Here is a 72089-nt window from a genome sequence, read left to right as displayed (position 1 = left end):
GGGCACTGGCCTGTAGAATGGAGATCATGTGTGTCTATGGATTGCCAGCTTGGCAGACTTTAGATGCATGGCCCAGTGGAGAATTGTGCAGGCCTGTGCAAGCCTGAGGGGCACGCATGGCAAAGATCATAAATGTCTGTTCATCACCAGCCTGGCAGGCCTGAAGGGCACTGGCCAGCACAGCAGAGATCGTGCAGGCCTGTCCATCACCTCTTTGCTGTCATGATCTGGGAGTCCTTCTTTTGTCAGTAGGAAGGTGGCAGGATTTAAAGTTCCTACAGTTTGTAGCCTGACTCAAGGATTTTCACATAATAGTCCTTGGTAATGGGCCATTCTGAAACTGGTCAGCCATTTATGATCCTGCCCGTTCATTAAAACCATGACTGCATGAGTAACCTTAACATTAATATCCTGTTTACCCTCTCCCTGTTTAGGGTTACCATAGCAGCCAGGCTCAGAGACATGGAGGCCATCCTGAGGCCACTGTGTCTAAGCATTTTAACAGGTAAGCCACTGACTGCTGCCATGGTTCCACTGTTTCAGTGAGGACTCCCAGAGCTGTGTGATTTTTCTTGGAAATGAAAAAATTGAATGGTCTTGTTACATCTGGCAGCCCCAGCACAGGGGCTTTGGTTAACAGTCTCTTTATTTCTTGGAAAGCCTTTTCTTGGTCTGGTCCCCAGTTTAGTGGGTCATTCCCAGAGCCTACTGTGGCCTCATAAAATGGTTTGGCCAGGCTTGAATATCTGGATATCCAGATGCAACAGAATCCTGCTGTTCCTAAGAATTCTCGGACCTCCTTTTTGGTCTTTGGCTGAGGGATGGAGAAGACAACTTATTTCCTCTCTGGACCCAGGGAGCATTGTCACATTGAGATGATGAATCCAAGGTATCAGACCTCTTGCTGGCAAACTTTGGCTTTTTCCAGGAGACATTGTAGCCTGCCTCAGAGAGTTAGGCTAGCAAGGCCTTTGTTCCCTCCCAGCAGTTCCCATGGTCATGGCTTGCCAGGAGCGTATTATGTACATATTGAAGCAAAGTACAGCTTGGATTATCTTCTGGGAAGGTTGACAAATCCACTGCTAGGGCTTCCCTAAACAAAGTGGGTGAGTTTTTGAATCCCTGAGACTGCCTAGACCAGGTCATTTGTGTTTTTTTTTCAGCATAGGGGACTTCCCATTCAAAGGCAAATAGAGGCTGGCTAACTGGGACCAGGCAGAAGCAGAAGAAAGCATCCTTTAGGTCCAGGCAGGTGAACCAGCTTGCTTATGTTGGTAGAAGGTTCAGGAGAGTGTAGGGATTAGGGTACAACTGGGTGCAATGTGATAACAGCATTGTAGACTGCCCACAGGTCCTGGACAGGCTGGTAATCATCTCCCCTTACCTTCTTAATGGGCAACAGTGGGGTGTTCCATGGTGATTAGCTGTTGATTAATATCCCTGCATCCTTCAGCCACTGTAGGTGGGTCTGAATTCCTAGGCATGCTTCCCGTGGTACTGGATATTTCCTCTGTCTGAGTGGGAGAACCTTAGCTTTGAGATCTACCATTATGGGTATATGGCTGCAAGCCAGGCCAGAGGCCCTTTTTCAGCCCAGACACCAGGAGACTCTTCCAGCAGGCAGATGGGCTTTTCCAGGTCCCACTTTTCAGGGTGATAAAGTTGCCATTCATCTTCTGTAGGCATGATTACTACCATAATGAGGGCAACCCTCCCTGGTTGAAAGTGATTTGGGCTCTGAGATTTGTTAGTAAGTCCCTTCCCTGCAGAGGAATTGGGCATTCTGGTAAATAAAGGAATTTGTGAATCACCTTATGCCTTCCTAGTTGGCATGTCTGAGGTTGATAGAACTGCCAGGCATTTTGGGTGCCAGTGGCTCCAACTACTGTGGCCCTGTGCTGAAGAGTAGGGTCACAGACTTAGTGACCACAGAGTGCTCAGCACTTGAGTCCACCATGAGGATCATTTGTTGGCTCCCTAATTTCATTTCAACTGTGGGCTTTCAGGGGCCTAGTAGTAAGAAGCCAGGTCTTTCCCTATTCTGACTCAATTCTTTCTAGTCCAATGAGGCTCTATACCTCTGGTTCAGGTTGCCATCCTGCCTTCTTTCCTAGAGTAATTTTGTTAAGCTCCAATTCTCTTACCTTGTGGTGTGGGCATTCATTCTTCCAGTGGCCAATCTCCTTGCAATAGGAACATTGGTCTCATCAGAGATGGGTCCTCCCACTGGGTCTCCCCTTCCATGGTGGAGCTGACTTCTGGATTGGGTCTGGCTTCCCCAGTGCTTGGGGAATAATGAAACCTTGGCTTTCATTCTTTTACCAGCTCCCTGTTTTTTGTCATGTTCCTGGTTTAGAAAGACTTTATTTGCCACTTCTTACAGCTGGGTGGGATTCATTCCAGAGAAACCTTCAAGTTTCTGAAGTTTCCTATGAATGTCAGTGTATGACTGGGCCACAAATGTTGTATTGACTATTCACTGGTTTTCTGGTGCTTCCAGGTCAAAGGGAGTGTATATCTGGAAAGCCTCACAGAGTCTCTCATAAAAATAAGTCAGGGTTTCCTCTCACTTCTGGGTAACTGCTGCAATTTTAGACATGTTGGTAGGTCTCTTAGCTCCAGCCCTGAACTCATGTAGGAGGGCGGCAAGATTTTGATTGAGGACTCCTCATCCTTCTGCTGTATTGAAGTGCCAGGTAGGCTGTGCATCAGGGGCTGCCTCATTTGTTGAAGCTTCTGTATCTAGGGTTCCTGCTTGGGCTTGCCTTGGAGCCAGTGGCAAGCTTCTGTCATAATTCACCGCTGTTCTTCTGTGTTGAAAAATGTCAGGAAGATCTGTTGGCAGCTGTCCCAAGTAGGTTGATGGTTCTGAAATATGGATTCTAGGAGGTCAACAATGGCCCGAAGTTTTTCTGAATACAGCAGTGTGTGGTTGCTACAATTTAAGAGGTCAGTTGTACTGAAAGGCTGGTAATAGAGGTTAGAGCATCTGGGCTGGACTGTACCATCAGCACCAATCTTCTGGGGCCCTTGTATCTCACAGAGTGGCATTTGCAAGACTCTGACTTGAGGGACCAGTGCCTGGGACAAGTGAAGGCAACAGCTCGGGGCTCTGTACTTGGACTCCAAGCCAGGGGTGGGTGTGGACTAGCTGAGGGTGGTGGGCTATCTGGGAAAGGTGGCACAAGCTCTGATGATGGGGATGTGCTGGAAATGTACAGTGGGAGCACCAGTGGTTCACCTTCTGGATACCCTTGCAAATTAAGCTTGGTCAGCTTCTGGTCTTTAGGCTTCATTGTCTGGGCCACAAACACTCTGCTCTGTCCCTTTATGTTGAAGCAGAATCAGACCCAAGGGGGCATGGTCTGAGCAACCTGAAGCCAGGATTCGACATATGGGAACTGGTTGGGGTATCCAGGGCATCCTATTATGATCTGATAAGTGGCCCTGATAGTGGGCAAATCTAGGGTGCCTTCAGGGGGCCAGTTGACTCCAAAAGTAGGCCATTCTAACTCACATAGCATGAGCAACTTTCTGGGAGACATTTTGATTAAATAATCTCCTGAGAATCCCTTGTTAAAATTTTTTTTTAACTTAAAAAGAGGAAAGGTTTATTTTGGCTGGCAGTTTCAGAGGTTTCAGTCCATGACCAATTGGCCCCAATGGTTTGGGCCTGTGAGCATGCAGCACACCATAGTAGGGAGTGTGTGGTATAGCAATCTGCTCACTTCATGGCAGCCAAGAAGCTAAAAAGAGAAGAGGAGAAAGGGATAAGATGGGAACTTTCTATCTCCTTCAAAGGCACGCCCCCAGTGACAGAACTTCCTACTAGGCACTACTTCTTAATGTTTCCACCACCTCCCAATTGCACCACAGGCTGAGAACTTATGGACACATGAACACCTGGACAGGGGACACCTATCCAAACCATGGCACCTCTTGACACTGTTACGTACACTTCCCTTTCTGCCTAGAATGTTTTCCTCCCCTTGTCTATCTGAACAACTCCTATTTGTCCTTCGAAGTCCTGTTCAAATTTAGTCTCATAAACATCAAGTACGACACAACATTCTCTCTATTAATTACTTTTATAATGGAGAGGCTTAACAAATGCAACCACAGACTGAGTGGTTAGCTTATCAAAAAAGAGGTTATGGTATCACTCAAGTGGTAGAGTGCCTACCTTGTAAGAACAAAGCCCTGAGTTCAAACCCCAGTCCCACTAAAAAAGAAAGAAAAGAGGTTATCCTAGAAGACATGAAGTGGAGAAAAAGAAAGAAAAAGAAAAAATGAGCTGGCAGAATGGCTCAAGTGGTAGACAGCCTGCCTAGCAAGCCCGAGACCCTGAATTCAAACACCAGTACCACCAAAAAAAATTTGGGCTCATGGTTGCTTCTGGTAATTGCCTTCTTGCTGGCAGAGTCCCCAGGCAGTACAGGGCATCACATAACAAGAAACAGGGAATACACAGCTATTCTGGTCGCTATCCTTTATTTTGCTTTTAGTACTGGGGCTTGATGTCAGGGCCTATACATTGAGCCACTCCACCAACCCTTTTTTGTGATTTGTTGTTGTTGTTGTTTTTTCTTTTATTATTCATATGTGCATACAAAGCTTGGGTCATTTCACCCCCCTGCCCCCACCCCCTCCCTTACCACCCACTCCACCCCTTCCCTCTGCCCCCCACCCCCTCAATACCCAGCAGAAACTATTTTGCCCTTATTTCTAATTTTGTTGTAGAGAGAGTATAAGCAATAATAGGAAGGAACAAGGGTTTTTGCTGGTTAAGATAAGGATAGCTATACAGGGCATTGACTCACATTGATTTCCTGTGTGTGGGTGTTACCTTCTAGGTTAATTCTTTTTTGATCTAACCCTTTCTCTAGTTCCTGGTCCCCTTTTCCTATTGGCCTCAGTTGCTTTTAAGGTATCTGCTTTAGTTAAAATTTTTAAGCATGCACTCTAGGACTATGGGTTTTGAGGAAGTTCCACCCATGGCAATTAGAAATATCCCCTATTTCCACTCTATGTGTTCCCTCACAAGAGAAGTGACCAATCAGATGTCTGCCTGGCTGCATCCTGAAGGAACTTTGGTGTCTATGGCCATATCACCCTGAACATGCCTGATCTCATCTGAAGGAACTTTGGTGCCTCTTAACATTGAAGATGGGATCAGACTTGTGACTGGATCAGGATCTCCAGATGCCTTCTTAAGCCCTATGAGGATCACCATGAAGCCACAGGACAGAGCCACTAGGACTCTATAGCTTTTCAGCCATGGATCTACAAGCTTGATCCTGAAGTGAGGACAAATCAGTCTGCTCCTTCACACACACATTCACGCTGAAGTTATTACAGTTATCCTTCCTCCTCTTGGGGAAGTCCCTGAACTGTGGAACTCTCCAATGTTCCTGGGAGTGGATAAAATTCCCCTTCCACCCAGTGGTATGGGACCTGACTGAGGGCTGATTTTCCTGGCACCGGGCTTACTGAGTCCTGAGGAAACTACCAGGTGAGTTGATCTACCTCTCTTTGGAGTCCGAGTCGGGTCAAGACTGCTCAGAAGGTTTCAATTCCAGGGTGAAGGACGACCCAGATTACCATTAAGTGGTACACCACTTTGTTCAGTCCCAAGTTCCTCCTTACTCCAATGCAGCCCAGCTGCTGGCCTGTGGCTCAAGGGGCCAGAAGGGTTGGAATCTCACTGGGGCCTCCAGAAATGTTGAGGAAATATTGTCAGATGAGAAACCAAGTGACACTTGGAGAAATGGAGAACTCAGATTTTATTTTATGCTGGCAGTCCCAGATGAGTTCATACTCATAATCTGGGCCCTGAACAAAGTATTTACAAGATATTTAAAGGGCAGTGCAGGGCAACAAGTGACAAGAAATGTTTTGGGATTAATAAGTGAGAAGTGGTGAGTTAGGAACCTAAGGTTGTTTAGATAAAAGCAGCAAGGGAGCTTTGCTTTGGAAAATTTATTTACAAGAGGAGACAAAGGAAAGCAGGAATGGGCAATTATCTCTACATGGTGCCCTTTGTCTCAGCCCTGAACTTTCTTTTATACTTTAATTGGCAATTTCTCATGTCCTACAGCCTTGCCTGAGATAACCTTCTTCTTCAATTATTTTACTCAAGTAGTGCCGTTATTCATCACAGAGGAAGTACTGACTCTGTGCAGGAAGTGTGAGTGATGCCACAGTGACACATGATCTCCATGGCATTTCCTTCAATGATTGAAATACCCCTGCTAATGTTAAGAAGGATGTGCTTCTTACCTGATTGGATTATTCTTGTCTACATACAGTCTGTACAATGATTGGAAAAATAAGATGCCCAGTGGCTCTTGATTTACCTTAGCATCAATAATTTTTCATTGTCCATAGACTTAGGGGAATAGGGAGATCAAAAGTCAGTCATATAAATATATATATTACATATAAGGTATTTCTTGGGGAATGTGAACAAGTGCTTGCAAAAACCAGGAGGTCAGAGACCATGATTTCAGAATATAAATTTACTGTATAAATTTTAATTGAAATCCTAATTTAAGTGCCCTACTCTGCACTATGTAAAGCAATATAAAATCAACGTATGGCTTCAGGTACTTCTTAGCCTAACACATGAGTAACAAAGGACTATAGCTGAGAACAATAAATTTTAGGTGAGTGATTAACAGAGTATTATGCTACAGGACATGTAAGAGAGCCAACTAAACTGAAGAAGGGTAAAGAAAAGAATGGCAAGGAAGCATTCAAAATTGAGGTCACTACTGCCTTGAATCTTAAAGAAGCAGCACCAATGTTATTAATGTTGTTCAATAACTTATTCCTTCCCATTTAATATATATGCCTACAATCTCCACATATGAGCTACCATCCATAAACATGGAAGTAATGACCTGGACCGTCTATAGTCCAAAAGGTGACCAAGTCTTGTGGAGCCCCAGGCTACTCCAGAACACAAAGGACATCTTGATCTCTCTCACTCTTCCTTTTTCTTCTGTTGCCTGAGGTGAGGGCACTTTCATTCCCAGTGTCTTGGCCATTTCACCAACACCTGAAACAGAGGTGTTCCTTTACTTCCTTTACTCCCCAGGCATGAGCCTAGAAGTGTTCTTTCTTTCACTCACAATGGAGCCAGGGATTTATGTGGGGAAATAGAGAAGATGCCTCAGTTCCATTCTTAACCTTTGGAAGACTTGTAAGGAGGACCTCTTTCATAGGCAGGGGAACTTTTACACCTGCTTTGAGGTCACTTTCCATCTGGTAGACCATTTAATGATGGCTACTCTACCTCCCCAATTTCTCCCAGAAAAGGTTATTACCTCCTGTATCAAACAGCTTACCTTGTAATTCTTCTGGAATGAGGTAGGCACTGTATAACTTCTGATGGCTATTTTTTGATTAAGGAAAGGAAGTGTCCCTGGTCTATCCCTTAATTTAATTTCATCAGGGAACTGAGTCATAGGAAAAGATTAAATGAGATTATGCACTCAGAAAGTTGAATTTGGAACCCCAGAAGTACCTTTCCCAATCTCTAAAACATTACTCTCAGAGACTGGTTGTCAGGCATCTTGTGGGAAGCCCCATGGGTCATACAGAAGAGAATATGGCTGGATCAGATACACAATACCAGTTAAGATCCAACACAGAAATAAATTATGGAGGCCAGGGAACTTCTCAGTCACACCAGTACAGAGTGCCTAAAACCTGGAAGACCATGCCCTCTCCTCATGCTGCAGAGAGGAAGAATAGCAGGCAAGTGGGAGATGACCCAGCCTAAGCTCTGGAGATAGAGAACTCCCAAAATGCTCTTCTCATTATCTTACAGGAAGGGAACACACAATCCACAATGTACACTCCATTGGAGTGCATTTTCAACAAATGTAGTCAGTTTTACCCATAGTCTCTTAAAAAGAAAAGACTATTCTTCTTTTGCACCCAGGCTTGGTCATATTACCTATTGGGAGATAGAGAAAAATGGTTTCTAGAGGAAAGTATTAATTTTAATACCATATTGCAACTGGATCTTTCCTATAGATTGAGGAGAAATGGGTAGAAATCCCATATGTGCAAACATTCTTTGCTCTGAGAGAAAATTCCAAGCTCTGCAAACACTCCCAGATGGAGCTAGCCCTCTTTGCAGTAATTATGGGTAAAAAGAGAAATGCCTCCCAAGCCTATTCATAATCTTAAGAAAGAGCCTCTGCCTAATCCTCCCTCCAGACCTGATTCTACAATTCCTCATGCTTCTCCTCCCTATGGACTGGAGACTAAGCATCTGTATCTATTTCTTCTCCCTTGTGGAACAAAGGTTTTCCCAGATGTTCCATCCTTTCTCCATGCAAGATTTTAAACAGATTAAGAATGACCAACAGAAATTTTCTGATTACCCAGGCAAATACATAGAAGTCAGTCAGGTCTTTGATTTAACCTGGAAGGATGTCATGCTCATTCCATACAAAAACCGAATGCATCAGACAAGGAGGAGATCATGAGAGCTGCCACTGAATAGGGGGATGAACTCTACAGGATGAGACTTAGTAGACTCCCTGACCACAGGAGGGAGAAGAGGGCACAGGCACCTGTATCCTTAACTTCTCAGAAACTGAGCTCCCTTACCCCACTGGGAGACAGACATTTTCCCTTGCAGAACCAAATTGGAATCTCAATTTGGAGAAGGGGGAATGGTAAAATAGTAACTTCTTCTAGTGCATTGTTGAGAGTTTAAGGAATACTTGGAATAAGCCATTTACTAGTCCTAAATCTCTCAGATCTCACAGGGAAACAATGGGACTCCAGGGACTTTTTGCAATGCCTGTGGGAGGCTCTGATCAAATATACCAACTTGAACCCTGATAGCTACAGTGGGCAGCTCATGTTTTAGGATGAATTCATGACCCAGTAAGCCCCAGATAATCGGAGAAAGCTATAAAAGTCCCCCTGAAGACCAAAGGACAATCTAGACAATCTGTTTAAGATTACTACTAAAATATACAATAGGAAAGAAGAGGAGATTAAACAAGAATGGAAAAAGCCCAAAAAAGGGTACCATATTAGTGGCAGCCTTATGAGAGGCTTAACCCAGTAGATTTTCCAGTGGAACTGAGAGGAAGACCAATTCTATATGGTTGCAAAGTGAAAAGGAAGGAGATTTTAAAAATGAGTGCCCCCAGAGGGGGAGACCCCCCCAGTCCTTTTCCAATATGCCACAGACACCACTAGAAGGCAGACTGTCCTCAGGGATGAAAACCCCAGGGACAATCTCCTCCATAATGTTCTAACAATGGAACTGAGGGAGTCTGAACCCTCCCCATAAAGCCCACCTACATCATACTGACATCTCAGATGGGGAGCCTCGAGTCATCCTTAAAGTAGGGGGAACAATTGTCAATCTGCTCAACATTGAGGCTATTTTTTCTATTATACTTTCAACCACTAGACTCCCCTCCAATCACTGAATAACTGTACATGGAGCCTCTGGCCTGCCTCTCGCTAGATACTTCTCATAGCCTCTTATCTGTGAATGGGATGGCATTTCATTTACTCACCTTTTTCTGATTATGCCCAGGAGTCCCAGCCCCTGTTGAGAGGAGATATTTTGGCTCAAATGCAGACTTTGGTCCTTGTGTGCTGGGTTGACCTTTCTGCTTGCCTTTAATTGAAACAGAGGTCAATCCTGAGACATGGGCATCTCATAACAAGATTGGTAGGGCCAGAAATGCTGTCTTAACATGCATACACCTGAAGGTTGTCTCCACTTATTATCACTAGAGGCAATAAAATTTGATACCTGAAGCAAGGAAGGGACTTAAGGACATCATTAAAAACCTCAAGCAATATGGACTCCTGATACCCTGCCAGAGCCTGTGCAACACTTCTCTTCCAAGAGTACAAAAGTCAAATGGGGAAGGGAGGTTAGTGCAGGATTTTAGGCTAGTCAATGAAGCTGTAATTCCTATTCACCCAGTTGTCCTTAATCCTTATACCTTGCTGCCCCAAAACCCCGAAGAGTCAGAATCATTTACATAGCTAAAAGATTCCTTTTTTCTGAATCCCTGTGCATCCAGATTCTTAGGTTTTATTTGCTTTTGAAGGTTCCTCCAACCAGAATGTCCAGCTCACCTGAACTACCTTGCACCAGGGATTTAGGGGATATTCCTTACCTGTTTGGTGAAACCTTAGCTAAGGACCTAGCAGCATTCAAGGACCCTAAAGTCTTGGGCATACAACATGTTGGATGACATACATCTCTGTGCACAAACTGAGAAGGACTCCAAAACCAGAAGCCACACACTACTCAATTTTCTACTTGACAGAAGGTAATGGGTTTCCAGAAGGAATGCACAAATTTGACAGAAAGCCATTAAATAAGTAGGCCTTATTATCAGCAAGGTGACCTGTGAACTGGGAAAAGACCGCCTAGAAACTGTCCTTTCATTACTGGTCTCCCACACCCTCAAACAACTTGGAGAATTTGGGGGGAATCACAGGAATCCATAGCGTTGTGGATTCCTGAATATGAGGGATTAGCACATCATTTATATCAAGAAAAAGGAGGCCCAAAAGTCAGTAACTCACTTGGTAAATTTGGAGCCTGAAGAACATTCAGACTTTGACCAACTTAACTGGCCTTCCTCAGATCTCTGAGTCTTGATCTCCCCGTAGGGCAGATGTGGTACCAGAAGGATACAGAAAGTGAGCCAGTTCTTGATTTCTACTCCTGTGAACTCTTGGAGGATGTCAAAATCCTCTTTACAAAGAAGACCTCAAGTATTCCAAATAAGAGATGCCTAGGCTCCTCTGGGCTTTCATTGTCATTGGAATAGCCGTAATAATTGGTAATAATTGTTTGGGGGATACGGCTATACTCTGTGGTTCTTCCCAACTGTACAACCACAGAGTGACTCCTTCTTTGCTTTTCCTTTTACTATAATGTGATTATACCTTGGAGTCTCCTTTACATCTAAATTCTTTATAAACTCCCTTAGGACTAAGATATGAACGTCCTACTTCAACTAATAGTCTTCCTAATAATTTAGGGTAATATTTCTTCTCACCATCCCCATCCCTGGGCACTACTCTATCTGAACTCTCCAACTTAAAAAGTAAAACAGATTGTTGAGTGTGTCCCAGATTGGGAAGGGAAATACAGTTAGAAGACATTCCCTTGCCTTGAATCCATCAGGCAATCCAGGATGACACCATGGGTTTCACATTTTACAATCTACCTCTCCAGAACCAAAGCCAGTCAAAAATAAGGCCAAAGATGATCCTGGTACTACTATGACCTTGGGATGGGATGGGATGGGTGTTGAGGTTCAAAGTCCCACCCTGGTTATGTTTCTCTAATCTAGGAACATGAAGACCATCTCTGGGTTTCTGCAACATGTCTTTTTGCAACTATATCTTGATGTTTAATCAATCAACTCAGGATTTAAGATAGACCCTTAAGTATGTGTCCAGTGGAAAAAGATTTATTACTCCAGGAGTCTATTCTGGAGGTTGTGGTAGAAAACACTGATAGTTTTTAAATTCTACTACTGTGAGACATTTTTTCCTTATCAATAGTTCCTACACAGGAAGGAGATTTATTGGAATTGGCCAATCCATTGGCCTGGTTTTTAACCTCACAGATCCCAATCATCCCACTGTAGTCATCCTACCAAAAATATTTTTTTTCAGCTAATTTATAGAAATCTGCTATGCCAAACCCCTGAACATACCAACAACTCTAACAATAAAGCTGACTACTCTTTGCATATAGATGACTATTATGGAAGACACAACATGGAACATACAGAGGTGGACTGGGAACATGAAATGGAGAGTAAAGACTGGCTTGTCAACAGAAACTACAAAGAGGCCTGGGTACCAGGAGTTACCACTGAAGTAGACCTCAGGGGGACAGATTCAGATTCCTATGTGGGGAACACACATACTTTGTCCTTTCCAGAATCTGGAAAGACAAATGTGGAATAGTAATCAAACTCCCACACATTGTCTATAAGAAACTTCATGGGATGGTATCTTCGAGATTAACTCTTTATCTGGGCTCCTTCTTAGAAAAATCACTTCCTTAGACCAGGTTTAAGCCCAGAAAGCACAGAAGTCTTGCAGACACTGATCTCAGCACCTGGGACTGGGGTGGCCATGGCCATGACAACCCAATATTGGAAAGGTCCAGGAAAGGAGATTTCATTCTTAAAGGCATCTTCTGGTTTATGGGAATCCCCATATAGAAAGTTTTGTATTAAACTTGACTATAAAAGTCCATGAATCCTAGAAATCTACCATAAATGCAATTGAGACTCACCAGTGGAGTCTGGATTCTTTGGCTGAAGTTGCATTGCAAAATCTGAGGGGCTTAGATATTCTCACTGCAGTCACAGGGAGCCTATGTACCACATTACATGAAACATGTTGCTTGTGTAGAAATCCATGTGGGCTAGTTGAAGAAAACCTGACAAAAACCAAAGCCAACTTATACCTTATAGATGAACTTAAGGAGCAAATGAATCCAGGTTAACTTGTTCCACAATCTAGTTTCCTAATAGTCTCTTTGCCAAGGTACTCCCTCTTTTAGGCCCCCTGAACATAATCATCCTCCTCCTAATTTTTCATCCTTGTAAATTAAATATAATTCAAAAACTTGTCTCCTCTGACCTAGAGTCAATAAAACATCAAATGATGATGGAATTGGAGCCATGACTGCTTCTACCATGCTCAAAGATCCTTAGACTGATCTCCTGAGGAAGAACGCTTGACTGATGGTCCCATAGTGCCCACCTCCAGCCAGAAGTAGACAGTGTGGTTTTTACCCCCTTTCACTAAGAGCAGACAGGGGTTCCTCTTCAGAGAGGGGATTATGAGGAATTAATGAGTTAGATCTTAGGGAGATCGTCCTGGGGGCCACCAAGGAGTGGTTAACGTCAGCAAGAAACATGTTAGGCAAGAGAACAGAGGCAGCACTGACAGCCCTGAGAATGTGAATGTAGGCTCAGGTTAAGGAGGGGATAAGGGCTCAGCTAGCAGAAGTTGTATCCAGGGCCCACCTATCAGAAACCTCTCTTTAACACCCACCCAAAGGCCCACTTATCAGAAAGCTTTTTCCAGGGACTTGAAAAGTCTGCCCCCAAGTGTGCAAAAGGTAGAGAAAACTCCTAGACAATACAACTGTCAAGGGGGTGACCAGTTTCCAGGTCCCCCTCCACTCCCCACTATCCCACTGTGCAGTCTTTCTCTTCCCTACAAATAAAATTTTTTCTGATATCTGCAAAAAAAAATACATTGACACAATTCAGTCTTTCTTAGTCCCATCCATGTAAGTATTCTGCCTTTCTTTATGTCAACAAACATCTTCTTTGATTGCATTATCTGAATGAGTCTGAGCTTCTCATTTTCCAGCTGACCCCGGACGAGAACCAGACGAAAGCAAAACCAGTATTGCTTTCATGGGAATGAGTAATTAAGAGATATGAAAGGTATTCTCCAACAGGTTTTTTTGGTGAGTTTTACCTCCCATCAAGAGCACTGGCTATGGATCTTTTTGACAGCAGAGGTGAGAGATCTGGACTTAAATATAAAAAGAGGAGAGAAATAAAATGTATTTGAAGTCTGAAAAAAACCCAATGACTTTTCCGGAAACATCAATGCAAAAGAACAAAATTCAGTTTTGCTGATAAGAGGGACAGTGTGTGCCATGGAAGGGTAGAATGAGGGACTGTGTGATGTTGTGTGTGTTCTTTACCTTGGCTGGAATGCCATCACTGCTTTGGTTGCTGTGTAGTTCTTACTAGAGTTATGCAAGATATTACCATTGAGGGAAACTGGGAAAGAGGGTACATAGCTTCCTTTTCTATTACTTCTGCTAAGTATGATTGTGAATCTAAAATTACTTAAAATTTTTAAAACTTCAACCTCAATAAATTTGCTATTCATTGTAAGGTTCCTAATTGTTTCATTTTATGCCTTGACTTTGAATACAGGATTTCCACTATCTTTCCCAAAACTGCCTAAACAGGTTTGTACTCCAGCCAATATTCATATTCCATCCAAATAGGAATTTCACTGTATGAGCCTGGGGCTTCCCTCTTTTACCTCTCATTTCCAGGCTAGAACATCCTTCCTCCTTCATCTGCACATGTTTGGGTTTTCCTTGGTGTCAAGGCCAGGCCAAGTGCTTCCTGTTCCATGAAAATCATTCTAGAGGAAAATATTTAGTTCCTTTCTAAACAACTGCATATTTTTTTTGGAAACTAATCTTATGATATTCTGTGCCTTCTGTCTTTTATTTCCATAATTTAATGTGTATTTCTCATCTCTTGAAATGCATGACCATTGTGAGAACAGGATCTTTCACTCATATGTGATGCAAATAACCTCTGAACATTACCTTCCACTGTGCCTGCACAGGACAAGGTCTTCATACCCATCATTTTTAATTCAGTCCTCTGAATTTTGTCCACAGTAATTTGACTCTTCACTGAAGATTAAGTAAATACAATTAATTTTTGTTTTTAAAGTTTAATTATCAACATTATTTTTGTAAATAAATTAGAAGACTGCTTTCCAAGTGATTGAAACTAATTTATATTATCATAGGGCTTATGTAAACTATAATTAAGCCTTTCTTTTTTAGTCAAAATTAATATCTTCTAATAAATAAAATACATAGAGATGAAATACAAAAGTGAGCATTGCAGCTGGGCATGGTGGCTCATGCCTCTCATTCCTGTAATAAGGGAGGGATAGGTTGAAAAGATCATGGGTCAATGCCAGCACCAGAAAAGTAAAAGTTGACGAGACCCCATTTCAACAAAAACATTGGATATGGTTGTTCACACCTGTCATCTCAGCTTTGTGGTAAGCATAAGTAGGAGTACTGCAGGCACACCATGACAAAGAAAAGAAACCCTACCTGAAAATAACTCAAACAAAAAGGACTGTTGACATGGCTCATGTGGTACAGCACATGCCTAGGAAGGGGAAATCCTGAGTTCAAATCATAATAGCAGTTTTTTCACAAGTTGATATTGCATAACTTTTCCTTATTTTAGACAAAATGAGAAAAATATAATATAAAAATGTGTAATATAATAGAAACTTATAAAAATGCAGCAAGTGTGTTGCATATTTATTCAATAGCTAGTTCATTGTCTTGCAGCACCAAATGTGACAAAGGCTTTAGCAATTCCTAAGAGTAAGGAAATAAAGGATATTAACCAGACTTTGCCAATGGTATTTTAGTGACCTTTCAAGTATGGCTTGATTTCTCCATGACTCTGTAAAGTGAATTTACTGGGCTTGAAGAACACCAGGTTATTTTCCAGCTCCTATATCTGTGATTATATGAATGTGGCATGACTGTACAGTGGGAACAAATGCTAAACCCTGTGCCTTTCAGTCCAATAACCCTTTCCACTGAATTCATGTGAGCTGAGTCTCTGAATCCATCAACAGGTGACCAACATCATTGTGGGCTCCTGTGTTGCATTTGAAACCAGAGTCTTCTATTTGTCATTCACTGAGTCTGTTATCTGACTATTAGCTTAAAGATTAATTGTGATGACTTGTAACCCAGATGAATGGCAATTGAGTTCATTTAATCAGAACAAATTCTACTTTGGTATTTCTAGCCTCACTTCTAAGTTAACTATTTGTCTCACATTATTTTCCACCCTATTCTTTCAAAGATATTGAATTTTAACTTTTATCTGAAGAGAATAATTAAAAAGAATAAAGGATTAAAGAACAAAATATCACAATTATGGGGTCTTAATTAAGATTAGTCTAACAAGGCAAAGGAAAACTGAGAGAAAGAGCATGTGCAAAAATATACAAAGTCAAGGTCAAAAAGAAGAAGACGGTGTCTATAAGAAATTGTAAATTTCATTGAAATCACTATCAGTACAAGCTACTTTTTAAGTAGATCAGTAACATCCCTTAGGCACTCATCATGTCCAAAGAACCTTGTTTAACTTTGTAAAAACATCATTCTATGTAATAGAATAATCCAATTCAGTAGTTATCATTATAAAGTCCTTTTTGCAGATAAATAAATTGGAACTTAGGGAGATGTAGAAATTTATCCCAAATCCCAAGATCAGTGAATTCACAACCAGGATTTGAAACCAGGTTTCTGGACTCCAAAGGTGCATATCATTAAGTAAAGCATTTATTGTTTCCATATATTCCATGATCCGATGAATGACAACTATGTGAGAAAGGTTTAATAATTGGCTTAAGGTCGTATCAATAATGAGAGTTAGAATCAGAATTTAGCCTTTGTTTGACTCCAAAGGTCAGGATGTTTCTAGCATAATTGTATTTTGAAAGAAGTATAATTTTTTGTACTAGAGGATTTGGGAGTCTTTAATTTTAAGGTGTCTCCCCAGATGTTATCAAACAGTACACTACATGTTATTAAGGAAAGTATTCAAATAAGTAATCATGAGAAGAAATAAGAAAGGGCAATATTGTAATACATACAAAGAACAGACAGTAGTGTTCTCAAGGGAGAATAATTTTTGTTTCCTCTTTAATGGCACAAGTTAGAAGTCACATGTTTTGATGGAACTGGAATTTGAACTCAAGGCCTTTCACTTGCTGAATTCAGCCTACATACCTATTCTTGCCTGGTTTATCATGAAGGATGATAATTAAGGGTCAAATATTGAAATGAAGTGTTTTTTCCTTAAAATCATCAGTTCCTTTTGGCTGATTATTTTTTTACCAGTTACTTTGAATTTGGCATTTTTTTTGTATCTCCAATCCAGGACAAGGCAGTATAAGCAAACTTACTGATTATTTGGTGAGCTTACAAGTTATATTCCCATTATTAAGGCACAGTAGGACATAAGAACCATTAATTTTTGGTTCATGGGATAAAGTGCCATAAAGGAGATTGAGTGGGACAGTTACAGAAAATTGTTAATAGATTGTGTATGAAGTGTTAGTTGGTAATGTGAAATTTCTTGGATTGGATCTTTCCACTGTGCTTTTATGAAAGAATGACCTTATTTGTAGAAAACTGTATAGAAGTGTCATGGACTAAAATGATGTGATGTATTGAAAGTATGTCTCAAGGAGGAAATGTATTTATAAAGAGAATGGTTTCATAGCTATTGCATCTTCTTTAAAAGTTTGAAATTATTTTAAAATGGAAATATAAAAAAATCCATTTTCAGCTTAAATTAATTTTGTGTTTTAATATTCAATATGTATGTCCAGGATTAATGAATCTTTCAGTAAGTGTCTTGAAAAAAGGCTGTGTAGCAAAAATCCTAAACTGAGTGAAGTAATTTCAAAGTGGTACCATGTCAACCTTTTATGAAACATGCATTAAAAATAAAAGGAAAATTGTTGTTAGACTAGCCAGTGCATTGGGTTGAAGTAAATGTTCTAAAAGCATCAGTGTTCATTTAGTGTTGGTATTTCATGACGTGATCATGCTGATTTTGTAGTGATTTTGGAATTATTCTCCATGATCATGGATGAGACTATTTTTCTCAGGGATAATCGGGGCAAGTTAAGAGACATGATCTTGAGCTATCTCAAGCACCCACAGAGAAATTTGTGGTCTTGTCTGAAGAGAGAGGGCTTCTGGAATCTTCCACAGAATGAATGTTGAAGTGGTAAGTGAACTGCTTGTCTCTCATTTGTGTATTGATGCAGGATATCATTTTGAGAATATCTTGGTGTGCCAGAGGAAAAATCTTCCACTTCCTCTCAGCAGTCACTGACTTTGAGTTTCTTGGAAATTTCCAATTATCTCTAATTCTCCTACCTACATATTATTTCATCCTCAATATTGAAAAGTCCCAGAGGGGGGAGAAAAACCCAGTGTAAGTTAGCACAGGAAAGTCTAATAAAGAATTTGTGTTTAAAAGAAAATATACCCTGGTGAATTTAATACACCTTGAGAAAGTCACCTGAAGGTAAGTATTTTGCTGATGGTACTCATGTACAATTGTATTTTCAAAGCTCCTGGTGACACAAAAAGTTACCTGAATTTCTCAGGGATAGGGTCTTTTGAGTTTATCATTATTTGTTGAATTGTGTTAAGAAATTATGATAGTTCTCTAACATGAGTTGGTTTGAGGTGATAAGAATTTAAGAAAACATTTATTCCCTATTTCTCCTTGGTTGCTGAAAAAAATTAAAGAACAAAAGAAGAGAAAAAATGGAAAAAAGGTGGGAAAGAGATAAAAGCCCACTAAACTAGACATTTGAATCTGTATCTGAGACCTAACACTGTACCGGCCTAAAGAGTAAATTCTAATTTCTGTCATTTAGTTTGGTGTTCATTGAAATGAAAATACATTCTGCCACAGATCTTCTGACCAGATAGCTTCTTATCCAGGGACCTTGATAAGAAGCTGGAGACCTGCTTGATTGAGGTAAAACACCAGGGAGAGCTGAAACATCAGCACTCTGAACCCCTAGCTCCTGGGAGCCTTCTCCATGTCACCTTATACTAAAAGAATAGCAGGTGCTTCAGGCTAAGCCCCGCCCCATAGGGGCGTGGAGCCGCTGCTCCATACCCCCATGCTATTTCCCATCCTCCCGCCCTGCTCCTTTGCCCCATCAGGGTTGTGCTACCCCAAACTCCCACCCCTCAGAACAGCAGGATCTCCGTGGGACCAGCCCTTAAGGACAGGGATCCACAGACATTTACCATCTCTGCCGGACCACGCCCCTCCCCTACACAGCACTGCACATCTCTGCCAGGCCATGCGCCCAAGACCTGCACAGCCCTGAAGGAGCTCCATTTCTCTGGGCTGTGACCCCCCAGCCCTACATGATCTCTGCTTTACTAGCCACTCCCCCAAGGCCTGCACAGCCCTGCAAGATCTCTGCTCTGCCATGCCATGCCCCAATGCCAGCCATGCCAGAGATACAAACATGCACAATTTCCATTCTGCTGGACCATGCCCCCTAGGCCGGCACAACCCTGCAAGAGCTCCACACCCCCTAGTCCTGCTCAATCTCTGCTTTGCCTGCCATACCTCCAAGGCCTGCACAGCCCTGCAAGATCTCTGCTCTGTTGGTACACGCATCCAAGGCCTGCAGGGCTGGAGATACAAACCTGCACTATCTCCATTCTGCTGGGCCACACCCCAAAGGCCTACACAGCCCTGCACAATATTCACTCTGCAAGCCTGTGCCCCTAAGGCCTGCCAAGTTCGGGACCCATACACCCACGATCTCTGTTCTGCTGGACTGTGCCCCCAAGCCTGTCAAGCCAGGGATCCATAGACAGGCAGGAGCTCCACTCTGCTTGCCTGCACCCTTCAGGCACACCAAGCCCAGGCTTCAAAGGCCCGGTACTTCACATCAGCTAAAGGCCTCCACCTGAAGGCCCATAGGACCCCCCCACCTCCACTTGCCACAGGAAGGCTCCAAACCTCCCTAAGAGACACACACAGACAGGTCTGGATGCTAAAGAACTAGCATCAGAACAACTAAGACTGCAATTCTACTGTCCTAAAACTGGTGATTTTTTTTTTAATTTTTTTTCCCCTTCTTGAAGGGATTTGCTGCCTGTTTTACAGTTTGACCATCCAGCACCTCTACATTTTTTTTCTCTTCCCTCACCACTCTATTCCTTTTATCTTTCCATCTCTCTCTGTTTTATCCTTCTTTCTTGGTTTTGTTAGTATTAATACTGTTACCCAGCTAATACTAAATTACACGTAGTTCAGGGATAGAAATGGTACCTAGTGGAAATATGGGAAGAAGAAAAAGGTAAGGAAACCATTCCTCCCCCAAAAATAAAGGACTACAGATTTAGAGCAAAATGAAGAAAATGTATACCCAGACCCAGACTACAACAAAACAAAGATAAACTAAACCAAGGAACCCAATGAAGCCCACAAGAATACTCTGAAAGAAGAAATACTACAAGTAATTAATGAGAATTTCATAGAGATGATACTAGACATGGTCAAACAAAAAGTACAGGAGACACTCAAGAAATTCCAAGAGGACAAAAACAAAGAATATGAGAAAAACCAAAAACAAATAAATGAACTCATGGAAGCCCTAAATAAATGCCAAAATGAAACTGACACCACCACAAACACAGAGATAAAAGAATTAAGGTCAAAAATTGACAAAAAGAGGAAGTAACCACGATATGGAAAACCTCAGAAAAAAGAATTAAACAGAAATACAAAATAAAATGGAAGGCCAATCCAGCAGAACAGAACAACAGAAGACAGAATCTCAGAACAAGAAGATGAAATGGCAATTAAAGGAAAAACTGAAGAACTATTAGTTAAACAACTCAAGACCTGTGAAAAGAAAATGCAAGAACTCACTGACTCCATCAAAAGACCAAACCTGAGAATAATAGGCATTGGAGAAGGAGAAGAGGTGCAAGCAAAAGGAATGCATAATATATTCAACAAAGTAATAACAGAAAATTTCCCAAATCTAGAGAAAACTATGCCCATTCAGGTACAGGAGGCCTTCAGAACACTGAGAAGACCTAACCAAAATAGAACTACCCATGATATATTATCAATAAAACAACAAGTACAGAGACTAGAGAAAGAATATTGAATACTAAGAGAGAAAAAACAAATAACATACAAAGTAAATCCATCAAAATCACAGCAGACTTCTCAACAGAAACATTAAAAGCAAGAAGAACATGGAGTGAGGTCTTCCAAGCACTGAATGAAAATAACTTCAACCCTAGGATACTCTACTTAACAAAACTATCATTGAAAATAGATGGAACAATAAAACTCTTCCATGATAAGGAGGAACTAAAACAATATGTGACCACCAAGCCACCACTACAAAAGATTCTGTAAGGAATTCTGCCCACAGAAAATGAAAGCAAACAAAACAGTGAAAGGGCAGACAGTACCAAATGACAGGAGAAAAGGCAAGAGAGTAAAGAGTAACATTGTTTCAGCTGCACACAATCCCTTAATCAACAAAGACAACTACATGACAGGGATCACCATGTAGTTATCAACACTAACACTGAATGTTAATGGATTAAATTGCCCCATCAAAGGCACCAATTGGCAAACTGGATTAAAAAGGAAGATCCAGCAATTGCTGCCTACAGGAGACCCATCTCATTGACAGAAATAAGCACTGGCTGAGAGTGCAAGGCAGCAAGAAGATCTACCAAGCCAATGGCTCCTGAAAACAGGCAGGGGTAGCAATACTTATCTCAGCCAAAGTAGACTTCAAGCCTACATTGATCAAACGAGATAAAGAAAGAGATTCCATACTAATGAAAGGGGAAATACACCAAAAGGAAATAACAATTATCAACCTATATGCACACAACGTCAATGCACCCAACTTGATCAAATATACTCTGAAGGACCTAAAAACATATATAAACTCCAACACAGTGGTAGTGGGAGATGTTAATACCCCCCTTTCACCAATACATAGGTCATCCAAACAGAAAATCAATAAAGAAATCCTGAACTAAATCACACTATTGATCAAATGGACCTAGCTGATGTCTATAGAATATTTTATCCAACTTCTGCACAATATACATTCTTCTCAGCAGCCCATGGAACTTATTCCAAAATTGATCATATCTTAGGGAACAAAGCAAGCCTCAGCAAATATAAGAAAACAGAAATAATCCCATGCATTCTGTCTGACCACAAAGCATTAAAACTAGAAATCAACAACAAAAACAGCAATGAAAAACATGCAAACAATTGGAAGTTGAACAACACATTACTCAAGGATGAATGGGTCACTGATGAAATAAAGAAGAAATTAAAAGTTTCCTAGAAGTTAATGAAAATGAAGACACGAAGTACTAGAATCTATGGGACAGAGCAAAGGCAGTCCTGAGAGGAAAGTTTATAGCCATGAGTGCATATATCAAAAGGATAGAAAGATCTCAAATCAATGACCTAACACTACTGCTGAAACTCCTAGAAAAACAAGATCAAAAAAACCCCAAAACAAGCAGAAGGAAAGAAATAATTAAGATAAAGGCTGAAATCAGTGAAATAGAAACAAAAAAAAACCATACAAAGAATCAACAAAACAAAAAGCTGGTTCTTTGAAAAAATAAATAAGATTGACAGACCCCTGGCAAACCTGACTAAAATGAGGAGAGAAAAAACCCAAATCAGTAGAACCAGAAATTCAAAAGGAGAGATAACAACAAACATCACAGAAATCCAGGAAATCATCAGAGATTACTTTGAGAACCTATACTCTAATAAATTTGAAAATCTCGAAGAAATGGACAGATTTCTAGAAACTTACAACCACCCAAAACTGAACCAAGAGGATATTAATCACCTGAATAGATCTATAACACAAGATGAAATTGAAGCTGCCATCAAGAGCCTCCCAAAAAAGAAAAGTCCAGGATCTGATGGACTTACTGCTGAATTCTATCCAACATTTAAAGAAGAACTAATACGAACTCTCCTTAAAGTGTTCCATGAAATAGAAAGGGAAGGAGCACTGCCTAACTCATTTTATGAAGTCAATATTACTCTCATCCCAAAACCAGACAAAGACACCTCCAAAAAGGAGAACTACAGGCCAATTTCCCTAATGAACATCGATGCAAAACTCCTCAATAAAATCATGGCAAACCAAATCCAACAACACATCAGAAAGATCATTCACCACGACCAGGTTGGCTTCATCCCAGGGATGCAGGGGTGGTTCAACATATGCAAATCTATAAATGTAATACAGCACATCAACAGAAGCAAAGTCAAAAACCACTTGATCATCTATCTCAATAGATGCAGAAAGAGCCTTGGACAAGATCCAACACCACTTCATGATAAAAGCTCTAAGAAAATTAGGATTAGAAGGAATTTACCTTAACATTGTAAAGGCTATATATGACAAACCTAGAGCCAACATCATACTTAACAGTGAAAAACTAAAACCATTCCCCCTAAAATCAGGAAAGAGACAAGGGTGCATTCTATCTCCACTCCTATTCAACATAGTACTGGAATTACTAGCAAGAGGAATTAGGCAAGAAGAAAAAATAAAACTAATAAAAATAGGTAAAGAAACTGTCAAAATATCCTTATTTGCAGACAATATGATCCTATACCTTAAAGACCCAAAAAACTCTGCCCAAAAACTCTTAGACACCATAAACAACTACAGTGAGGTGGCAGGATACAAAAATCAACCTACAAAAATCATTAATTTTTCTATACACCAACAATGAACAAACTGAGAAGGAACACATGGAAACAATTCCATTCACCATAGCCTCAAAAATCAAATATCTAGGAGTAAATTTAAAAAGGATGTGAATGCCCTCTACAAGGAAAATTACAAACTCCTGAAGAAGGAATCTACATGTTTAATGCAATTCCCAACAAAATTTCAATGACTTTCATCACTGAGATTGAAAAATCTACCCTTAAGTTCATTTGGAAAAACAAGAGAATGCAAATAGCCAAGGCAATACTCAGCAAAAAGAGCAATGCTGGAGGTCTCACAATACCCGACTTCAAACTATATTACAAAGCAATAGCAATAAAAACAGCATGGCACTAGCACAAAAACAGACATGTAAACCAGTGGAAGAGAATAGAGGACCCAGATATGAACCCACACAACTATACCCACCTCATTTTTGACAAAGGTGCCTAAAATATACAATGGAGAAAAGACAGCCTCTTCAACAAATGTTGCTGGGAAAAGTAATTACCTGCTGCAAGAAATTGAAACTAGATCCATGTCTATCACCCTGTACTAGTATCAACTCAAAATGGATCAAGGACCTAAATATCAGACCTGAAACTCTGAAGTTACTACAGGAAGGAGCAGGAAATACTCTGGAACAAATAGGTATAGGCAAAGACTTCCTCAATAGAACCCCAGCAGCCCAGCAACTAAGAGAAAGGATGGACAAATGGGACTTCATAAAATTAAAAAGCTTCTGCACAACAAAAGAAATGGTCTCTAAACTGAAAAGGTCACCCACAGAATGGGAGAAAATATTTGCCAGCTATACATCAGACAAGGGACCAATAACCAGAATATACAGGGAACGTAAGAAACTAAACTCTCCTAAAATCAATGAACCAATTAAGAAATGGGCAACTGAACTAAACAGAACTTTTTCAAAAGATGAAATTCAAATGGCCAAAAAACACATGAAAAAATGCTTACCATCTCTGGCCATAAAGGAAATGCAAATCAAAACCACACTAAGATTCCACCTCACCCCTGTAGAATAGCCATCATGAAAAACACCACCACCAACAAGTGTTGGCGAGGATGTGGGGAAAAAGGAACCCTTTTCATGCTGGTGTGCATGAAAGCTGGTGCAACCACTCTGGAAAAACATTTGGAGACTTCTTAAAATTCTAAACATAGATCTGCCATATGATCCAGCAATCCCACTCCTGGGGATATACCCAAAGAAATGCAACACAAGTTACTCCAGAGGCACCTGTATACCCATGTTTATTGTGGCACTATTCACAATAGCCAAGTTATGGAAACAACCAAAATACCCCACTACTGATGAATGGATCAAGAAAATGTGGTAATTGTACACAATGGAATTACTCAGCCATGAAGAAAAATGAAATCTTATCATTTGCAGGTAAATGGATGGAACTGGAGAACATCATTCTGTGCAAGATCAGCCAGGCCCAGAAGATCAAAAATTGTATGTTCTCCCTCATATGTGGACTTTAGATCTAGGGCAAATGCAGCAATGCTGTTGGACTTGGATCACATGACAAGGGGAAAGCACCTACAGGAGATATAGGAATAGGTAGAAAAGCCATAACATGAAAGTGTTTGATGACCCCACTCCAGAGGAACTGATACAGAAACCTTAAAAACGACAAAGGTTATCATGAGCAGGGGATCAGGAACCAAGGTAAAGATCAGTTAGAGTTAAATCAACATGGGTCATAACACATGGGTACATGAAAGCAATAGTAAGAATCTTTCTGTATAGCTACCCTTAACTCAACCAGCAAAAATGCTTTGTCTTTCTTATTATGCATATGACTTTTCTTCAACACAATCAGTGATAAGGGCAGAATGGGATCTGCCTGAAACTGAGGAGGGGAAGGAGGGAAGGGTGGGGGAGGCGGGTAGGGTGGAGAAATGAACCAATGTATGCACATGGAAATAAATAAACAAAAAAAAATAAGTATAATAATGTCCAGATCAGGATGAGCCAATATAAAACAGACATTTTCTGTTTAACCTTATAATGTTTTATTTATACAATGAAGACTTAATTTTCAAATACTTAACACTTGCTTCTGGGTTTTGTCTCATTCTGTGTTGAGCCTTCCTAGTTGTACTTAAAAGTTGTTTTTTTGGATGCCATTGCAATAGTAACCTGTCTGCCTATAGTTTATTTACACGTGGTTATAAAAATATGTTTTTAAAATGTAGGCACTGTTTGGTTTTAGGAACTCTCAACCCTTCTCCATATTTGGATATTTTTTCTTATCAACATCTAAAGACTTCATTTCCACTTATGGCTTTAGATCTTCCAGTTTTCAAAACACTTGTTATGTCCCAAATCTTATAAGGAAGCTCAAATTGAAAATTTTATAGGTTCCCACATGTTTGAGAAACTCAAAATTGGAGTTGAAATTCTTTCAGGTCTGGGAAGATAATGGGTTTAATTCATTCTTACATTGCTATACGTGACAATAGTAGCTAATATGGCATTATAATACCAGTGTCAACATAGGATCTGTTACTGTAAAAGGATAAACTAAATTTTTAAAATAAAATCTTACTTTTAAATAAAGTTATCCTAAAGATCACTAGCTTAAATTTTAAGTTGTTGATTTCAAAATGTGTACAGTAATATACAAACATTATCTAGATTTTACTTGGGTCCTACATAGGAACACAATAGAAGAATGAAAATGTCTTTGTTTTGAGGGCATAAAGGAGCATTGCTCAGTTAGTTTTGCACACAGGACATTATGTCAGCTGCTCCCTTGTAATCTTCAGAGCTCTCCCTAGAACACTAAGGGCTGCCTCATTTCATAGACCAGCATATTCCCACGAGGGTTTCTTAGTATTCATTAAGTGTTAATTGAAGTCAAAGGGAAGGCAAGCTTTCTGCTAAAACAAATTTGGTAGAAAAAATTATATGAAAACAAAGCTAAATATTTCGCAGGGCTCCTCAGATCCTAGAAGATGCTACTAATGTGCAGTTTGAAACTCTAATAGGAGAATGTATTGTATACAATGTCTCCAGAGTTTGTTCAGTGAAATATATCCTGAGAAAGTAGGACAAACTACTTTCCATTGAAAGGACAACTTTCCTTTATTCACTGGAAATCCTCTCACCATTACAGCTTATGTCCAGTCAAATCTTCATGCAACCATTTCCAATTGCCTCTGTCACACTTCTTCATTTTCTCTGGTATTTAGAGAGCTAATTTTTATTTTACACCCTCTCCTTTTTTAAGTGGCAGGAATTGTGTGCGTACTCGCCAGTAAATTATTTTAAATGACAGTCCATTCACCATTCGCCTGCTTTGTGTACCACTTCTGCTTAGAACTTCGTAGGAACTCAAAAAATGTTTGAAAAGGACTGCTCCTATCTATCTGAAATGCATGCTATTTATTTCAAGACTTTGTCTTAACCCACTTAGAAATAGACGCAGTTAATACTATTTTTTAATTTATCTCTATTTTTATTGAACAGTGCTTTTGAGTGATGGGGATAGATAGTAAATCACCATAACCCAAACTTCTGACAAAAAGAATTCAAACTTTACAAGAATCATGCGAGGTTGTTTTATTAAGCTTTATATGCAGCTAAGTATTTCATTTGACAAACAAACATGACATTCTAGGAAACATTTCAAAATACTGCAAGCACATTATATCTACTGGGGAAATAGCTACTTACTTTGCAACTAACACGTACATTAGCTTTAAGAAAAATGCTAGATGATTAATGACCTTCTTCTATAAAATGATTAGTATAGACAAGGAGTTATAAAGGAAAACATATAACTATGACAGAGCTACACAGATCTTGTTTCCAAATACATCCTTCTTATGTAGGATAGGAATTGGACTTATATCAAGAGGTAAATGATTCTTTCAGTCATATACATGTTTTCTAAGTGTGGTATTAATACAAGTGATTAGTTTATGTTTAACAAATTTTCTTAGAAAAGAAAATTTTTATATTTAAATAGCACTATATTAATGATTGTAGAAGATCTTTAGCCCTTGAAGAAGAATCTTCTCTCCATTTTGTGGGGCATTTTTAGGAGTTCTTCTGAGAGATCTTCACTGTGACTGTCTTGATCTCTGTGTATTCAAGGATACCATCTTCTCCCCTAGAGAAAGAGAGAAGATACTTATGAATACCATTGCTCACAGCAGTGCAAGTATATTGCATTCCTTGATTTGGTGCATGCCTTTCCCTGTTTATCTGGCTAGGAACAATGTCTAATATTTTCTGTGTTCAGAGGATTTCATACAGTAGCTAGCTGAGCATAAGTTATTGGTTGAACATAAATTCTCTTGTGGAAAGCAATTCTGAAAAATGTCTTTCATTTAAAATAATGAGATCTTTTTTGGTTCATAAGCATGATGATTGGGTGTTCATGCCTCTGCATGACATGTGCCGCCCTCAAACCTTGTTACGATGTGGGCACATTACCCTTCTGACAAAAAAAAATAAAAAAATAATGATATACTCTCAGCTTATTTCCAAGAAGTTATCCATTTTTAACATTAGTCTACTTGACCATTAAAGTTCTAACTTTAATGTTAGAACTTTAATGTTGAGAATTCACTCAACAAAATATTATCAACCCTTTATTAGATTAAAATGAATAAGGTGAATATAATTCAAGAGAAGTGGCAATACGTAACCACTCAACTAAAATCATAAACTAAAGCTGGCCTTACATTTGCCATCTCCTTTGGCACAGATCACAAGTGAATGGAAAGTTGTCATGCTTCCACTTTCCTTCTACGGTGTCCTAAACTTTCAGAGCTGTAATTTTAACAATATCATTTAATTTTTGACAAAACCAAATGAAACCCTGACCTTTACTGTTAAGAGTTTTCTTTCTTTTTGGATTGTATGTTTGTTTTCTTCTTTTTAAGAAAGATGTTGGGGAAAGATTGGCTGCATTCTTTTGGCTGATACTGATTTTCTACCTTAAACATCCTTGCCTATTCTCCACCACTTGCTTACATAATTTTTAAGTTCACCCAAATGAACAGAACTTAATACAAGACAATCTCCTTGCACCCTAGTTTCTTGTTTTCAGAATAATATCCCTGCCCACTTTGGGAAAGTACAGTTTACTTTTTGTTGAAGAGATAACTTGAAGGCATGGTTTCAGATGTCCTCTGTATTATTTTGATGAGAAGATCAAATTGCATGTATTTAAGAATATACTGAAAAATCATATCACCTATGCACATGGAGGCGTACAGAAGAATAAGATATGATCCTTTTGTACCCTTCCTTTAAGAAGGGCACTAATACCTCCATTTTAAATATAAGGAAATTGAGGTTCATAAGCTAGACAACTGGAACCAACCCACTTTGTTTAACATAAAATTTGTGGGAGTTAAGCAATGTATTCAATGTCATACTCTCTTGGCACTCATATTTTCTGTACTTCAGCAATTCACTCTTCAGTTTAACTGCTTCCCTAACTTCATGGGGTTGAGCTCCTGATCTATTACTACTTATTTCATACTGTGTGTTTCTATTTTGCACTATGTATCTGTTTACATATTCTTTCTGCCACCACAGTAATATGGAGGTTGAAACAGTGCTGGGACTCTAGGATTTCTACAAACTCACTCATAGCAAGTACATAGTTAGCATATATTGAGAAAGTAGAATATTTTATTATCCCTCCAGTTTTCTACATTGCCAAATATATTAGTTTTATTGCAATTAAAAGCCAAATAAAACCCTGACCTTTACTGTTAGAGTTTTATTCTTTGATGAATGATTACATTCATATATCCAACAAGGAACCTTAAAAGTTAGAAATAATTAAAACACCAATCTATAGTGTTAAATATGGCTCCTTATGAATAGTAGCAGCTTAGTAAATTTCATTTCTCTCCTGCTATTGCCTATTTGTACTTATGGGTTTTATCCAATATTTAATAAGATATGTGGTGGTATGATTTCTATGAAAGAACTGAGGCATATTTTATTTAAGATGGTGAACATAAATTAATTACCTTTGAGTAACAACCATTTTCATCAAAATAAGGATTTATCTTACTAAAAGTTTATTCTTACATTTCTCTTCCATTCCCAGACATCTTGAATCCACCAAAGGGATTCTGGACAGATGACATCAGGTAGCAATTTATCCTGAAAAAAAAAAAAGAAGTATGTTATAGATAATATATAACTTATGAAATAACTCCTTAATTGAGGATTTTAGAAATTAGGAGAACTTTTTAAGAAGTCCATTCAGTTCAGTATAATATAGTTATTGAGATGAAGAATAGCATTATAAAGCAGAATGCAAAAAGCATATAAGTTTGTGTGTGTTTGTGTGTGTGTGTGTGTAGCATAAAATGTGCAACTATGTATGTGGTAATATTTTGGGTAGATATCATGTCTTCAAGAAGTAGTACTGAATTATAAAAGATAGAATAGCCAGTATGCCATAACAGGAAATATATGTTTGCTACAAGTTATAATTTGCTGTATAGGTATATTCAATAGGCATTGTAATTCTGTTGAGGTTTATTTACTTATCAGGCTAGAATCACAATCACCTTTTTTGAGATTATAATATATATCATAATATTCAGTTCAGCTTTTCATGAATTGGCTCAATAAGTTGCTTAAACACAGTTCTTGCCAAAAATTGGACTTCAGGCTGGAGATATTGATCAAGTGGTAGAGAGCCTGTCTAGCAAGCATGAAGCCATGAGTTCAAACTTCAGTACCACCAAAAGAAAGTATTGGTCTTAATTAGCAATATTATTATCAGCTGTCATAAAGTGTTTAAAGATAATTATATGAAGAAATATAATTATAAAATGTGAATAAAATTAGACAAGATTTTAATAGACAATCAGACAACAGAGGGGCTAGAATGCAGTTGTTCATATCATGAACAATTTGTTTAGCTTTATACTTCACAGTGATCAAAGTTCAAAGCAAAATCTACTTACCTACATGATTTTTGTTACACACAAAAGGAAAAAATTAAAGAAGAAAACAATACTGTATTTTTATATTTTTATTCCCTACATGCTATTACCATAGGTGAACAGATAAACTGTATGGTGCTTGGAAGACTTTGGTCATTACTTTGATTTTGAGGTATGTTCAGATGTTTTCTCAGGAAAAACACTTACTATTCCAATTCCCACAGTTCCACATTCTCACAAGGCCTCAGGGACCTTACCCCTGCCTCCCATACAGGAGGGATAGTTCCTTGAGTAAATTTATACCTTTAGAAGGAGGCTTTTGTAGACTTTGGAAAATGCCCTTTCAATTAAAAATAAGATCTCTACTTTAAATTATGGGTAAAATCCCAGCAACTCTGGAATTCAATTATTCCCCTATTACTGGCTGAGTATTGCTAATCCTAAAAATCAAAACTGCTCCAAAACCCCAAATTTTTTGAGCATTATGTCAGAGCATTTTAGATTTTGGATTTTTGGATCAGAGACATTGTACTTGCACTAATATACTGCCAGGGTTGAGAGACATTGTTTTAGAGTTGGATGCAATAGGTCTGACTGTCAGCTCTGTTATTTATTCTGGGATCTAAAAAAGTTACTTAAGCCCACTAAGTTTCTCACCAATAAATCTGAGATAACAAATAGTCATTGTAAGGTAAAACAAAATGATGAATGTAGAAATACATTGCCACATGGAGCAAATATTCAGTGAAAGATAACTCTCACTTGGGATAGCAAAAAAAGACTGAAGAGCACCTATAGGATGAAGAAATGCTTGGTTGTGCCCCTCAAGGACACTTGTCAATGTCTAATGCTGTTTTCTTTTTCTTTATTTAGCTTGAATAGGTGTAATATAGAGAATAAGCTTGTGCTTTTGCCAGGACTGAGGGAAAAACGAGAGTTTCGACAGGATAAAAATTATTGAGAAAACAGTCCAGGAACAAGGGACTGGGAAACGACACAGTTTGAGAGGCACAGCCTTAGAATTTCAATCTCCTAAAGGAAATATAAAAATCAAACACATTAACGAGGTCCAAATGAGGTAGACATGCTGTTCAAAACTCAATTATGTTCTTCTAAATTACAACTTACAGCCATCTAATCCCAGAAAAGTAAGAATCTCATGGAAGAATTAAATATTTGCATCCATAGTTTCTCAGTAAACATCATCTTATCTAATTAAACTTTATCTTCTTTGGATATAGCATAGTGCTTTTCGTTTACCTTCTTTGTATATAGCATAGTGCAAAATGCCTAGACTTGCCTTCAATACCTATATTGTATAAATCAAATATCCATAAAATATTTTGGGAAAGGAATTGCAAAAGTCTTGATAGAGTCAAAGAAAGGTCATCTAGTATAGTAGTTATTTAATTAGGATTTTGTTGCTGTTGTTTTTGTGATTTTTTTTACTTTTAAAGGAGCAGCTATTTTACTATCTGGCTATGTAATTTCAAATGAAAAATTCAGGGCTGCAAAAAGTTCAAGTGAAGTGAACCTTTTGACATGTAAACACCAAAAGGCTTAACTTCAGTTTCACTCACCACACTACACCCGCCTGCAGAGCAGAGGAGACTGTTATGGCTTTGTCAAGGTCTTTGGTAAAAACTCCTGCTGCTAAGCCATAGGGAGTATTGTTGGCTCTCTTGATCACTTCCTCTACAGATTTGAACTTCATGATTTGTTGCACTGGTCCAAATATCTATACCGCAAGAAATGAATGAAAAAAATAAAAGTAAGTTATAAATAAATATTTTCAGTTATATTGTAGTTTTCCCTATTTAAATTGGTTAAAGTTTTGTTTCTCAGTTCAGACCCATGTGTAAAAGTCAAAACATGTAGCTGCAAAAAAAGAAGGTGAAAACAGGCAATGATATATGTTAAATTTGCTTTGAAATAAGAGAGGATACAAATAAGGCAATAATTATTTTCCATGTGTTGGAATTAAGTTTTATAGAACTTATACTAAGCATGAGTTCACTGGCAATGGTTGTAATCATAGAACAGGAAACAAAATTCACAATTGGATTATTCCAGTAGTCTCTAGTTATCACGGCCCAAACTCATTCTGTGTCTTACCCTAGATAGGCAGATTTTCTCTTAAAATGCGAACTTCTGTATATCAATAAAACATTTACAAAAACTAATAGAAGAGGTAACTCTCTGAGTGCTGACAGAGTATTATGGGAAAAGTGAATGAGGTAGGCAAAAATCAGAAACGACAAATGATTTTGTAGTGCTCCCCATTGATGTACATGGTGTAGGGAGGGGTGGGGGCTGACATTCAGCATAGACTGAGTGCAAATCCTAAGGTTGTAAGTGTAATCATGACATTGTAACCCAGAAACTACAAGTAGAGAAGCAGCTGCTGCAGTAAATTTGTTAGTATTTTACATAATTTTAGTTGAGCATAGTACAAGGCTCCAGGTTCCTACTTTGAAGCATTAACCTGGTATTCTGCTATATATACATAGATAGATATCACTTGATCATCCACACCCAAGCCTTTTTTGCTTTAGATAGTTTTCAGATAGGCTTTCTTACTTTTTGCCCAGGGCTGCCCTCAGACTGTGATACTCTTACCTCTGCCTCCCTCTTACCTGGGATTGCAGACATTCACTACCATCCTTAGCTTATTTTTTTTGTGATATGCCTTCACTAACTATTGCCTGGGTGGCCTTGAACTTCTCTCATCTTTGCTTCCCACATAGCTGTGATTACTACACTTATAGAAACACGATAAATGTTTACTTGAATTTTGATTGTTTTCCTCTACCCTTTCTCTCTGGTATTGATCAAAATGCACAAGAACTACAGCTCAAACCAGACAAGAATTTTTTGCAATACATGCAAATGTTATAATTCTTTGAGGAATGAGTTGAGCAGGAGAAGCTCAGTATGTTGGATATCCATGTACTGCATTTTGTTTTCCCTATTTACTTCTTCTGTTTGAAAATCTGATTGTGCCCTTTTTCCTTGATTTGATATTTGAGGAGAGGTAAAGAAAATAACCTCAGGGCCAGATGTGGTGGATCATGCCTGTCATTTCTGCTGTTTAGCAGGGAGAATTATGGTTCGAGGCCAGGCCAGCCCAAGAGTTAGCATGCTCTGGATTTCAACAAATAAGTGGGGCATGATGGTACATGTCTATAATCTCAACTATGTGGGAGACATAGGCCAGAGGCTCGGGGTCTGAAACAAGACCTGGACAAAAACATAGTATTTTTAAATATACAGAGAGTATATGTGTAGTAAAAGGCCAGAGAGCAAATATTGTTCTAATGAATAGGATTTAGACATTGACTTATTTATTTATTTGTGTTTAGAAAGCATAAAGGCTACTCTCAGCAATTTTCAAGTATATAATATTTTGTTATTAATTATAGTCACCATGCTGTACAGTAGATATCTTGACCTTATTCTTCCTAACTGAAGTTTGTGTCCTTTAACCAAAACACCACAGTCCTCATCTCCACAAAGCCCTGGTAGCTTCCATTCCACTCTCTGCTCCTGTGAGTTAATCTGTTTCATGTTCTACATATAATTGGGATAGTTCAACATGTGCCCTCTGAGCCTGGCATATTTCATGTAGCAAAATGTCTTCACGCTTACCTGTGTTGTCACAAATGGCAAGACATTTTTCCATTACTTCTGGATTGTGAAGGAAGGAATCCCCTAAAGATTATTAAGCATCCTGTTCTGTATTTAGGAAGAAATTCTTGGCAGGCCCAGTGGATTCCCTACTATATTGAGTCTTGATCACAGATAATTTCAGCCTTTTTCATAGCAGAAATGAGGAGTACCATCTACTGAGAAAGATGGTCAAAGAGCTGAGAATGTGAGAGGCACAGCTGGTGCACACAGACAATGCATGGCAGCGAAAGGCCAGAATGGAACGACACCATTACCTCCTCCTTGGCAATGCGCATCTCATCTGTCACATTGGAGAAGACCGTGGGCTGGACAAAGTAGCCTTTGTTCCCCCAGGGTCCTCCTCCACATTCCAGTGTGGCCCCTTCTTTCTTCCCACTCTCAATGAGGTCCAGTATTTTATTATGTTGTTCCTTGTCAATCTATTTAAGAAATAGCACATGAAAGGTAAAAATATTAGCAATTGATAAAGTTAATGAGTCTGTTAATGAGGGACTAAAAGTGCCAGGATATTGTTATTAAATCTAATGTTGAATTGAGACAGCTGAGAGAGGTTCAGATTCATTCTTTGGGACATTTTATTCACATGAACTTTCAGGAAACATATCTTGAGAATGTTTATATTATTAAATATAAATCTAGAATTGTATAAAAAAAACACATGGTGTAATGGTGAACACACGTCAGCCTTCCACACACTGTCATTTATCCACTCTGGGAGAAAAGTTTAGTAATGATAATGTGTTTAGACTTTAAGAAGACCCTATGCTTCCTGTCCTGAAACATGCCCTTTTGGCTGGGTCCACGCCCTTGCACAACACATTCTCAACATGGATTAGGCGTTTTCCAGATCAGTAGGTTTTTGAACTTGATAGTCAGTCTTGATTATTATCTTCCTGCCTCATTAAATGGACCACATTGAAGCTTATGACAAGTCTTATAAAAGTTGAATGTTTTAAATAATATTTTTAAGGGGAATAAAAAGTGGTCAGAGATAGAAATTTCCGGTAGCACATACCTCTCCTCCATGCTGTGGAATAAGAGGACTCTGTATTATCTCAGTTCTTTTATGGCAGATTGAATGATTGAGTAACTATGGGTTAGATGTTATCAGTCTGAGACATCCTGTCTCAGGTGTGGATTGAAGTACAAAGAGGAGAACCAGGAGCTAAGATGACTCTGATTCTTGCCAGTTTAACTTGTCTCTTCTCACTACTCAAAAAGGGAAGTCTTTATCTTCTTCTTAGAACTCTGAAAACTTCCCCATCTTTTGAAGGTCAGGAAAAACTTCCATAAAGTTATTTCTGACCTCACACATCTCAAGCTCTCATTTAACTAAATGATTAAATGCTATCTGCAATCAGAAACTATTTTATAAAATTTGATACAATATTTGGTGCCATGTTTCCCCAGGCTCTTTAGTGCACAATATTTAATAGGACTTTCCACAAAGAAAACCTCTTCAATTCCAGCAGCTTATGGAAGTTGTGGTATTAGTATAAAAGAAGACATATGTTTGTTATTACATATTAGTTAATATAACCCAGCTTAAGGGTTGGTGTTACATTCTGCCTCGTTAAAGCATTCTAGTAAATAGTTAAGGGTTTCATGTACCTCCATGGAAAGCTTCTTTGCCTAGTGCAAGATATTAATCAGACTATGACCTCAAAATCAGGATAATTTTGGTTATTTCAATATATTTTTCCCTTGGGCTGGTGGAGTGGCTCAGATGGTTGAGGGTCCAACAAGTGCAAGGCCCCAAATTTAAGCAACAGTAATACAAAAAAAAAAAAAGGATATGTTCTCAAAGTCATATTGTTTCCAGGTCTGTGACCAGAGTGTACACTTGGTGAGCATTCAATCCCTACATACTCACTAAAGAAAGAGGCTGAAAGATTTATTTGTTGGAATACTTATATAATCACTGACTTCTAAAATTAGAGGCTTTCTATTGAATACCTTGCTGCAAACAATGTGCTCTTATAGGCAATAGGTCTGGCATCATCTGGTAGCAAGATGTACTTCTGAGGTTGCTCCCTAGACCCACTGAGTCCAGTGTGATCCCAATTCATAGGGAAGATGGAGGAACACCATGCTAGAGCATAGGACTAGTGACAGAGCACTTCAGCTACACTGAGGAACCCACTCAATGTGGCCTGGCTTGTTTTTTCACCATAAGTACAAATCTTATTCAGCTAGTTTCAGATAGAGTAAAGATGAACTTTGCTTTCTTTATGGACCTCATGCACTGTTCAGTAATGCTTGCAGGTAGCAGGAGGTCCTTACTTCCAGGTGAGTCACTTGTTCATGGGCTGGTCTTTGAATTATTTGGGGTCACTGGATTGTTGAAATATGCTTAAACTACATATTTCAATGAATGTGGAGAGTTTTTGATTCCATAGGTTTGATAGATTGAAAAAGAAGATAAATTGAAAAAGACACAGACACAACTCTCAAATTAATTGCAAAGCATTAATCCATATGAGTCTGGAGAACAGATTTATAAAAGTATTCATCCATGTAATTGTTACCCAGGTTTAGAGTTATTTTCACTTACTTAATAGTCATTTGGGCATGCTTAGTAAGCCAGTATTCTTATGGATGCATTATATAGCTTGTATCATTTCACTACACTATGAACCTGTAAGATTGATATTACTATGCCCTTTTTTACAGGTGAAGAAATAGAATCTGAGGAAATTTTTGTTTTAAATCCAGCCTATAATTCAAAATATATCACTCCAAACCGTAACAAGATCCTACTCTGCTGATGTTAATACATTTTGTGTGGATATAGTCACATTTTTCCAGTGAAAATACTGATTTTTCCAAGTTTTAAAGGAACTACGTATTTTTGTCTATGAAGTAAATTAGGAAAATCACTATAAAAATGAGGAAAAATGTATGTGCAATACAATGTAAATAATACACGTGTAATGTAATTGTTCTAATGCTCAAAAACTTTAAAATAAGAAAAATAAACTTCTTTAAAAAACATTTTCAAAAACAAATATTTTGGGCCATAATTTTCTTTTTATTATGGTTTTATTATAATATTAATGAAGAAGAGCCTATAGATATATTTTATATGGCTTTTATTAACCAACAATGGAAGAAGCACTAGGTTAAAGCTTACTAGGTGTGTGGCTTTCACCAAAAGATTTTTCTGATGACAACAGATGAAAAATTGTAAGGGTAAAGAATCCCTGGGTCCTTCTGAGTCTTTTGTTTCTCAAAATTCCAAAATACCTACTTATCCTAGTAATTCAGTGCAACATGTGGTAAAATATATATATTACTTACAGAGATAAAGTCTTACATTAATGAGTTAGGCCACTGGGTTATTTACTTTAGAAGTCTATGAATACATAATTTTAAAAGTCCATTTTAACTTCTCCCTCTTAGATATAATGATGTATTTCAGCTCAATTTTTTGACTCTGTGATTGATTTGTAGCCATTTTAGTGGAGGAAAATATTGACCAACCAATGATCAATGTGGAAAGGAGTTTTTACTTCATTACCCAGTTGTATTAGCATTTTTAGGTTTCAATACTTGCATATGCCCAAAACTTGAGGTTTTCTCACTGGATACTTGGAATCAATAGTGCTCATTAATTTTCTTCACACCTTTAATTCCTCTTTAACTCCTCACATGGCTCCTAAACTCTTTGTGGACATGAAAAATGTACAACCCAGGAACAGAATGATTTCTTTACATGGAAATCAGGGGTTTTAACCTCTATATTGATACCTTATTGTTAAAGATGTGCAGATGAGAGGTAAATCTTAATCACAATCAGGCCCTAAAAGGAAACTTTAATCTTGCCCCTTGATATGTCATTCTCTCTGTTGCACACTTACCTGAGGGCCTTGAGTTATTCCTGGAGTCAGAGGATTTCCAAGAACATACTGTTTAGCCCGCTCAACACTCCTTCTCACAAACTCATCATAAATTGATTCCTCCACAAAAAGCCTGGATGCAGCTACACATATTTGGCCCTGGTTGAAAAATACCCCTTGGTGTGCAAATTCAACAGCATGGTCCACTGCAAATAAAGCATTAACTTATTAAAGAAGAAATATTCTCCTTTTTTCAGTATTAGGGTTGGAACTCAGGACCCTGTGCTTCCTAGGCAGGTATTCTACCATATAATGCATGCTCCCAGCCCTGAAGAAGGAATACGTTCTATCTTTATATGTGTTTCTCAGAGGGAATATGGTGATATAGGATGATGATGAATGCATAATCAGAGATGGGCCAAATATAGTTCATATCTTAAATGCCAGATGAGAAATTAATTTTTATAATCTGTTATTTACTAAGGAAATAGTAACAACAATTACTAGTATCTAAAATGTTAATTGATATTACAACTTTAATATGAGCATTACAAAGAATATGGATTTGATCATAAGACCAAATATCACTTCAGGTAATTTTTATAAGCATCTCCACTGACAGATATTGGAGGTACTTATATTCCATTACTGTGAGTTTAATCTATATACTTATAGCACAGAGATAAACCAAATATGGATACAACTGTTTTATATACCATGAATGTTTCTTTTAGTCCTCAGGTTTGAGTTAGATAACAAAAAAGTCTGATGGTGCATTTACTTTAATAATTTAAAACATTCTTAAATACATTCATCAATAAGAAAAGTGAATTTCTGAAAAAATTAACAAAGTTAACTGAACCCCACTACTATTTAGAATCAACCACCTACCTTATGGACATTTTCTAGGGCAGACATTTTCAAATCTATCCAAAACATAAGTCATGTTATTTTAATGATGCCTATAAACTCTTGTCTGTTTAGTTTAAATGGCACAGTGTGCTTGGTTTGTTTCATTAGAATCTTATTGTCCCAAGAAAAAGAATAAATTTTTATTTGCATTTTATTTTTCTAAATGCTGAAGATTCAATTCAACATTAAAACAACTGTGTATGAATTTGTGATGTAAACATAGCTGCATAAGTTGTGGAAGAAGTTTATAGATAGGGTTAGCAAATCAGGAATCTTATGTTTTTTTATAGAATTTTCACCAAAATATGCTCTAAGGAAGCTTTGACTAAAGTCACAATGATAACAAAGACAAATTCTATGAACTATTCGTGTTTATGGCCTCATCTCAATAATGCAAAGGTTTAAGAGATTTGGAGGAGTGTTTTAGTATTTGTTTCTGATAATGAACTCCTATGTAAGAAGTAATTTTTGGATTCTACTAGGTAATATATTAAGAATTAACCTATAATATCATATATGTGGATAACATCTTAAGTGTAGATTTAATATATGTAAACTCAACCATCCATGATAGGGAAAAAAGAAATTTTAAAATGTTTTCCATTTCTTCTAGCCATCCTATCTAGTGTGCATAAGACTCAGAATGAAGGCAGATAACAAGTGTGAATTTACCGTCTCCCAGTGGGTCTCAGTCGACTATGTCTGAAGAATCTCATCACATTAATATAATGCTAATAATTAAAGATAATGAATTATTAAATACACATTATGGCTCCTAATACAAAACATTTATGTTATCTAGGGTTCAGATTAGGAAGCCGCAATCTATTCAAACCCAGAAAAATATTGTATCTATGTTTAGTTTGTCTATGTGTTATAACTTCAGGACAATTTAAAAGACTTTCAGGAAAGACCTGAACACAAATAGTACATAGAATTGACCTGTATTACCATTGTGATTGTAATTGAGGGCTTTTTTTTTTAGAACATACTTTTTTAAACTTTGTACAAATGTTAGTATTAATTCTTTATACTTTGAAGCAAGCCTATTTGTAACAACTCAAGTTCATTGCATGGCTTTATCAGTTATCCAAATGGAGGAAGGGTGAAAAGTTAACAAAAGGGTAATACTCACAGTCAGCATCAGCAAACACAATGCAGGGGCTCTTCCCTCCGAGCTCCAGGGTGACTCTCTTCAGATTGCTTTTCCCTGCAGCTTCTTTGATCAGTTTGCCAACCTGAAATGGAAAGTTGGAAAGGAGGATGCTTTTGCTCTCATTAAGGCACATTCTTTTATTACTTTAAATTTATATGATGTTTGTACCATCACTACATTTCATTGGGGGGAAACACTAAATAACATTTTTCTCATGTGCAAGTATGCAGACATGAGTGAATCAGAAACATGTTCACAGGCAAAAGAGCAGAGATACAGAACACGACAGCTGATCTTTTGTGCTAGACAGGACGTTCCATTTTGCTTTCATTAGAGCAACATCTTTTAGTTGATCATTTCATCCTTCTATTGATGTCCAGAAAACTCCATCTATACAAGTCGACATACTCTCCTAAATCTCATCTTTTTTCTTATTATATACCCTCCCTAACCTGAACTGCTTCCAAGTTTAGTCCTTAGATTGGTTGCAGCTCATATCTTAGCTTCTCCTTGAACCCTTCTATTATGACTCTACATAGACATGACTCTTTCTTCCCCTCATCTCCCAGAGAACCACATGAACACTCTTTCAGAGTCTGCCTTGAGTTGTAGTATTTGTATATATATCATTTCCTAACAAATTTGTCTCCTCCTTGGTCATCATAACAATACCCTATCATTACATACATCTCCTTATCTCCTCAGTAGATTTTATCCCAGTGATTGACAACTCTCTCTCTCTCTCTCTGTCTCTCTCCCTCCAAATCTTTGGACAGTGGATTTAGAAGAAATTGGAATTGAATCTAGGCTCTGTGCTCTTGCTACAGTGAGCTGGAATCCAACTGTTCTGGTGTCTTCTTTAGTGCTAGTTGTTTCTTTGGCGAAAAAAACACTGATTTAATATTTTTTGGGACCACTTCTCATCAAGATTATTTTCTATTGCTGTTTTTATTTTTGCTTCTCTAAAATCTGAACTGTTTTAATAATTATATCTTCATTATATTTATTGACAGCTTAGTCTAATAAAATGATTTTTGACTTTCTTTTTTTGAGATAATCATTTTTGTTTCTTCTTTTATTCTCTGGGTTTCTTTTCTATTCTACATTTTGGATATTAAGTGAACACTTATATTCCAACTGAACAAAAAGTTTAGGTTTTAAATTTATGTAGATACAGAACTAACTGCAATTGTCCATGAAAGAATAGAGTATTTTTATTTAAAGATTTCATGAGACTAAATCAAACCCTTAAAATTAGATTAATGAAAATAAACTAAAAGTTGACAGGCATTGAGGAAACACTATGTGCCATTTGCCATTTCCTTCGACACCTTCTGTCCTTCCTTTCATCCTTCCTGACAGAGTCTTGCTTTGTAGAACAAGCTGTCCTCAAACTCTTGATTCTCCTCTTCTGTCTCCCAACTACTGGGATTTCAGGTGTTATCACCACATCCAGCATCCACAACACATTTCTTATGAACATGTTTTTTTGAGGTGATCGGGAATTTTCTGTTTTCTACATAATGTTTTTTGTCTCTACTCTTTTGAGTTTCCCACTTCCTTTCCATGAATTTTTTGGCTTTTTTATATTTAAAAGTTATGTTACTGGAAAAATTCTACTAAAGTAGGTAACTTTTGTCTTGGGAATGAACTAAGAACAGAAATATTTTTCTGGAAACTTCTGATGTCAAAAGAACTAACACAGAAGCTGATTATAAATATGAATGAGGAAGAAAGATTACATTTTTACTAAGTGCAAGTTTAGATGGCAAATAAAATACTTCCTTGAGTGTTACCCAAACTGAACTAAGTCCAAAACAAGAAAGTACTTATTTTTATTCCATGATTTCATTCCATTACTTGGAAAAAAAGTGAAGTTTTATCATTTTTCTCAAAGAAGTCTGTGATAAAGACAAAGATAAGAACTGTTAAGACTTTGGGTGGACAGTATGTTCCATGACATTGATATTGCCGTATAAAGCAGAAAGAGCAAATGCTTGTGAAAATGTTCTAACCTACGCAATGTGGATGGAGTTCTACTTTAAGTGAATTGAGACATTAAAATTCTTAGCTTGATAGAATGGGTCTCATTTTTACAATGACCACAAGGAATGCTTCCAATGTTTGTCCCTTAAATGACATTGGCACGTTCCCTAATTTAAGCCAAGCAACAAACCTGAAGTTGAAAGAAAACTAACAATAGGTTCTTAAAAGCATTTCAGTTTGTATAATGCTAATTTATTTTCTGTGTGACTTCTAAAACCATGCTACACACATTTAATTCTTCAGCGTACATTCAGAGGTAGTTATTGTACTACCATCTGAGTAAGAATAAATAAGCAGCCTTTAAGAACACTGTGGTAAGGGAGTGATAATAAGACAATGGACATATACTTTCCTAGTCATATATCACAGACATGGGAACACAGATGGGAAAAACTCAAAATGAAGAGGCTCTTAGAACAGCAAATATGAGGAGCAAACCAGAGAGGGATCACATTGGAATCAAGCTTCTGGCTACTCATGAGCAAAATGTGGGAAAATAAAAAGATATCTGAAATAATCAGGAAGTGATAGGGCATAGTGGCAGAGATAAGGGAAAAATGGGGAAGTTTTTGCCTCACCTTCTTTAACTAGCGTGAGAAATTAAAGAGTGGAGGGAGGAAAGAGAAAATTAAATAAATACCGAACACACGACAGGCCATTTCCTGAGTACCAGCGTAAGAATCATCTTAGGTTGGGTCTTTTATGTCAAAGGAATCACTACTTTTACAAATGTTAGTCTCACTAACTCATTTCCCACATGCTTCATGGACTCTGCTTAACCTGATAAAAGTTTCTATTAAGAACAAAGTGTTATTTTCCTTAGCTGGGCAAGTTCCTGTTTCTGCTAGCTGACCTGGTTATGGAGCTGATAAACTAAGATAGTTATTGCTTCCCTGAACTTTTGAACTTCTTGTCTCTAAAGTCACTTTCTCTGAGTGTCCCCTTTCCAATTCGATAACTGCAAAGACTGTGAACCTAAAACTGGCCCAATCTAGGCAATGGGCATCATTGCACTAGAGATAAAACCCAAGCACACTTGCCACCTGGTGAGCTTTCTTCCCAGACTCTTGTAGGTTGCATACCCTTCTTTGGAAATAAGTTTTGCTTTGTCCGGTGACTTCTGAGTTGTGTCGTCTCTCTCTCTCTCTTTCTCTTGTGGTACACCAATATCTCAAAGCTATTTCTAACACTAGGTAGGGTCATAAATGCTTTATTACTCATTAATTTGTTCACCTTTGTACTGTACAACTCAGTAAAGTATACATTATTGCCCCTATTTTGCTTGAAATTAAGAAGGATTCTTAAGTTTTCAGAGATACACAAGGAGAGGTAGAAGAATTTGAATCTAGATGCTTTCTATCTTCTAATCTCAATGTTGCCTTTTAGGTAAGCAAATGTCCTCCCCCAAATGCTCTTTGGGCTGAGGGGTGAGTCAAATATGCAGTGATGCTGCCACTGGAATCAGAGAACAGCAGCTCATGGTATAAACTGGAGAAGCAAGTGTAGGGTCTGAACCCTGAAATGTATGTGGAGTCTCTGTTGGGGAAGGTTTAGAATGAGAGTTTGTAGAATCTGTGCCCTCCTTCTTTTACTTTCTCTGCTTGGATTTCAACATGTGGGCTTCACCATTTTTATAGTTATTTTATATATAGTTATATAGTTATTTTTATATCTTGGACAATCTTATTTCATGGGTTGTTTTTTCCCCAACCCAATTAGGGATTTGCAGAATGCAACCTTTTTCTGCATCTCTTTTCTGTGATTAAAATATATACCTAAAGTTGTGGCTAACTCGGATTTTAAAATGATTAAATTTCCCAGAACTCATTGTCTAACATGTTCTTTTTCTTGTGAATCTCCAGAGAGTTAAAATAGAAAGTTTTTCTTAAAACCCACCCAGTCCAAATTCTAGCACCAATCTGGAAATTAGCATTCCATCCCATAAGCCCCTTTGTAGCTCTTTGTATATATATTGTCACATCCTGCCTTGTTTTCAATTTGCAGAGACAGCTTCATAAAGTGGAATTATGTACAGTCCTCATCTTCTATGCTGTATACAAAATGAGAGGAATGCTGAACATCTAGCAATGCTAGAACATAACATAATGACACAAGAATGTCTTTGCTTGATACAGGATAATTTCCCCACTCTCTGCCTCACCTACTTCTCCACACAGTGCCCGTGGTTGGAGTCCTGATTTTTACTTTCTGTCTGACCAAGATGAACCAAAGAGAACATCTATAACATTAAGGGAAGTTGAGATTCGGACTCCCTTTGAGGATGTGTAGAGAAGAGAGAACCTTAATTAATTTTCCTATCCTGCAGGATACAATTACAATGTTTCATACAAATGACTGTGTTGATTACCATCACAAACTTTACCAATCACATGTCACAGGATTGGTGGCTGTATTTCTCAAGACAGAAGGCAATGAACACACTAAAACAACTTTTCTAATCCTTAAGACATTGTAAGAAGTATTTCATTTCATCCAAACCTCATCTGCATCTGCTATATCAATATATTTAAAGGTAAAATTAGGAACTAATCAATAAAAAGTATTTTCTTAAATAGGACATGCTTCTGATGGTTAAAGATGTCAGCATTCTTAACTGCCATTCTGAGTAAATGACATTACCTCTGTTGAACCTGTGAAGGCCACTTTGTCAATGTCCATGTGAGAAGAGATGGCTGCCCCTGCAGTTGGCCCATAACCAGGGACGATGTTCACCACGCCAGGAGGAAACCCTGCCTAAAAGGTAAGAAAGCAAAGCAGTTAAAACAGAATTCAGTGGCCTCCACCTTCATACAGATTAAAAATTCCTTTACGTTTAAAAGAATTTACAAAGCCCAGCTGGTCCTCAAGTGATAGTTACAAAGAAAATATTCAAATTTTAATTTTTAATTTTCAATTTTCAATTTTGTTTTACCATGAATATATGTTCTTGAGAGTTGGACAAAAGAAAGAAATAGTTGGTCACAAGGTGACTGACTCTGGTGGAGCCTCATTTGGGTGGACTGCCCGAAACCCCAGCCAGCTATCCTGCTACATGTATCCCCAACACTGGATGAACAACATTTGTAAATAATACAATTTACAGTACCTCTAAATGAGGTCCTCCTATTTTAAATTAGGACTCATGAATTCATGTGCATGTTTTGATTTAGGAAACTCACTTCTTTTATTAAAGATGCCATGTGAAGAGCAGTGAGGGGAGTTTGCTCAGCTGGTTTGACAATCACTGTGTTTCCACAGGTAAGAGCAGGTGCTATCTTCCAAATGAACATAAGCAATGGGCCATTCCACTAGAAGGTAATATTTAACAAGAGAGTATTTGAGCTAGTCCAAGCCACATTTACAATGTAACATCTACATTTATAAACCCCTCCCCCAGAAATGTGAGATAATAATTTCCTATAATATCTAGTGCATCCCATTTAAGCACATTGCTAAAAACAACATGTAAATGATAACACGTTCTGAGTAACCTAGATAGTAGAAGTGAGCAGAAAAGAGACCTCTATTTAATCAAATGCTATAATTTTGAATTCTTGTTCTTACAGGGAAAAATCACTGTATGTTTTTATACACAATTATGTTCAAAAAGTATGAATATTCTCTTTTTCCTTAGCCACTTATTATGTTCACCAAATAATATTATTAGCAGCATTTATAGCCAGGAAATTTGTTTTGCAGTTTTGAGGTTTGAATCCGTGGCCTTGCACATGTTTTCTATGTGCATATTTCTCTACCCCTGGGCTATATATACCCTCAGCCCAGGACAAATAATCTTGTTAAAGACATAAGTGTTTAGGGTTAGGAGACAGCATACTTGTGTTCAGAGCTAAGCAAAAATCAGTGAGTAGCCAAGTGAACTCAGACATGTGAGCTGTTCTTTGTACATGATTTCATTACTTGCCAGTGCTGATAATAGTCCTTTTCACTTCAGAGCGCTTTCCAGAAGATTAATCATGGAAGCAGGGCATGGGTGTATAGCTATAGAACACTTATCTAGCATGCACAGACCCTTGGATAGATGTCTAGCCCTGTACTGTACCATTTTGTAGCTTTTGAATAATGAGAAATTTAATTTAAAATGTTGATAAGGTTGCACTTCAATCTCATTGAAATAAAAGATAAGTCATTACCATCTCCTCATGTAAAAACTTCAGGACACATTACCATGTTTATATTTAGCCTTTTAAAATAGTCAGTCATGATTAGAGAGTCTCCCATTTGTAAGGCGTAAAAGGAAATATTCATGATTCCATTTAAAAGTACCATTTTTTCACAGAGGAATTTGGGTATCAGCCTGTTAACTAAAGGTACAAAACATTCCAAACAATGCTCCAAATGTCTCTGGGATCATTTCTTCCATTATAATTAACAAATAAGGTTCAGGATTTGAAATGTCTGGTTGCTACTATTGACCATGGTGAGAATTCTTAAGGAGGAGACAATGAATATTAGAGAGTAGCATGTGTCTTGCAACATAAGAACCTGTGATGAGCACTCTGTCACTTTTAAAAAAAAGTATATATATTAAAAAATTTTTAAAATAAAAAGTGTTAAGATTGTTGATGCCTTAACATTGAAAAACCCCTCAGTAGGTGAATTTCTGGAGTCCCTAATTCATATCAAACATGTTTAGTCACAGGAAGAACAGGTTCAACAGGACTTACTTCAAGACATTCAAAAAGACTGAAGGTGAATATGGTTGAAGTGCTTTCTCTACAAGAATGAATATAGCATATTTAAACCTGTCAAAATCACTCTAAGAAAGGAACTAAAGTAAAAAGGAGAAAACTAGAGGGGATGAACCTCTTACAGGTATAATACATATATACACAGAAATTTCAAACAAACAAAAATTTCTTTTGTCAAACATGAAGGCCAGGGTATAAAATAGGTTCTGCCAAGGGGTTGGTACCAGAGGAAGGGGAAAGGAAGTAAGGAAAGGTTGAAGGAGGGTGATATGGTTGAAATATTATGTACTCATGTATGAAAATGGAACAATGAGACCTGTTGAAACTATTCTAAGAAGATGAGGAGGAGAGTAAAGGAGAATAATAGAAGAGGTGAGTTTCACTACAATATATTCTAAGCACTTTTGTAAACATCACAAAGTACTCCCAATGTAAAAATAATACACTAAAAAAAGACTTTGCATATGTAAGCAACCCTTTGTATTAGAGAATTGTAACACCAAATAGAATATAATTAGACTTTCCCTCTCCCCAGTTGGGATTTATATGGGAGAACCACTTACAGGAATGATTTGGCCACAAACACCAATAGGTTCACGTCTTGTATATGTGAAAACATCTCCATCTAGAAAATAAAGCACAGCACAGTACTATAACGGTAAATGTATTTGGCATTTAGTGAAGGATGGTTTGAAGTTGATGGGAGAGGAATACATGAAAAGCAATTTTTAAAAAGGAAGAAAGAGCATACCTCAACCCTTTTATGAAATAAAATATTGAGCCCTCAAATGGTAAGTTGGAAGGACAGAAACCATAAAACAGAGTTAAGTGAAGTCAAGATTGGGAAATAACTGAAAGATTACTTCCTTGTCGCTTAGGAGGCCTATTTTGTATACCATCCTTATTCTCAAAGTTTTATACAAAATCTATGAAAAAGAATGCCCTGTCATCTCTAAGAAAAGAACCATACACAACTGTACTTCCAACTGCTCAAAAATCTACCAGTAATATGATCTTCTTTAAAAAGGCAAAATGATTTAAAAATGGTAAAACCTCCCCACAAGACATAATCTTATCTAAGAACTTGTTTTATAATATTTTTTTCTTTTGCCTACCAAACAAGAAAGCAAACTCTCTTAATTCATGAAAAACACTGCCTGAAGTGACAGACATTTCCTTCCCATTAGGATTTGACTGAGCTCCTGAGAGCTTTGTTCTCTGTGTTCACTTCTGTTCTAGTTCTCACAGAAGCTTCCTGGCTATCACATCAAGCACTCTCCTTCTCAAGAACCATTGGGACTTTACTTGGCTTTTTCCATGTTGTCTGAAGATAAATTGCACAGACACTAAAATAGCCAAACACTTCTTAGTACCACTATTGTCTCTTTCGTTTTTCATTAACTTCCAGGCTACTACTTCTAACCTACTGGGGAGGATTGTGATTCAGGCTAACAAAAATGCAAGACCTTCAATACAAAAAATATGTACACATGTATGAAAAGGCAAAAATGATACCTACTGAAACCATTCTAGGAATGGGGGTGAGGAAGGATAAAGGAGAGCGGTGGAGGGGGTGAATTCAACTATGATATATTTGATACATTGTAAGAACTTTTGTAAATACCACAATGTACCCCAACCCAGCACAATAATAAAAAAATTATAAACAATAAAAAAAAAAAGATCAGAAATGGATAACAGGGCCAGTCCTGGATATATATTCCCAAAGTCAACACATATATAGGAGTTAAAATTTGCCCTTAATGTTTCCCAAATTGATACATTTTCATATGTCTGTTCTGGAGTGTGTATATCCCACTAAATGGATACATAAACATTTACATACAGAGATTCATAATCCAGGCTGTAAAAATAGTCTCATCTTGCTTCAAAGCTATTTGAAACAAATCAATATGAATTAATTTAAATAGTCTGGCCTATACTGAGTTTGAATGGGCACAGTTGAGCATAACAAATTCATTCTACAACATGCAAACATACTTAAATAATTACATTATGGAAAGGGTATAAATGTCACTATGGAATGAAATCCAAATAAACAATTTCAGGGACCAGCTTTTAAATGTTTGGGCCTTAAAGAAACAATTACCTGAAATCAGTGATAGAAGTTTAAGAATGTTCTTACTGTAATATTTTCTAACATATCCCTTGTTGCCTTCTGCATGATTATGCAGAAACAACTTTAATAAGTATTTAATGAACGTTAACAAAACTTCCACATTTAGAACTGTGTTGGTTTAAAGTAGAGGGAAAAATAATTCTGCCTAATTTGATTTGCATCTTTAAAAGGAAGAGTTTGAAAATATTCAGCTTTGTAATCTCCTCTCCTCTAAAACTCACACTTGTGGTTTCCTCTATCTACTTACCACTCGGTATGGTGTAGCCATGGACCTTGTCGGCCCAACCTGCACAGTACTGTATTGCTTGGATACACATTCCTAACTCCATCAGGTATGTTGGAGGAAATGGTTTTCCACCATTTATTGACTCCATTGTCTGAAAAACAGATCAATCCTCATATCTGAAATTTCACAATAATTTTAGAATAAAAATATATACTTAATATTTTCAATAAGCATGTGCTAGATAATTTGGAACCAGAAGGAATCTTGAGTTATAATGTCTAATCTATTCTTTTCCCAAAAAACAAGTATTACAATAACTTGTTTATGGTCACCGGAGAAGATCTAGTGAAATGGGTACTGAGATCCCAGTTTATAAACCCTGATGTTCTCTATGTCACTATAGCTTGAGTATCCTCCTGTTTACCAATATTCTAGGAGTTGCTGACAATTGGAAATATAGCTAGCTGGTAAAAATGGCACCTACTCTCTATGGTCAGATCAGAGTTCCATCAAGATTTCACTTATAATCTTTGGTGATAATTGAGTTTTAGTGAAAATAATCATGCCTCAATAATCATTTTTGATTTTCATTTTCCACCTGGGTACAATCAATCTACATACACCAATTTAACACCTGAATCTTTCATCAGCAAATTTTCGTCTTTAGAATTTTCAACTAGGAACCTCCTGGTTTGAGCACTATTAACATAATTATCATTTGAACAGTCAAACTGTCAAGTTCAACATTTTCTGGTCTAGCTGTACAACAATTGTACAATGACCTGTTCTTCTGGATGATCACCTGAAAACAATGTACCTGTGATTAACTGTTGAAGCTGTTCTGTCTCTGTTATACTGTTTATCATTCTTAAATTTAAGCAAACATGATTTTTGTGTGTGACTGTGCTTCCCTGTCCCTTTACACACACACACACACACACACACACACACACACACACACACAGAATAGGGGGGGAGCCTGTTGATACAGGCAGTCAACATTGTACAGTTCATAAATCAAACCAATGAGAGAAGCCAAGTTTCAGTGAAGTCTTCTGTCTTCCTATAGGACATCTTAGTTAATACAGTTTTATAGCACATAGCCTCTGGTTTTATATATTTTTTTAATATTTCAAATTATATTGTGTCAGTAATAAATGATCCATTAGCTATAATTGCTAATTTTTCAAAATTAAATGAAGGACACTTTGTTACTTCCACATTAAGATTCTAATGGTAATAAAATTTTATTCTGAAATCCAACCTGGGTATTAGTTTATATTAAATTAGTTTTATTGTAATGCCTGGCTGAGAAGGCTGGAAGAAATGCCCTGCTATACTTGTGTTATGTGCTGACTGATAAATGCCAAAAATTTAAAAAATAGCACAATCAGCAAAGATAAAAACATACTTTTTGTGAATGTCCTAACAATTAGATTTATTTCTTTCCTCTTTGCCTTTGTCATCTGTGATAAAGAAAACACATCATTTAATTATGAACAGTCACATTTCTGGAAAGGAAATTGTAGCTATTTGTTAAATATTTTGCAGACCTGGGCTAGGAAAAAATAAAAATCATTTTAGAGAAATATTTTAAGCATTTCTAATAAAAGTGACAAGAGTTTCTACCAAAAGTGTTCAGGGCCCAGTAAATTTGTGTAATCCAATACATCATTCTAGGAGATTCACACAGCATGTGACCTGGAGTAGAGGAAGGAAATTCATGCTTATCATGCTCACTAAACAAAATTCACAATACTCACTGCTAGCAGCAGACGATCTCTTTCAATTAAGTCAGCCAGCTTAAAGAGCAGGCGTCCCCTCTGTGAAGCATCCATAGTACGCCATGGAGAACCAATCTGGAAAGCCTGTCTTGCAGCCTTCACTGCTTTGTCAACATCTGCCTATAAATTACAAGGAAGTCAATTCAGTAGGCCTAACCCATTGGATTAGCAAACACAAAGGCAATAACCCTGTAAAATAGACCAGGGCTCCTCATAAAGACTCCATTAGCCCAAAGACTAGCACATTCTATACACTCCACTACAGTATGTTGGAATGACTCTTGAGTAGTCTTTAGATAAGCTCAACACAATTATCAAATATTTGATTTCCTATAATATAACTATTACCATATTTTAATAGTTGCTACTATATCCTATTTCAACAGGATATTTTGAATGTTAACCTTAATTCAATTAATATTCTAATAACTTTACACATATTAGCACAGTATGTTTGGAATAATCTTATGAAACAAATATATTTCCCAATTTCATATATAAATAAACTGAAAAATGAAAATGAGGAGATTGGTCCAAGGTTAATAACCTAAGTAATACTTTACGGAGAATCAAATAGATCTGATCTGACTGTAGACCTTTGCTCTTCCTCACACGTTGGACTCATTTGGTGATTGGACTGCAGTTATCCATAGTTGAAAATCACAAATAGCAAATATCTTCTGTGGTCTCTGGAGACTCTAGATAATCTGCCAAATGTCATGAAGAGCTATTAAAGATTGAAGAAGACCTTTTCTTACTGCTGAAGAGTAAGCATTACAAATGTGTAAACAAATTCCTTTTGTGTAGAGGAAAAATAGCATAGAGGGAGTGAATGGAAGAGGTCTATAGAAAGGTCTGTATGTGATTGGGCACCATCTCCCAACTGGGTACAAAATCCTATTCAATCTTTTATTAGGTAAAAGAGTCATTTTCTTTTTATTAAGAATGCACTGCTCAAAACTCCATTGATTAAAACGAAGATCCACTAATAGAATAAGTCCACAGTGGCATTAATAAGTCTCACCTCTATGTCTTCAACCAAAGCTCTTTCTTCTCTTTGTGTTTTTCTAAACCAACCATAGTCTTTAGTTCCTCCTAAAACATCTGGTTTCCAAACTTTCTCCTGGCAACTCCATTCCCCTATAAATCTCTGTTCTGAACTCTTCTCATCTCTTACAAAATGTAACTACTACAAGTATCACCACTTCTTTCATTACTACTTCATGTGGTTTTATCTTCCTCATCAAATAAATTATAAATATCTTAAAGGCATATATCATTATAGTATCTATATTTTCTAAAAAGGACTGGAATGGGTGGAGATCCATTAATCTTGATGACATCACAGGATAGAAGTTTGCAATTTTTATCAGGGAACAAAATTCCATTTGAGAATAAGTGTAGAAGGAAGCTTTTGAAGTTCAATAGGTAGGGCATAAACTAAATCATACTATCATCACTCCATTATATTACAACTGAAAATCACAGGCAGCCCTCAGTATCTAGGAGGAAACTAGTTTCAGGATGTCCTTGTAGATAGCTTAATCTTAAGAATGTGCAAGTCTTTCCTATAAACTGATGCAGTATTTACCTATGCACAGCCTTCAATATGCAATGAATCATCCCTAGGTTGCTTATAATACCTAATACTGTATAAATGTTAAGTAAACAGTTGTTGTATTGTTTAACAAATAATCATGAAAAAAATCTACATATTCAGTATCAACACAACCATGGTATCCTAATTACATAGTCTATGTCAGTAAGAGCCGAGTATTTTTGATCTTTGTAGTGAAGTCCACAGATGCAGAATTTATGAGTAGAGAGGGACCATGTATTCAAAAGTGAAATATGTATGCTGGGCAACAATTTCTCTAATGTTCAGTTTCCTTTAAAATCAGGGTAAATTGCCTCACAGGATTGTGTTAAAGACTAAATGCAATAATACCTGACACACAATTTCAATGTGACAGACACAGGTTAAGTGCTCATTAGATGAGACAACTGTGTCCTAAAAGACAAAACAGCATTTAAATAAATCTCGGCAATTCTATATTTTTACATTTCCTTTCAGTTTTCATAGTCTTCTACTATTCTAGGCCCTTATTATTTCACAGTATCAACAGGCGTCCAAGTTCTTGCTCTTCTTCTCCAGTTGTGCTCCCTATTGCTCACAGGATAATCTTCCTCATAGAGTTGCATCTTATCAGTTTCCCTTTCAATGTTTTCATCTGGTTCCTTTTCTCAACACTCCCAGGGCCAAACCCCTGTACTGGACCACATTTCACCTTCCCAGACTTTATGTTCACAATTTTTCTGCTCTATCTACCCCAGGCTTCTCAGCTACTCCTTTAATGTGTGTGTACCTGTGTGCATTTGTGTGTGCTTGAGCTTGTACAAGCGTTTATTTATTTCAACTTCTCGACTTTGCTAGAGTCACTCAAGTAAGTAGAGGGGTGTTTGAGGTAAAATAATAACATATGAGTCTACAGAAGTCTCTGATAAAAGGTATTCATTTCTCTTTTTTTAAATGTAAGAACATTTTTTTCTCTTATTTCCGGGAATACTTCTTAGGATACAGGCTTCTGGTCCCGACAGCCCTTTCCAAGGAATGATCAGTATTTTTCTGCTCAAGTTTGGCCTTCTTGCAATTCATGAAGGTACAAAGTGATTGTCACAACAGTTTCCAGTCATAAACTATTTAGCTATCAAAATCCATGCCCTTCTTCACACATCTACAGACAACTGATTTTCAACAAAGGAATCAAAAACATACATTGAAGAAAAGGGAGCCTCTTCAATAAATGATGCCGAGAAAACTGGGTATCTACATGTGGAGAAATAAATCTAGAACTCTATCAATTTACACAAAAATCTACTCAAATGGATCAATCATCCCAAAACTGACCAGAAAATATGAAACTACTGAAAGAAAACAGGGAAATTCTTCAAGATCTTGGTCTAGGCAATGAAGAATTTATGCATAAGTGAACTCTTTAAGATACAGAAAGTGAAATCTGAAACCTAGTGATGCATATCTATTTGATTGTTTCTACTTCTCAAATTGTTGACTCCAGAGACACTCCTGTGTCTCACTTTGTTCTGATAATACTTCAATTTGAACTTAGTGCCTCTCCCAAATCCAGAAAGTTCAGGTCTATTGCTGTTTTAGGACTGTATGATTCAGTTAGTACCTTGAGATTTGTGGTCTCAAGGACTGAGGCTGAGGTAATGAAGGAATGGAACCTGGACAGGAATGTGTGATTGCTACAATCAACTGAAACATTGTCTCATAAATGGCATTGTCTCTGAATGTTGTTGACTTCACCTCCCAATAGTCTTTTACATGAAACCAAATTTTTTTTATGTCTTTGTATCTTATAATACAGAGATTTAAAGTTTGGTAATCTCTGCAACTAAAAAACAGAAAAATTATCTCAAATCAGACTGAGAAACACAAAGATTTTTGCATATAGTTCAAATCAAAGTTCTGAAGCCTCTTGTTCTCATTACCCCTCAGGCTATTAAATATCACCCTGTCTTACTTTTACAATAATCACTAGGTGAAGGGATAACCCTGCCAGTCTGAGGCTCTGCCTGGGGTTAGGACGATGACATTTCAATGCTGATTTCATGTCTTATTAGCAACATAAATTAGAGTAAATTATTCAACCTTCTATTTATCCAATTTATTATCATTTGTAAATGTAAGTAAAAATATTATCATCTTCATATGGTTGCCTGAAGTACTAAATTAAAAGAGCATTTAGAATTTAAAAATGCTGATCATATAATATTTTCATTTTTGTTGTTATTATTACCTAATGTTTATCAACTTTTAATTCAATATTCAATTTAAATCAGTTTAAAATTCAATTTTAAAGGTATTGATTAATGTTAATTCAATGATTTTAGTGAAATAACTTGATACTACATTGTTTTAAATTCTTATTCTAAAATGAAGGATTTCTCTCCTTTTTAACTCTGTGGTCAATTCCTTCTTAGTCTGTTTTTGTAATATTTCTGTTTGTATTCTATTTCAATTGGAACACAATAGAGAAAAATACTGTTACAAAGACAACCACAACACCCAGAGCACAGCATCATCATCATTACATGGACATTGGTTTCCATGACCAAGGATAGCTTAGAAAATCTGCCTGGATTTCTCAAGGGGCCATATGTTCCTGACATGTCTTTTTGAACTTGCAATGGAATTTTGGAGCTCACAGTGGTAAGACATAAGGAACTCTGGCCTGACAGGGAAGCAGCATTTAAAAACTCACCTTATCCCCTTCTTCTACCTGGCAGATTTCCTCCTCAGTTGCAGGATTGAGGACAGAGAACTTCTTGCCACTCACTGAATTGTGCCATTCATTGTTTATGAAGATCTGTGGGAATGTACCAAGGGTAGATAATGAAAGCATTTAACTATGCAGCAAATTTTGGAAGTTTCTACAAACTTACACTACAGAATTACACAGCTGCATAAATGTTGCATATCCTTATCCTCTCAAGTTTTTTGGTTGTGTCTTGATATTTTACTTATAAACTCACACCTGTACACACAAGCACAAGTGAATAGCACACTAAAATAAAGTAGCATGTTTCAGTTGCATGAAGGCATGAAGTCATTTCAACACTTGAAAATGTAGACTGGAGAAAGCAGTTGTTTTCTTCCTTAAATAGCTGAGAATTTGGGGCATAAGCAGAAACTTCATAATCTTTATAAGTCATTGCTCACATTTTCCACCATGAATCTGAACATGTTCATTTGGGGGTAGTAGTGATCAGGTGACACAGTTGATTATTTTCTGATGCTTTATTTTACTGCTTTAAACCCGGCATTAGGATGGAAGTTTGAAAGAAGCTTGCTACCAAAAATTGATTCGTGGTATGTTTTTCATTGACATTTTAAAGTTATAGGGGTTTTATTCTTCTTTTGGGAAGAGTATCTCATAGTTTACTTATATTCAGACAAAATCAGGTACTAGATTTCTTAGTGAACCTTTCTTAGTGAAAGAAACAAGAGCAGTCCAGAAAATTTTAAATTTTGTTCAGTGTACACTACAAAGGAGCAGAAACATTTTGGTCATATGAAAGGTTTCTTTTCTATTTTCATCCCTTAATTTGCTATTTGTTATAATGTAAAATTTTTGTAAGGTTTAAGATAATACAAAGTAATTTATTTAATTTCAAATCATAGGTAGCTGATACATAATTTTTTTGTTTATTTTTGTTTGGTTTTGTTAGGTTTGATATTCAGAGAACTAAAGGCCTTGTCCCTGCTAGACAGACAATCTACCACTTGAGGTCCGCTCTCAGCCTAATTTGCTGTAGTTATTTTTGGGATAGGATCTTCTGCTTTTGCCTGGGCTGGCCTGGACAACATACCTCTTATTTATGCTTTCTATTTAGCAGAGATCATAGGCACATGTGACCATGGCCAGCTATTGGTTTAGATGTGGGCCTCACTAACATGTTGGGCAGACTGGTTCCAAACTACAATCCCCTCTTCTCTGTCTCCTGAGTAGGTATGAGACACCACAGGCCAATTACATAGTTTTAAAATAAGGCTTTAAAAGAAGACATATGAACTGTTTTTTTTTTTTAAGTTTCTTTTTTGTTTTGTACTTAATTAAAATATATTTTTATGTTAGCATATGTAAAGTTTACTGCTATTTTTAAAATATTTTTATTACTGTTGTGCTAGGTTGGAGTACATTGTGGCATTTACAAAAGTTCTTACAATGCATCAAATATATCATTCTTGCAGTCACTCCTTCCACCACTCTCATTTCCCCCCATCCCACATTCCTGAAATAGTTTCAACCGGTATCATTTTTGCTTTTACATACATGTGAACACATTTTTGGACCTTATTTATCCTCCTACCACCTTTTCCTGTCACCTCCCCCCTCTCAATGTTACCAACCCCCAACCCAGGCAGGACTTGTCTACTCTCTCATTCTCTGATTTTGTAGAAGAAAAAGGGAAAAAAATGACAGTTTTGCCAATTGAAATAAAGGTAGCTACTCAGGGAGATTTCTTGTGATATTTCCATGTATATATGTATTATAACCTATTGGTTCATCTCCTTTATTTTTCTTCATTCCTCCTTAGTTCCCTTTTTATGGTAGTTTCAGCAGGTTTAAGAATTCTATATTCATTCTTCTTACATAGACAATAAATCAACCATATTCATCTTCGTTGTGTCTTTCTTTAACCTTTCCCCTCTCATATGCGACTCCCCTCCCCTTGGTGTGATTAGTTTTTCATAATATTGCTGTATTTGTATTAGGTCTGTATTCCACATATGAGAGGGAACATGCAGCTTTTGACCTTCTGAGCATGGCTAACTTCACTTAAGATGATGTTCTTCACTTCCATCCATTAACCTACAAATGACAAAATTCTATTCTTTTTTGTGGCTAAGTAAAATTCCATTGTATATAAATATCACATTTTCTTAATCCATTCATCAGTAGAGCGGCATCTTGTCTGGTTCCATAACTTAACTATTGTGAGTAGTGCTGCAATAAACATGGTGTTCAGGTGCCTTTGTTGTAACCTGTTTTAACATGTATTTTCATTCAGACAATTCCTCCCTACCTGATATTTAAAGGTAAATTATTAATAGTTCGACCCTGATGGAGAATATACTAAACACCACTCCATGGTTTAAATCCGTTGGTATGCTAACTGTGAATTACTTAGTGATTAAAAATTCTCCAATGACAGCTATCAGGATTATACATGCTGGACGTGAGTACACTGTGATGTTAGGGATTTGATATAAAATGGATAGGGGACAAGCCTCCTTGTTTGCCTGTTCACACCAAAACAATTACTCAGACAAAACAGCATCATTCTCTGCATGTTAAAGAGTTCAAATGAACTGCAGTGCTGGTCCAGTATCAAGAGAAAATGATGCGGGTTAGACTGTTTCTGTTTGTTTCAGTTTTCACTTTGGAGTGTTGGGATGTGTGAGGAACTCAGGCACTTATCTGTGAAATAGGCCAAAGTACAGAGAAACTCTCAGAACAACAGCAGCAAGACCCATCTCCTACTTCTCTAAAGCTGCAGATTCTGTAGTAAATCTAGCTCTTGCTTTTGTTTCTCTAGTACTTTCCAGTTAACAATTACACACCTGCTCCCATAGCAACAAATTTGCTGGAGGAATAAATATGCATGGTTTCTCTCCCAAAATATGCAAAATAATACAAGTCTATTTGAAGTTTTATGAAACAGCCTTCATCCAATTATCATATGTAAATCCTCCAACGCTAACATTCATTTTATTAAAAATATAGGGATGTTATATTATTTCAGTATGCTCTACCTCACCTTTAAATAAATTCCCACTTGTTTGACTCATTCTAGTATGTTCCTGCAGTGACTATTTGCCTCACTTTTCACACAGGCTGGCTGTACTGAAGTTAATAGAACTGCTTACTATAGTCTACTGACTTCTCGTACATGAATGTTTCACACACAACAGAACTCCTTTCACTTGGAGTTATTTTAAAAAATAAATTTATGAAAATTTGCCTGATCTGATATGATTTAGAATTCACTATTTGTTCAGCACACTAAACCCAGACTTGAATTTTACAAAACTTTTGTTTTTGTATTTGCAAAGGGTTCCTTACAGAGGTTAGTTAAATTGACATTTTATGCTTTAATAGATGTACTCTTTACAAATCTGAGGAAAACAGCACATAAAAGTTATACTAACCTTAGTGTACTGAATCTTCAAATTGGCGAGGGGGGTAGGTAAGTCTGGTTTTCCAGAGGACTGCATTTCTGATTTGGTTCTGGGAAAACAGGTGACACTCTCAGCAATTTGATTCTGATAGAGCACTTGGTTTGTTTGTTCCTTTTTATCTGCATGAGGCTGAGGTTTATTTGCATATTTGAATATGATTGGATGAACAGATTAGAGCAGAACAGACACTTCTTTGTAACACGTAAGGCAGGAAGCCTTTGCCTTTAAACTTAAACCCTTAAGATTCCAGCACTCTAGCACTGAAGTTGCCTCTGGAGCCATTGCACTATTTATGTATGAATTAATTTATAAAGCTGAAACCTGTGTTAAGGATCTACAGCGCAGTTGCTCTGGCTATTAAAGCCAGATTGTTTGTTTTGGTTCTTGAGTTTTTTTTTTTTTTTTTTCTTAATTTCATACTATTGTGTAACTTTCAGTTTTCTGGCAGACTCGGAATCAGAGAATTTAAAAATTGAGCAAGAGTCTAAAAGGGCATTTTTCTTCAGTAGGAGCTAGGAGTAGAGAATCCTAGCTAGGTTTCCTCAGGACAGAGCTGTCAGCAAATCAGTTGGTCTCACAGGGTGCTGCTGGAGAAAGAAGGGCCAGCTTTTAAAAATTCAGTCAAGCCAGCATACATGCAGTACTGTGTAAGCAGACCTAATATGACTTCAGGAGCCCTAATCTCTCTTTATTTTCTATATGAGAGCAAAAAGTCAGCAAAATTTTTAGGTAACTCAGAATACACTGTCATACACAACCACAACCAGTTAGAATACAAAGTCATCTGGGAAATTCACCTAAAATGAAAGTAACTTCCAGATTTGGAGATGACTATATTTATCAGACATCACTATAGACAAATGTACAAAGAAAGATTTAAAAGAGCACTCTGAATACTTAAATTCTTAATGTTTATAGCTAGGAAATTTTATAAAGGACAATTTTAAGCTGTAGGACACCCATGATAATATACAATGTTTTATTGTGTTGAAGCTGCAGCCAAAGCTACAAAGGAAACAAGATAAAATTCTTTGGATGCTCTAATGAGAGCAATAACAATTTCTTCCTAATGAAATTGCCAGATCCCTGAATATGGGACTTAGTTGGGGAAAGATTTAGAAGTGTCTGTTATTAGAACCTCAGTTTCTCTTTCCACTCTCACCTGGTATTCCCATTTTAGAGACATGCAGAGGGTAAGCAGCTTGTTTACCATCAAGTGCTAATAAGTAAAAGGCCAAAAATCTCATTTCAGGCCAGTCCTGCTCTAAAACCAGGGCTTGTCTTCTTTTGTCTCTCTGTCCTCTTCTCCATAAGAGGGTTCAAAATCAGCTGCTCTAATACTCCAAGTCAATAGTAACCCAAGCAGACATTTATGCTTAACCTTTAATTCATCTTAGGAAAGGATTGGCAAATTTGTTCTGTAAAGGACAGATAACAAATATTTTTCATCTTTCTGGGTCAGATGGTTTCTGCTGTAACTTACACAACTCTGATTAAAGAAACTATAGAAAATAGGTAAATTAATGAGTGAATGTAGTTTTCAATAAAATTTCATTTGCAATAAAAGAAGACATCAGATTTGGTACCTGAGCCAGTCCTCTAGATTATAAGGCAATATCATTTGAAAGTCCTTGGCTATACCACACTTCTTGTTTGAAGAGCAGATAGGAAGTCCTGTAATCTTTGAACATTTCTCTTTCTCTCTCTCAATTTCTTTCTGTTTGGAAAATCTGGTTGTTTCTATTTCATAAATGTGCTTGAGTTAAATGCACAATTGCACAATACCTGTTATATAACATGTTTGCAGAAACAGTGGTTTAGTTGCTGTCTTCTGCTCCCAGATCCACAGTTGTTTGTGGATTAAGACACTGGTTTAGTTGATGTCACAGAAATAAAGCCAAGGCTTCATAGCACACATCGCCATGTCATGCCATTCTTTGGATGAACACACACTTGATTGGACTTGTTAAATAATTATATAAGGCCTTGTTAAACCAGGTATCACTGAATATAAAGGAAACAACTTTGCAGGCAGGTTACCACACTTGCTCGTGTCATTTCAACAAATATTTGCTAAGTATCATTATACATCAGTCTTTATTAAGTCTTTACTTCACTTGAAGGACAGATCTTTTCTGCTCAGAAATCACAAGGCACAAGATGTATATTTCAGAGGTATCTGCTGGTCCCAGAGTTTATTTCGTAGAAAAGTAGGTTGTTAGGAATAGCTGCGTGAGAAGAGATTTTTTTCTTCACTTTTCTTATGGTGGGAAAAATGGCTCTGGTGAGAACAAGGGAAGCACACTTCACGACTGTACCTGGAGTTGTGTGTTTTTAATTGCATGTTTGGCTTATGCAGTAGGGGAGGGCTGGGGCTGGTACTTCAACTCCGGACCCTTGACAAGGGGCATTTAATATTCTTTTCCTTCTTAGGGGCCAGCTAAATTACACAAATACACATATGTACACACACACACAGAGTAAGAGAGAAATAATAAACATAATATTCATCTCCTAAATGTGATTTCTTCCAGCCCTTTTCTCACATTTTCTGATTTCCAAATCTTAGACAATTCATTGACACTGAATTTCTCGCTTAGTCACGGGCCACATCCCATGACCTTCTCTATTGACTTAAGTATGAGTGATAAATCTGCCTATTGCTTAATCCAGCAGTGTAAATGTCTTTATATTTCTGATGACTAAACTTTTATCAGATACCATATCATTCTCATTCATGTTCAAGTTTTAAAATTAACTACTTAATTTTAATACTTTGGAAATGTATTTCCAAAGTATGACCTTTGGAATATCTCACCTCGTTTGTGGTTTGTGGTGAGATAATCTGTGTTTGACTGGTAAACTGATTTTAAAAACAGAAGTGCAATTTCAGTATGTGTGTTTGCGGGCTAATTTCAGTTCATCTGCCATTTTTCTTAAACTTAGCAAAATTTCTTGGCCTATCGATTCCTCCTGCTCTTCAAATATGCTATCATCATCTTATGTTTTTGAGATATGGTAGGTGTCTTCTCACATAGCACAATCAGTACACTCACTGTTTAGTGTGGTCTGGAAAAGAAATGGTACATTTAAGCTTCTATAGGACAGGTGTTTTTTTTTAACATGTTCTTGTTAAACTTTATGGGAGATATCATCCATTGAAACCGGCTCTAAAATTATGAGAGAAAAAAATAAAATCATGAGAATAATTATGCGTAATTTAGACCACCAAGCTTAAAGTAATTGTCACTTGTTATAGCTTTACAGTGCTACCTTAAGTGTTACAGCTTCTGACTATGATAAAACAACAACAACCAAACTTGAGGTACTGGCAATTTTTTGCTGCTTCTTTTAATAAAACATTTAATTTTATTTGATGAAACAACAGTTACTTTCACCCTTGCAGTGTCCTGATATTTTAGATTTGGGTTTTAAAGAATATAAAACTGAATTGCATTTTAATGAAGTCTACTGGATTAGAAACTGTGTGGAGCTCAGCCACTTATGGTGTTGTTTGAGAACCATTGTACTACAACACAGACCTCTACCTAACTCTGTTATTTATTCTACTTGTTTTCACTCAAATTTCCACCTCTTCTGACCTTCCGTTTACATTTTAAGACTGTCTATCTGAGCTCATTATCATTTCCCCAAAATTAATCTTTTCCTTGAATTTCCTGTTTCTGATTATGTCTAAACAGCACCAACCAAACTTCAGGCACTGGCTTTATTTTTCCTGTAAAACTAAATACTTTATTTAATAAAGCAACACCTACTTTCAACCTTCCAGTGTTCTGATATTTAGGTATGGGATTAAAGAACCTAAAGCTAAACTGCTTTTGAATCCAATATAAGTATTTCTGTCTTTAATAAGTGTTTATATTTAATATATATTTAATATATATGCATATTTCATCCTTTATGTCTATTTATGTCCATTGTGTTTACTGAGGAACTTTGTGCTTTGTGTTTTTCCTTATGTCATATAGAATTTCATTTTACTGTCCATGCTGGAAAACCCAAACAAATATTCCAGGTGGAAATGGATTTCTTTCTCATATAAACAGGGACTTTAAGTAGGTTACCCAGGACAGGAAGAGTGTCACATAGAGTCTCCTTCCAGCTCACTGCTCCAATGACTCCTGCCCTTTTGGTAGGAGAAGGATGCTACATTTCACAGTCAAATTCCAGTATCCAAAATGGAGAAAGGGGAAGAAAAATGACAAAGAATGAGGTCCCATTACATTTTGAGAAGTACTTTTCTGAAAAGTAGAACTACTTAAACAGAGTACAGTCACAAAGCCACACTTACTGGAAAGCAAAAATAAGGATTTTTAAACCTTTTCTAAGCATTTGGGCTCATATGTAAATTCAGTAGCTATTACATGAGGGAGGGTGGGAAAGAAGGTAGGTGTTTCTGTGCTGGTCCCTTCTTCCTCTTGCCTGTCTCCTTTTGCATTGATTGCAACATCTTTATTCCTTCTTTGTCACCTCTCGTTATTTGCAGTAGATACTGTATGTTCTTGCTTATTGTTCTCATTTTTTAACACAGTCATAAATATGTTTCACTTTTATCACTATCTTTTTTTCTTAAGAAAAATTCAAGGATTTTTAGCTCTTCAGCCTGGATTCTGTAGTCCTGCTCTGCTTGTTATAATTGTCCATTATAAAATTTTGTTCCATCTTGATTGATGTCCCCAAATTAGTCACAAACCATATCATTATTATTTTATCCAGTCAATTTCAATTTTACTATACCTATTTATTAAGAAATTGCTTTGCCTATTATCTAATATTTGCCCTAAGTCCTCCCTTCTGCATTGAATTTCCTTCTCTGAGAATGTGTTACAAGTTCAAATTCTTGATCAATGAATGACTCCAGGAGGATGTCAATTTTATTAAATTTTTAGAGAAAGCTTGGCTTTATCAAAATAGTTTTGTTTTCATCAATTTCTGTTTTAATTTTCTTTATTTTATGTTCTTTAGGTTATTTTGCTGTTCCTTGTCTACCTGCTGTATACGTAGGTCATTAAATTTTCAGACTGCCTCCTTTTCATTTAAACCTGTAAGCTTCCATCTAAGCATGTCTTCAGCTGCAGCTACAAGTTTGTTTATAGTATTTTCTTTTTTAGTCAATTCAACAAACTTTCTAACTTTATTATTGTTAAGGTGAACAGAGTTAATGTAAAAAAAATAAAGGCTTCTGTTCTCTTCTCTTCCCCACCTCTTCTGTTATTACTTTTAAGAAAAATCAGGAGAGACCAAGAATGCAGATAGCTTACAGACCCTACGACCTTCACCTGCACCATTTCAGGGAAGTACTCCAGATTCTCATGGTAGCAAGAATTAGGTAACCCTCCTTTTTCTGTCAACTAACATGCCACCAATACATAGGGTGCACATAATAGTCAATGACTGACCTTTAAATTGGTTTTTTATAGGGTCAGTCAGGTACTGAGACAGTCAGCTGCTATTCCAGTGGTTCACTGACTGGGAAGCCACTTTTTTTTTTTTTTCATTTCTTTTTCTTTTTCTTTTTTTCTTCTCAGCTGGTAGGTAAAACAAGAACATGACACAGAACTGCAGAAAGAGGTAGGTAAGCATCTGGGAACACTTGGACCTGCCACATCTAGTGCAGCTGGGGGGTACATGGCAACCACTCCCCCCCCGGCAGACAAAACTGGTGACCAAATACACAGAGAGAACATTTCCCCTCCCTGTCTAGAGGGGCAGAACACAGAGCTGAACTCACCTATGTGGGGGTGGCACAAACCAACAGCACTCTGCTGAAAACTACATTGCACCACCCTGCAGAAACCTGGAACAAGCTTAAACTGACTGAGTTCCTACAGAAAGGCTCAACTCTAGCTCCCAGGCCTGCCCTGTAGGTGGAAGGGGCTTGCAACTTCTGCTATACCGGCTCCCCACAGGACCAATTCTGTGGATCAACCTACACCAGAGGGCCCGTGACACCAAGGAAAGCCTGGGTTTTAATGCCCTGTGCTCAGACAGCCCAAAGCTGTCTGATAGGGAGGGTCAACATCCATTGCCATGCAATCCAGCATAGCAGTGTTAAGAAGGTACAATGACACAGTCAAAAATCCTGTAAAAAAAGTCAGCATCTGGATTTTTAATCAGAGATAAGAGTTCAGAACATTCATTGAAATGATTTTATATATACATATATATATGCATGTATATATATATAAATGAATTTTTAACTTTTTCATTTTTTTCTTCCATTTTATGGTTACATATCCCCCTCTTCCATTCTGTCCAAACACCAATTCACTTAGCCCTCTGTTGGTTCACATTTCTTTCTCTCCCCCAATTTTTTTCTATTCTCTTTTCTTCTACTTTCCCTTCCTTTCTTTTCCTTACCTTCCTCTCCTCCCCCTCCTATTCCCACCACTTCTCCAACCTCCTCAACACTCACCACTTACTGAATAATCTTTTATACCAACATTACAGGTTACCCCCATCTTTCCTATCTTTCCACAATCCCTGATAATAGAACCCTCACACACAACAGCTAAACAACACCTTAGCACACATTAGGGCCTTATTACACTATAAGTTTCACACTTCACATTCTTTCCCTTTCTACCCACTTCTCTAGCAAAATCTTTTTAATTACCTAAGTGGTTATCTCTATCTAGGCTGTTATACCCCCAATACCCATTGTTTATAGATAATACCAGCAAAGGGTTTTCTAAATATTATGTAAATAACTGGTCTAGCATTGAATTTGTGAATTTGTTATTGCTAAATTTTACTTCTAGGTCAGGGAACAGAAATAGTGCAATAACCTAGATAACACTAAGCAAGTCACAGCATAGCAATTAAGTCAAGGGAGAGATAACAGGTGGTAATAACCCCCAATTAGGTAATCAACAACACAGAGGAAAGCACAAAATGTAAACATAGGAAAATGAAAAAGGCAAACGAATACAACTCCTCAAAGACTAACAATAACCCAATGTAGGATTTGATGGAAAGTGAAAGAAATGAATCCCCATTTGCTGACCCCAGCATAATGATGATTATAAAGTTCAATGAGCTGAAAGAAGAATTTATAGAAGACATACAAGAACAACTAAAAGAATATAAGAGAACACAGATTAAAAAACCTCAAGAAAACACAGAACCAGCTAAATGAGCTCAGAGAGGATTTCAACAAACTCAAAAAAATGAAACCAAGGAGATTCCAAAAAAAAAGCAATGTGAAATAAAGAACAGTACAAGATATGAAAAGGAGTTAGGCAAATGTGGAAAGTCTCCAAAAAAAAGAATCAAACAGAAATCCTGGAAATAAAAAGTTCCTTAAATCAAATAAAAAATACAGTCAAAAGCCACTTCAGTGCACCAGAACAAGTGGAAGAAAGAATTTCAGGGCTCAAAGACAAAATAGATATTAAAGAAAAAACAGAAGAATTCATAGACAAAAGACTCAAGAGCTGCAAAAGGAAAGCAGAAGAACTCTTCAATTCCCTTAAAAGACCAAATCTGCAAATGATGTGCAAGCCAAAGTTACACATCATATATTCAACAAAATATTAAAAGAAAACTTCCCAAATCTAGAGAAAGGGTGTCCATTCAAGTACAGGAATCCTCTAGGACACCAAATAGACATGAACCTTTCAATGGCATATTATAGTTAAAACAAGTAGCACAGAGAACAAAGAAAGAATATTAAAGGCTGTAAGAAAGAAAAATCAAGTAACATGTAAAGGTAATCCCCTTAAAAAAACAGCATATGTCTCAACAGAATCTTGAAAACAAGAAAGACATGCTATTAGGTATTTTGAGCACTGAAAGAAAATAATTTCAGCCCTAAATTACTCCACCTATCAAAGCTATCATTCCATGTTGATATAGGAAAAAAATTCTTCCATGATAAAAACTAAAACAGTATTTGACAAACATTTAGCAAAGGATGTTAAAGACATCTACAAGAAAAACTTAAAGCACTGAAGAAAGAAACTGAAGTACACTACAGAAGGCAGAACAATCTCTGACACTCATGGATTGGTAGGATTAACATAATGAAAATAGCTATATTACCAAAGCAATTTACATGTTCAACAAAATTTCAATGACATTCACAAGAGAGATTGGAAAACAAACCCTAAAGTTATTTGGAAATGAAAGACTGTAAATAGCCAAGACAATTCTGAGCAGAAAATGCAAGCCTGGAGGTGTCACAATACCCAACTTCAAACTATACTACATAGCAATAAAACAGTATGTACTTACACAAAAACAGATATAAAGACCAGTGGAACAAAAGACCCAGATATGAATGCATGCAGCTACACCAACCTGACTTTTGACAGAGCTGCCAGAAAGATACAGTACAGAAAAGACAGCTTCTTCAACAAATTTTTTCTGGGAAAACTGGGTCCTGCTGCAGAAAACTGAAATTAGATCAATGTCTTTCACTTGTGCAATATTAACTCAAAGTAGATTAAGGACCTTAATACAAGAACTGACACTTTGAAACTATTACAGGAAAGAGCAGAGAATACACTGGAAGCAATAGGCATAGGCAATGAATTCAAAACAACTCAAGTGGCTCAGCAACAAAGAGAAATCATGGACAAATGGGACTACATGAAATTAAAAACCTTTTGCAAAGTAAAAGTAATGTTTTCTAAATTGAAGAAGCTTCCCACAGAATGGGAGAAAATCTTTCCTAGCTATACATCTGACAAGGAATTCAGAACCAGAATATACAGGGAACTCAAAAAAATAAACTTCAAATAAAATCAATGTCCCAATGAAGAAATAGGCAAATGAATGGCCACAGTTTTTTCAAAGAAAGAAGTCCAAATAGCTGAAATCACGTGAAAAAAATGCCCACCATTCCTGTCCATAAAGGAAATTCAAATCAAGTTAAGATTTCACTTCACTCTTGTTAGAATGGCTATCATCAAGAAGACAAACAACAACAAATTTTGGCAAGGATGTGGGAGAAAAAGATCCCTCATACACTGCTTGTGGGAATGTAAGTTATTACAACCACTGTGGAAAATAATATGGAGGCTCCTCAAAAAAATAAATTCCTAAGGATATATCCACAAGGAGTGTAAATCAGATTACAATAAAAGCACTTGCACATGCATGTTTATTGCAGCACTATTCACAATAGCTAAATTATGGAAACAGCCAACATACCCCAATACTGATGAATGGATTAAGAGAATGTGGTTTTTATATACAATGGAATTTTATTTAGCCATAAAGAATGAAATTTTGTCCTTTGCAGGTAAATGGATGAAACTGGAGAACATCATCTTAAGTGAATTTAGTCAAGTTCAGAAGGCCAAAAGCCACATGTTTTCTCTCATATATGGAATGTACACTTTATACAAATACAGCAATATTATGAAAAACAGGTCACACTAAGGGGAGATCACATATGAAAGGTTTAGGGCAAGAGAACAAAATTAAGAAGGTTAATATGGTTGATGAACTTTCTATACAAGAATGAATATGGAAATTTTAAAATAGCTGAAACTAAGAAAGGAACTAATGTAGAAAGAAGAAAAGTAGAAGAAATGAACCAAATAAGGTGATAACACATATATACACAGAAGTGCCTCAAAGAAATTCCCTATGCAGCTACCATAGACAAGGAAAAATATCAATTTATTTTCTTCTACAATATCAGAGAACAAGAGGGTGAACTGGTCCTGCCCAGGAGGGATGGTTGTTACCAGTGGGAGGAGAGAGATGGTAAGGAAAAGCTGTAGAAGGGTGAATATGGTGCAAATATTGTGTACACATTTATGTAAATGTAAAAATGAGACCAGTTGAAACTATTTCAAGAATGTGGGAGTGGAAGATGAGGGAGAAGGAGGGAGAATGATGGAGGGGATGAATTCAAGGTTGATATACTTTATACATTGTGAGAAGTTTTGTAAATGTCACAATGTTCCCCCACAAGGCGCAACAATTTAAAAAAAAAGATGAAAAATAGATAACTATCTTTTTCAAAAAAAAAAAATAAAGAGAAATAAATCAGTTGTTCAGGGTTCTTATGTCAACCAGATATAAGTAAAATGCAAGCATTCACAAAATTATCTTCTGCCTTAGAGACAAAAGGGCTCTATGGACAGTAATCTTGATCTGTTTTATTCTGTTGGAAGTATAATTTACATTCAATTCTTTTATAAGTGCATCTATTAACAAATGTGTTTTTATAAATTTCTTATTATATAGAGGAACAATTTAAGATTATCTTTCTTCCTTTGCCTATATTAAAATAGGCTAATAGAGTATTTTACTGTACTAAAAAAAGAGACAAAATTTTGTTTAAACTCAAATTTTTATAAAAATGATTTCAAAGTACAAATTTTAAAGGTCTTAAAGTTTATCAAAAGTTTACATATGTACTTAAGATGGCTATAATTTAAACATCGACAAAAATTTTCTCTGAGTTCAAAATTTAGTGCATTGATGTAAAACTAAAACTTAATTTTCTTTACCTGAATATTGTTCTACTCTGAGTAAAATCTATAAAAAGCTGGCTCAAGGAAAGATTTTATCAAAATAATTGTTCATGCTTTCTGTTGATCTTGTCAAATTTTAAACTACTTAGGAAACTAAACCTTAACTAAATCAGAGTTCATTTAAGTATCAGTTCATATAAATGTCTCCTAAATAACCACCTTCTAACTGTGTGGTAAAACAACTATTATTCTAAGTAATTCTAAATTAACATTCTATATATTTGTGATTAAAATTGTGTACAGCTCTGTTTCTAGACTTTATCTACATATTGTATAAACATTTGCAGAGTTAAGAAATGTGTCAGTTTAGTCATTTTACCTGACCAGAAAAGACTCTCTTTTATGCAAACACATTGCATCTAAACTTTTGATATATAAAAAAATGGTTAAAACTATTGGCATTTCTGCTACTTGTAATCAGTAGCATTCAGAAGAAAAAAGAAAAATACATTGCCATTTGGGCAATCCTGCTCTTTATAATCTACCCTATAATTACTTGTGATACCCACATGAGTTTTACTATACATATGAGAAATACTTGTACATTCGGAAATAAGGCTATTTGGGATCATTGCCACTGCCCACCTCCCCTTATAAAAGATCTAAAAGTTTGTAAACCTATTATATGACCTACCCCAAATTCTAAATTCGAATCCAAAGAAAATAAAAGCTAAAGTAATATGTATATCTGGCATCCATGTAGTTATGATGCTAATTGTTGTTGGTCCCTTTTTAATATATTTATATTCCTCAAATACATAAATCTTCAGAAATGCAGAACACCATGTAGGTGTTCTCCAAATTAAAATTTTTAGTGATGCCAGATTTTGCAGGCTTGTGTCTTTGTGTTCCTAATTGTAACCAGGAGCACTTAGTGTTGCTGTTGTAATGCTGTCAGTCATAATTATTTTACTAAAATACAGTTTGCAAGAAAAATAAATAAGTGTCTGACAACTGCTAAACTCCTTTCAGTATTTTAACCCTGCCTATTCTAAGTCTTGTCATTAGCAGTCTGGGCCCTTTTCTGGAGAATTTGTAGTCAAACCTACTAAAATGACTCTAGCAAGTACTTGTCAACTGAGTCAGTCTTTTAAATATTTTCTTTGTTGACTTTTTTGAATTCTCCTTGTGAAACTTCTAACTATTGTCTTTTGACATTCTATAGTACAAGAACCCTAATTCCCTCAAGATTAAAAATGTTCAAATGTTAAAAAAATTATAAGAGGTACTTACACTGCTTTTGCTGAAAATCTCTGACTCTTTCCTTGGGTCCATAAATTAGCTACAATAACACAGGGAAAAGCTTGATATCTCTGCCTCCATTTTGTGCCTATTGTCCTTTGCTTTGATCCATTCTCTCCTGCAGCCATCTTGGAATCAAGCATGGGCAGGAATGATTGTCATCTTTATGACAAGGGACTAAAACTTCTCATAAAGAACAAAAGACACTTGTAAGACACACCACCCCTAAAAATGAGGACAGCTACCTATAATGATGAGGCTACATCCTGAAGCAGGAGTAATCTTCTCATGGAAACCAGATTGCTCAAATGATGACAAATGATAACATATCCAGACCCTTCTTCTGGGTTTGTGTAGACTCAACTGTCACTTCAGTGGCACCCAAATAAAGTTTGATCCTGGTACAGAATATCACAGCACTGGAGAAGAAAACGAGTAGCCAATCACAAGTAGTCACTGCTGTGGGCTCAGCTTGCCTCATAAAGAAAGACAAGGGAGGAATAGGAATCCAGGAAAATGGTGCAGGAAAGCAAGACTCACAAAAAGGAATCCTATGGCTGAACATCTTTACCATGGTGCTGTAATAAAAGAAGGAAGTGAGGGAAGACATTATGAGGGATTTTTTTTTTCATACAGAAAGCTTCACAAGCAGCCACAGGTAAGTGTTGGAAGATAAGGACTCATGAGAACAGGTACCAAGGACCATTTTTTATCCTATACAATGACATTATAAAGTACTTGTTGGATTTTCCCAGCAAGAATAGCTCCCTCTAGGGAAAAAGGGCAAGTAAACTGTCAAGACCTGATGCTGAAAAACCTGGGAAAGCCATTTTCACAAGTGGCATGAAAGGATAGCCCCATGAAATCCTAGCTCAGGTTTATTACCACAGATAACCTCTGACTCCTAAGAATTAGAATGAAGTATATGCTCTGAAGTCCTGAATCACTCAAGACCTGGAGCTCCTTCCATTATGAATGTAGTCTGTGTTCTGCAAAGTGACCAATTTGGATCAAAGAGTGAATCTGGTCAGAAGTTTAGAAAACAAAACATACCCAGTCAGTCATATTCAGGGATGATAATTCAGTCTTAACACAGGGGAAAAAAAGGTAGTAAAGAGGGTCTGAGAAAAACTTTCACCTTCTGTGATGATAGAGATTTTGAATTTTGCTCCTCTACAATAAGACTATCAGTTTTGGGGATACATGGTAAGACTTGAATTTCTAAATTCCTTTGGATGGCAAACATAAGGAGCAGGTATGTTACCACTCAATTTTCCTTGCTCCAGTTCCTGGATGAGGTTTAGGACACATTGGCCCCAAATTTGGCAGCTTAGCCAGTTAAATACTTTAAGCTGAATGAAACTAAGGGACAGCATATACAGGAAACTCTTTCTGCACCTCCCTCTGATGCAGGTTATAAGACTCTCCCCTGAGAACTATCCTCCTTATTCCTGGAGGAAACAGATGCTCTTCTCTCTAAGACAGGGACACAAAAGGAATCTGAATGAATCTGAATCTTGCTGTCCCCCCTCCCCAGTTTATTACCCTTAGCTCCTATTCGTTTTGTCCATCATATTTTTTTCCACATCTCTTCATTTTTCATCAAACCTGCCATGAAACACTCAGGTGTGACTCGTTCTTATGTTCTATTTCCTAATGAAGGCATTTATATCACATAAAGCTTAAATAAATGTAGATGCCTTTCTCTTACCAATCTGTCTGTTGTTACAGTGGCCCTAGGAAGGGAACCTAAGGAAGTATAAGAACAGAGCAGTTTCAGTAGCTACTTTTAGCTATTTATCCACTTTACATTTCTTCCTTCTTAGCACTTATCCCTAGTGAAAATATTGTATACTTATTGGTTTATTACTTTATTGTCTCTGTTCCTCTCATTTGAGCCTATGCTCAATAAAATC

The 72089-nt window shown here is 37.1% G+C and overlaps 1 protein-coding gene and 1 non-coding gene across 2 annotated transcripts; one reads left to right on the top strand and one right to left on the bottom strand.

Moving 5' to 3' along the window:
* Positions 1-26767: 26767 nt before the first annotated feature.
* LOC109678897 (aldehyde dehydrogenase 1A1-like) lies at positions 26768-58543 on the bottom strand. Its single transcript, XM_074052044.1, has 13 exons — positions 58388-58543; positions 54936-55040; positions 50629-50769; positions 48887-49016; positions 47063-47124; positions 44970-45098; positions 44431-44544; positions 39724-39826; positions 37698-37882; positions 34092-34256; positions 31728-31885; positions 29279-29353; positions 26768-27335 (listed from the first exon to the last, which is right to left on the bottom strand). The coding sequence occupies exons 1-13, from the start codon at positions 58451-58453 to the stop codon at positions 27263-27265; spliced, it is 1506 nt and encodes a 501-aa protein (XP_073908145.1). The 5' UTR covers positions 58454-58543; the 3' UTR covers positions 26768-27262.
* Positions 27569-27671, top strand: LOC141416040 (small nucleolar RNA U13). Its single transcript, XR_012440965.1, has one exon. It is a non-coding gene; the product is annotated as a small nucleolar RNA U13 (small nucleolar RNA).
* Positions 58544-72089: the final 13546 nt, after the last annotated feature.

This window comes from Castor canadensis, chromosome 13 (assembly GCF_047511655.1).
Source record: "Castor canadensis chromosome 13, mCasCan1.hap1v2, whole genome shotgun sequence".
Taxonomy (NCBI): domain Eukaryota; kingdom Metazoa; phylum Chordata; class Mammalia; order Rodentia; family Castoridae; genus Castor; species Castor canadensis.
Note: the sequence above shows the minus strand (reverse complement) of the source record. Positions and strands in the feature narration are given on the sequence as shown.

Bases quoted from the DNA above. Each gene is read 5' to 3' on its own strand.
- LOC109678897 (XM_074052044.1), bottom strand. From the start codon at position 58,453: ATGCAGTCCTCTGGAAAACCAGACTTACCTACCCCCCTCGCCAATTTG. The intron at 45,099-47,062 runs GTAAGTGGTTCT...ATTACCTTCTAG, and splicing joins TTTGTGGCCAAATCATTCCT to TGGAATGGCCCATTGCTTAT. The intron at 29,354-31,727 runs GTGAGTGAAACT...TTTTTTTTTCAG, and splicing joins CTGCAGGCGGGTGTAGTGTG to GATAAATTGCTACCTGATGT.